The 65,077-nt window shown below is 34.8% G+C and overlaps 1 protein-coding gene across 1 annotated transcript; it reads left to right on the top strand.

Moving 5' to 3' along the window:
- The first annotated feature begins 29,271 nt into the window (after nucleotides 1–29,271).
- Nucleotides 29,272–54,834, top strand: LOC132565513 (calcitonin gene-related peptide type 1 receptor-like). The gene is made up of 11 exons (XM_060230164.1): nucleotides 29,272–29,713; nucleotides 30,135–30,226; nucleotides 36,363–36,454; nucleotides 37,334–37,487; nucleotides 42,995–43,145; nucleotides 47,592–47,652; nucleotides 49,464–49,530; nucleotides 52,081–52,163; nucleotides 52,847–52,982; nucleotides 53,258–53,344; nucleotides 54,538–54,834. Exons 1-11 carry the CDS (start codon nucleotides 29,272–29,274, stop codon nucleotides 54,832–54,834), a joined length of 1,662 nt encoding a protein of 553 aa, XP_060086147.1.
- Nucleotides 54,835–65,077: the final 10,243 nt, after the last annotated feature.

Below are 65,077 nucleotides of genomic sequence, written 5' to 3' on the forward strand. Positions count from 1 at the left end.
AGTCACCATTCGAGTCTTAATATCAATTTCTAGTGGATAACGACCAAGTTCCCCATATATCATATAATTCGGTGTATTACTTCTCAGTTTAAGAATTCTTTTACAAAATTGTAGATGTATTTTTTCAACGCTAGTTTCATTATCGAATCCCCATATTTCACATGCATATAATAGAATAGGTGACACAAGTGAATCAAATAGTTTAAGTTGGATATCAACAGGTAATGGAATATTTCTTATTTTCTTATATAGACCATATAATGCCTTTCTAGCCTGTTCTATCAATTGGGTCCTAGCCTTTACAAACGTACCATTATAGTTAAACAGTACACCAAGATATGAATAAGAGTTTACAACCATTAGGGACTCATCATTATAAGTTAATGAATAAGTACCTCTACTTTTTCTTTTCTCAAATATGACGACTTTAGTCTTTTGAGTATTGACAGTCAGTTTCCATGTTTCACAGTATTTTTGAAAGCAATTTAAAGCATTTTGAAGACTAGTTTTTTGTCTCAGCCATCATCACAGTGTCATCAGCATACAATATAACGAACAATTTCAGATACAAACCAATATGTCTGAGGCATGTTGTTTCTATTTCTTGTAGAGGATTCCGGGACTTTTCCGGTATTTAGTATTACGTTAAACAATTTCACATATACAGGTAAAATAATATGGCTAGTATTTTTAATATACTCATTCAAAATACCGTCAATACCACTCAATTTATTATTTTTTTAAATTTTGAATAGACTTCTGAACTTCTTCCCCTGAGATAGGCTCATTAAAACTTAATAAAGATTGATCGTCTTGTAAAATACTAAAATCAAAATCGTCATCTTGATTTGGAGTTGTGCTAAGATGTTTGAAATATTCATATAGCTCATTAATTGAAATATTTGCCTTTTGCGAATTTTTGGACCCATTGAGTTTACTAAGGGCATCCCATAATTTTTTAGGATTGTCTCTAAAAGCTTCTCTTAATTCATTTTCACCACGAAATTGATAAGCTTTATAGCATTTATTCGGTTTGTTTATACCTTTTACTACATCGTTTTATACCAGAACTAGTAGTCGCAAAATCGAACTAGATGTTTTGGAAACAGAAAACATAATTACATCAGACTGGTGATCTTGTGTAATAAGCTCGGACAATGGATGGTTAGTGGTTAAGGAAATGAGATTAATAAGAAAAAATACGAACTGATGGAACCACTTGTTGCTGTTTAGGTATGTATTATTTGATTTATGATAACGTAGAACGATTAAGTACAGATTGTTTGAAATTGACGTTTCCTTAAACGTTCATGGGATCTTTCCGTAGCAATACACACTGCAATAATTTTGGCTAAGCCATCAAGAATTTGTAGATTTTATCTTGAAAGTGGTAATATGATTCGACATTACATTACTGTCAATCATGATACTCAAAATAGCTGTTTCATGTTGCCAATGTCATAACCAGATGATTAATGTCTTTATATATTAGATAAACATCTTGGACACGTTAGTAGTCAATAACGTGGTCATGTGCAATATCTTGATATGGTATTGATATTATTCTTAAGGCGTCATCCGGTGATCCGTACATCTCATGCCAGTGTCATGGTATTGGAGTGCAGTGTCATTCTTAATAAGTCGTTGTGTGATCGATCATATCATGTCAAGGTCATGGTAATGGAATGTGATGTCATATTTTATGACGTCATTGCGTGGTCCGATTATATGATATCAGAGTCAAGGACATTTTAATGGAATGTGATGTCATTCTATGACGTCACTGTGTGGTCCGATTATATCATATCAGAGTCAAGGACATGGTAATGGAATGTGATGTAAGTTTATGACGTCCGATAATATCATATTAGTGTCAAGGTATTTAAGTTCGATGTCATGACATCATTAGATGGCTTATCATCTTTGGACAATGCAATTAAACAAAACATTTCCAGTTCAGTGTTTTAACGTCAAAACGTCTTATTCACAGTAAAGAAGTACAATTAGAAAATTCAGTGGTGTAATCATTATTGCTGGTACTGATACGAGTAGCACCTTATCCTAAACATACACAAGGCCGAGCACAATACACAAATTATCAGTAAAGCCACTTCTTTGTCGAGGAAAATACCTGATTCTTCAAACATTTCTATAGAATTAAAATCAGGAACGAATACAAATCTTCAGGTTCAGGTTATTACACTGTGGACTTGGAAATGCTAGATTTCACCTACTTTCTCATCTCCAACGTGTTGCTCTTTTCAATATTATCCCTATGAAAAAAAGGCAAACATATCTACAGTTCCCTATATAAACCGATTTAATATGATATTGCTACTATAATTAACATAACTCCGATATTTTAATTATCTGTCAAAATTTAAGCCTCAATAAATATATACATATATATAGGATTTCGTGTGGACTCTTAATTCTATCGAGAGATATAGCTCAATAAATATATGATTTCGTGTGGACTCTTAATTCTATCGATATATAAAGCTCAATATATATGTATATATGTAGGATTTCGAGTGGACTCTTAATTCTATCGATATATATAGCTCAATAAATATACATATATAGGATTTCGCGTGGACTCTTAATTCTATCGATATATATAGCTCAATAAATATATATATATAGGATTTCGCGTGGACTCCTAATTCTATGGATATATATAGCTCAATAAATGTACTCTATGGAATTTGTGGAATTAGAGTACCTTTGATTACAATGAAGATAAATTTCCTTACGAAAATTAGTGATTTCATGGTAATCATTTTGACATTATATAATTAAATAACATGTCGTAGCATTAAGATTGAAGTTCTAGATGAAGATCAAATGCTTCTTGCATCTTGAACAATGGATACACTATACGAGAAATAAAGGGGAAAATACCGGTATAGCGCAAGATTGATGAAAGAATTCCAATCATTTTCAAATCAGCGATGAGATCCTGTGGAAATCAATGACATTACCCAACTGGGATTTAAAGAAGGAACGAAAACAGATGATTAGTCTTCATCGTCGCATTAAATGTGTGATGTGAATTTGATCAAAGCCACATGACGTGTAAATATATTACACCAGTATTGTTCTTTTCTATTCTTTTAAATTCGTTACATTTACTGGTTTCACATTCAAAGAGAAGCACAGAGGAACGCTGCTAAAGACGCAAATGGTTGGAGTAAAGGCAGAATGACTACCTCTTGTAGATCAATCCCGGGCTCTGCATTGTTCTGAAATCTGAACGTTGCAGAAATAACAATAAAAGTAAAAACAAACAAAAAACAGACACATTTTACAAATTTAAATTCAACAATGTTTGGCAGAAAGATATTAAATTTTTCCTGAAGTAGCTTTGATAAGAAAATGTTTATACCTAATACATCTGAGAGTGATTAAAATACACTTTTATTTCTTTGACAAAACACATGAATCAAATAAAATGTGGAAAGTTTTCAGTACTCAGGGGTGATATGATACCGACATATCTATGGCATATATTTGTGCAATGAATAAAAGATAAGGCCGAACAAAGACGTTAATGGATGGTGGGAAATCAGTGTTATTTTAGAACAGACACTCTCATTAATGTAATTATTGTGGTATTATCTGGAATGGTGTGTGGTCAAACTCCTCCCTCTCTCGTATGTCTTTCTGTAGTGTTGCAAACTCCCCTCCTATTGAATTGAATCCTTGTCTGCCACCACCAAGGGTAGAACAGCTTTATGACTCTTTATCTTAAACATACATCGTTTTCGTTTTCGCCTGGGGTCGACTGGAGAGCGTCATGCTATCATTGAATGCTTTGAGAATGCGCATACTCCATAGAGGAAATTGTACATTACGGATAGGCTACAGACTTTAATGATTTTTGAGTTTAGATTATTTCATAGCGATAAAATCATTATACTGATATAATCCACAGCAGGGCGTCTGACGAGTCTAAAGTGTGAAACTCTTAACAAAATTGATCCCAAAGACTATAATGGTAAGGAATTTGTGTTGCTTTAAAACAATGACTATACGTTTAAAGTGATATGTCTTTATGTCATCGTTGAAAGAAGAAATATTTTCCTTTAAGATAGAGTTACTAATTTGCCGTCACTTGTTTTCAGTCGAATGTAATCAGCTGTCGTGTGACGATGACGCTGCATTTTTGCCGGTTTCCCACTATAAAATGACGCCGTTTTTTACCAGTTCAAGATTTACACTGCATGTGAACATCACAAAACTGTTTCTCTGAGCATCAAAAGTCTTGAATCAGGATTCACTCTGTTTTCCACACACGACTTGTAACAACCACGGAACATGACCGGCCGATGTCTCTGATCACCTCCGTATGCTTTCTCTTATCAGCCAATTAATTTGAATCACTGCTACTTTATCAGACCAGTTTCACACCCCTACTCCTAAAGATAACATTATTTTGCTTCACGCCTGTGATAGCTTCAGTAATGAAAGTTATTTCGTTTGACTAGGTTTTTTCCGAAACTTGAGGGAAGTTCATTTATTTAAAAAAATTGAAATGTATAAAAGTGCTTTCTTGTTTTCATGTATTGAAAGGAAAATGTCAAAATTATTGATATAACAATGAACGGCGACAAATCCACTTTATAAAATCGTGGTCTGTATTTTCCTTGTGTGGTTAATATCTTATCAAGACAAGTTATAAACTCGAATGTGACAATATGAGTAACAGTTTTTCATCGGTAAGATGACGCCTATGTGTTTAATGAAAAATATCAACTTTAGATGGAATGAAAATTCATGTAGGATGTAGTTCGATTCACATGTATTTAATTTTGCGACTAGGAGTAAGTTAATTCCACGATAGAGTGTGAACTTCTTCTATATAATGAAGACAGCATTTCACACTAGTTCGTATGTATGTAAAACAAAATCAAGTACAGTGCTAGTATTCGACCAAAGAAATGACCAAGGCACTCTATTGGAACTTACATTGGGTTCTATACAGGTTATTATTCAATTCTGTTAGTCATTTGTCTCTATATACCATGACCTTCTGGAAGATAGAGGTCATTTGACCATTTCTAGACTATGTCGATACAGTAATCGCGCACATCGTCTTCATATGTCCCTCATGGTTTTAAGAACATAAAACCCAACACGCAAGAACAACAGATGATTTATTACTGCTAATATACTCTACTGTATCCGCATTTTATGTGTATGGGTCAATCATACATGGCAGTATGGTCATCCTGTCTATATACTCTCTCTCTCTCTCTCGCTTCTCTCTCTCGCTTCTCTCTCTCCTTCTCTCTCTCCTTCTCCCCATCCCACCTCTCTGCCTCTCTCTCCCCCTCCCCCTCTCTCACTCTCTCTCTCCTTCTCCTCCCTCTCTCTCTCTCTCTCTCTCTCTCTCTCTCTCTCTCTCTCTCTCTCTCTCTCTCTCTCTCTCTCTCTCTCTCTCTCTCTCTCTCTCTCTCTCTCTCTCTCTCTCTCTCTCTCTCTCTCTCTCTCTCTCTCTCTCTCTCTCCCCTCTCTCTCTCTTTCAAGCATAGTTCATAGCAAACCAAGTAGTTAAGTCATTTGTACTTAAGATTCGGAAACGACTTAGGAAACCTAACACTGAAAAACTTGGCTGATTGCATGCTCTTTTCAAATAACATAAGGTTCGATCAGTTTGTTCAGCGACTAAATCTGAATGCGCCTCGGTCTTCCAAGTATGTCACTGTCAGTGGTTACACAAGGGCCGCTTCGCCTGTTGTTGTTACGATTTGACAGGGCGAGAAGTAATGCTGTGGTGTCCAAGTTATGGCATTACTTTAGTTCAAGTAATTGCTTTTCAAGAGCGTCCACGAGTGACCCCGTCATCCATGTACTCCATCTTTATTTGACCCAAGGCAGTAAAACAAACACCTGTCAACAGCGGATTTTGTCAGCGGAATGTTTTAGTTAACATAATTGATAGATGTCAGAGCACTGAGTAGCTAAATTAAAAATTCTTTCGTTGGGAATGCCCCGTATCATATTAAAGTGTTATCTAAGTAAAATTGATTATGTCGGTCATATGCCAATAACATTTCATTAAAATTTAGTGGACAAATTGAAAACAGTGCACGGAAGGTGACTGGTGCGGCTATCTGTCTGTTTCTTTTGAAGCAGAAAGCAAAGTAGTCACGTGTTATTCCGCGAAAATGTCACTTTAATGCCGTAGAATGATCTACTTCTGGTGGGAGGATTGTCTTTGTTGATTTGATAGGTGCCTTTTATCCATGAATTCATTTGTCCACGAACTGTTAAAAATCAAGTAAATGTTTGAGCTATATATATCAATATAAGTTTTATCGAAATATGTTATGAATCTTCTAAAATTAAACCCATCGAAAAGACAGGATTTTGCAGTATATCAATAATTGTATAGTAAGGCCATGGATTCTTTATGCTTCACAAGTCCTCGTTGCGATTTCGCAAGAACATGTTTTCGTTTGGTTTAATTCTTTAAAGCTTGAGACAAGTCTTTGAGTGCCACATAAACCGGTATACAATAATTGAGAAACACCGTCATTATTGCTTTACCATCGTCGCACGACAATCTGAAGCAGTCAATACGCGGAACTCAAAGACCTATCTCAAGCTGGCCATCGGAACTACATAGGATCTCAATAGAAGCCTTACGTGTTGACGCTGGTTTCGAGTACAGCCACGTGGCTGTCAATTCATTTCAGTGTTTCTGTGTACGACTTAGCGAACCATCGATGTAATCAGGGTACATGAACGACAGCCGAGTTTCTAACCACATATTACATAAAAATATTGTCAATTATAAACTCTGCTTCACGTTAGCATGGGGGATAAGACATTTTGATAACTAATATAAATTTATTATACCAAGACGTCAAATATTAAACAAGACAAATGACTGTCTGCAGATCTTTGTTATATGATAACTTTAACATGACCTAGCTGTCAAAGATAATAGATAAAGCAGAACATGGATATAAATAGGCAGATCGAAGTCCATTTAATAACTTTTATCTGCAAAAACAAGCCACTCATTCTCTGGACAAACATTTATCAGGAAACCTAGTCTTGAGAAACGACCAATGGATTATGTATATGATATACAGGTCTGGATCAGAGTAAAGTAGAATTTATCTTCCTTGGAAGTTTGTTCTGTTGTTTCCTTTTGGGATTGTTGAGACAATGAATACCATTACCTTTAATCCACAAGGGGTTTATAGTATTCTTTCATGTTTATGTAAGAAACAAAATCTATGAAACTGGAAAAATAAGGTAAATTAATCAACATCTTTCCAGGAAGGGCGTTATAATTATCTCCGCTGTCCGAATTCATGGTTCTTATGTGCCTACTTAATTCTGGATATACATGTTTTCTCATAAACAGCTGGTTTTCTCGTTAAGTTAGCAAGTCGTAAATCGTGCCCGCTTCTTGTCGTCATGTTCTACGTCCTTCTAAGAGAGGATGTTACGAGTTTTGTCTCCAGGTCGATACAACCAGTAAATTGAAACTCATACCGGCTTCCCCATGTTTTACACTCACGTTAAATAATTGGCAATAGGAATATTGTAGCTATCTGTCTGCAATGAAATTAAAACTGGATAACATTTTAATGTGTCCGTGCGAGATTCAGTGTAATACTGTGTGGTCACTTTCTTTAAATGGCCTTTGACGTCGCACACGAAATCAATTTTTATGAAAGTAATTGAAGTCATTAGTATCAACTTAAAAATGTATAAAGTAATACAAAACCAAAACATAAAAAAGGGAAAATCAAATATCAAACTGGAACAAACACTTCAAGGAGTCCCCGTATCAAACTGATAATATCGGTGGTATTATAGTATATATGATCAATGAACTAACATTTGCCTCCTCATCACACATAGGGGTGCTCTCTAGTCGTTGTCTGGGGATTCTGCGATTCGGATGCAAATGAAGCGGATGTTGAAGAAGTTGATTAGACAATGCCGTGTTTATTATTATTTTTTTCTATAGTTTGGTATATACATCTTCGTTAGCGATTCTTACCATATAAGTATTACTTGGTAGAACTAAATAGTAAAGCAGCCTGTTATTAATAGTGTTTTCGTGTTATCTAGCGTCACGTCAAACTATCTGACGCGTTCATCATTTGTTTAAACCGATTTATATCATGTTGAATCGGCTTTCGTTTTCATTTGTTTTCTCACTCACAAAAAAAGTGATAGTTTCCCGGTGAATGTAAAAAGATATATGTTTCACTCATATGACAGAATATATCTATATTTTTCACGAGTGCGAAGGTTTTCTGTCATGCCGAATTATACATGATATTCAAATGGAAATTTTACATCTTCTATATGCTGAGTATCACAAAATATCACAACAAAAATAAGGTCTTAATCTGATGATTTCTCAGCTACTGGTTTAGCTTCAAATCGGTTAATGTATGATTATGAGATGAAGTTTGGAAATTGTGTCGTGCAAAAGTGAATACAAATGACTGGCTTTACGCGTGATGTCCTAAGTCACTAGGAGAGCAATACATTCCTGCTGCTGTGGTTCCTTTTATCAGAATTTTGGCACTGAATTAATGTTATGAATCTTATAGTTAACAGTAATGTCATGCATTATTTGTGTGTTTCTGCGTCAACCACGAAAGATAGCACTTTCTGGAACAACATTTGATCATTGAAAACGGTGACTCAGTTGTTTGAAAGCTACTACATCTTCGAAGGTTTTTACATCGGGCAAATACATTGGCAAACGTGATAATTAGGTGTGAACCTGAACCCCGAGGGATCTAGACACAATTTCCGGTTACGATACTGCAGGCGTTGATAGTTTTCATCTAGACGGAAAACAATGATGTTTTTTCTTCACTCACTCTTTTCTTTTATCATGATCCACCTCTCGTGTCTTCATAGCACGATATTTGTGTGGTAACAATAGTAATCAATATTTTCTCCCTTTCTTCGAGAATACTGATGCTGATCGCTTTAACAACATCTTCCTTTTATTTTGTTCCTTCATACATTATATAATATAATATCTGTCGTTTCCAGAAACGACTTCTTCATACAGAATGTATATAACGACGAGCAGCACAGATGGGATAAGAAGGATCAAGAAAACCTCGAAAGAAAACTAATTAAAAATCTGAAGGCAGCGGATTCATTTTTATAGGTTGAATATCCACAAAGTTACTTCCTCAAAACATATTAGATCAAGTACACGGCAACCTCTTCTATATATGTACAACAGCCGCCTACCTCAATTTTTTCTTACAGCGTAACAAAGAAATATGGTATTTACATGTCATATTGATTCGATATTTTAAGGCTAGATGTACACAACTGACAGACAAACTTACATCATAGGTTTTCGAGAGAAGCTTTTCTCTCAGATTTCCAAGAACTTTGAAATATATTTCTGTAAAAAGCAACACATGTTTTGATAGTTTCAGTGCAAGTTCTGTACAAATACAGAACTACAAGAAATTATATAGATTGTTTTTTCTAATCAACAAGCAAGGGGGAAAGTGGTCTTCATCACGTGCTATCCGTGATGACATTAAGTAGACCGTTTATCACATGCCATCCGTGTTGACATTAAGTAGACCGTTTATCACATGTCATCGGTATTGACATTGAATTTGTTCTACCTACTAGACCGTTATCACGTGCCATCCGTGTTGACATTAAGTAGACCGTATATCACATGCTATCTGTGTTGGCATTAAGTAGACTGTTTATCACGTGCTATCCGTATTGACATTAAATAGACCGTATATCACGTGCTATATGTGTTGACATTAAGTAGACCGTATATCACATGCCATCCGTGTTGACATTAAGTAGACCATTTATCACGTGCTATCCGTATTGACATTAAGTATACCCTATATCACGTGCTATCCGTATTGACATTAAGTAGACCGTACATCACGTGCTATCTGTGTTGACATTAAATTTGTTCTACCTAGTAGACCGTATATCATGTGCCATCCGTGTTGACATTAAGTAGACCGTATATAACATACTATCTATATTAATCCAACTAGTAGACAGTATATCACGTGCTACATGTGTTGACATTAAATTTGTTCTAATTAGTAGACCATATATCACGTGCTATCCGTGTTGACATTAAGTATACCCTATATCACGTGCTATCCGTATTGACATTAAGTAGACCGTACATCACGTGCTATCTGTGTTGACATTAAATTTGTTCTACCTAGTAGACCGTATATCATGTGCCATCCGTGTTGACATTAAGTAGACCGTATATAACATACTATCTATATTAATCCAACTAGTAGACAGTATATCACATGCTATATGTGTTGACATTAAGTAGACCGTATATAACATACTATCTATGTTGACATTTAATCCCACTAATAGACGGTATTTTGACAATCCTTGCCTTGACACGTGTAAACTAATGATTATCACTGAACTTGTTGTTGAAATCTTTATATTTTCTCTACATCTTCGACCTTGTGTTGATTGTGTGCCATACCGGATAAAGATATGGTGCTGTTCCTTAGCAACAACAAACAATAAGCTTATTAGTTTATCTCTGCTTTAAATTGACTGGAGGTTAAAGTTATCGTACTCGCTGGTAGCACAACTTGACCATGTGGATATGGTATCCTTTCATGGTGTCCATTACTCGAGATTTCGTGTTGTTAACATTATAGAATGATTCATTCGCGTCTCCCCTACATTTCATTGACATCGCTCGGTTCTCTGCTTATTAAATTTGACCCATGAGAAAGGCTTTATGAGTTTTATTCATCTTAAGTAATATATAGTAAAAATTACTACGTTAAAGGTATTTCTCTATGTGTTCGAGGATAGGATGATATCGCCAAAGTTTGATAGCGTGAAAAAACAAAATTGCTATAGAAAACATGTTTGTCTTGGTATCCCATTCAGGAAAAACGATATTTATCTGATTTAAGCTCGCTTTATTGATTTGACGGTAAAAAGATAAAGAATAAAAAAACAAAAACAAAAAAGTGGACAACATCTTTTTATTCAAATTTGGAGTCAGATAAAGTAGAACGAGCCAAACAATGAATACAACAGAATCATACAGGAATTTCGTCATTGTAAGACTCGTCATTGATACCAAGTTAGGGCGTGCATTTAAAACGTAGGAGACAACCGACAAAAAAAAACCAAACAAATAAACAGCACCATGAATCAATCAACATATTCAGATGGCTGAAATGATCACTTGACCTTTGCCCTATTAAATGATGGCTGAAATGATCGCTTGACCTTTGCCCTATTAAATGATGGCTGAAATGATCGCTTGACCTTTGCCCTATTAAATGATGGCTGAAATGATCGCTTGACCTTTGCCCTATTAAACGATGACTGAAATGATCGCTTGAACTTGCCACATTAAATCAATAGTTATCTAGTGTTCGCCAACTTTCTTTCGCGTGGGATTTGCAGAATGTACATATAGGAACGAGACAACATTTGTGAAAGCGAGTATCCGCGACCTGAGACTGAATAGATAGATATACAAAAATTATAATAGTTAAATATTGTCTATTTCGTCCATTTTATCCTTGAACATGTTTTAATGCGGAAACCATATTTTGGTTAGGTCTCTTGATAGCGGATTTAGATAAATGACAGATCCACATAACTTTAACCGTTTACAACACAAAGCCACACACCCTAGGCAAGTCTGGACAGTACTACAACAGATATTGTGTGTGCAGTGATATAGGGAATGCGATGTTTGAATAGAGTTTATTAAAACTCATTTGTGGTGTGTGTTTATGATAACCGCCAGGATATGTAAACATTTGCCGGCCTTAGTGATGACTTTGTAAACATCGTGAGGAATGTTCTCTTTCAATTGCTATCAACACAGTCTATTGTTCCCTGTATACAGCACTGTGTAGATGTATTGTATAAGATACTTTGTGTAGGATGGTGTACAGTCCCGCAGGTAAACCGATACCTGCTTTGGCTGTTTCTCGATCATTAAAGAGTCTGTTTTCTGGGTTTTTTTTCTGAACATAATTTGTCTGTCTCGACACTTCTTTACTTCACTTTTTTGTATAGAGTTGATAGTCCGTCAATGTTTCTGTCCTCAAGCCGTCACATACCATAGAAGCGTAGGCCTTGTTCCTTGTTTATCGTTCCGTATTTAATGGGATGCATCATGACTTCTAATCGTTGTAATTATAATGTTTTCTGGTGGGATGTTATAATACTGTGTTTGATCATGACATTTCGGTGTGATGAATCGTTCCGTATTTAATGGGATGCATCATGACTTCTAATCGTTGTAATTATAATGTTTTCTGGTGGGATGTTATAATACTGTGTTTGATCATGACATTTCGGTGTGATGAATCGTTCCGTATTTAATGGGATGCATCATGACTTCTAATCGTTGTAATTATAATGTTATCTGGTGGCATGTTATAATACTGTGTTTGATCATGACATTTCGGTGTGATGAAGCTATAAAAGAGTCGTCAGTGGTTCAATCATCCGTGGACATTGTGTTTGTGAATAATTATCGTAATCACGGTATGTTAAATAGTTTTGTTAATACGGTACATCGTTTTCTTAAATAAGTTGACCTCCACCTAGAGTCTGACTTTTCTTTCACTTTGAATTTTTTCTTGGCCGCCTTCTAGGCTTCAAAATCTAAGCTCTTCACGTCACTGACGGGTCCTAGAAGAACAAAAAAGCTGTATGATACAGTTGATTCATTTTTTACTCTACGGTATCTAACTTTGTATGAAAAGATACTTTTCACTTATATGTATTGTGTTGTTTTTTAGTACATTTGTTTGAACTGTAGCTTTCATATAACGTTAGATAATAACATTGTTCTCTCTAAACTGAAGGTGCAATGTTATGAATATTTTGAAAACATGTTATGAAATTATCTGTCTTATTAATGTCTGAAATTTATAATTGATTAATCCAATCTATTTGTTGTTATACATATATGTACGATGGTTATCATTCCCCAGTACAAATGTTTTCTAATGGATAATTCCAACCTTACGTTGTTAGGTACATGCTATGGTATCGCTACATTTAACATGTAGATGTGGATATCAGTTAATACATCGAAAACAAATAATATAAGAAAAAGAATACACAAAAATTCCTTCGAAATGATTATATGTCAGGTTTTGGGATCATCGGCATTGTCATAGCTAGTGCAACATGAAAACTACTTGGATGAAGGGGTCGAACGTTAGACATCATTAAGCACCATTACAATGATATGTCATAAAATTAACCCAGTTGCATAAATCGACAGCGGGTCAACGACTAAATGATTGGACATTAGCCTTTCTCTCCCTGCTTTGGGAAACAAAAGCGAAACAAAATCTTCATTGTACAATGTATTCTCCGAGTGTTTGACAAGTGTATTTATGACAGGCTAAGTGAGGCCACATTGAAGGAGGTATATTATCGATATTTACTTTACAAAATTATGCTATGCGGTCCCCATCGACGTATGAATGACAAACGACACGCACTCAAAATATCAATCCAAATTTCAATCGAGCATAATCATTTACAGAGTAAGCCGAAACCCGTCCGAGTTGTCTATCTTCCTTTTAACAACGTCAATTGCACTGACAATAACAATGGCGGCTGTCAAAGGTCATACGGTACTTTCAACGAGAATACTGGTAAACAGTATACGGATAGGGGGAGCCACGTGTATTCTATATACATCAAGTAATGACCAGACTTATATTTCACATTACAACAGAATAAAGTAAGGTTAGGGTCTGGTCTGTCAAAATCGTCGATAGCTGCAAATCAAATGGGGCATGTTTGGAAGGTCTATGACATTACTTCCAGGTCATATAGAATTACTTACATCGTCTACCGGACGTTTGAGTATCAATCTCTATCTAAACCGGATATAGACAGTGTTGGTTATGTTACTGTTCTATTTCCTGTCGTCTGTGATTCCTGATAGTCTCTCCGCGGGGTAAGTCGTTAGCTGTAGCTCAGTACAAGTAAGTAGAATATCGGACTTTGCAACATAAAGTGAATATTACAGGTTAGTAGATCGAATTCTGTACAGATAGATTTATATTTCTTAGGAATCAAGACCACATACTTATACTGTCCTATACTGTCGTGATTATCATCAATGGCAAGTTACTTTACTCACAAATGCGATGTTCCTTTCGCAATTTTATCAGTAATGAAGCTATCAGCTATTACATTGGACCTACAATATGTATGTACCAAAATGATCCTTGATAATCGTGGAGTCACAAAACCAGCAAAATTAAAGATCACAATATATATCTGTTGTAATTTCTTTTATTGATTAACATATTGAGTATCAGTTTAAGGAAGACTTTGTAGGTTATAAGAATGTATTTGCTGTCAACACAGATAAGTAAATAAAGACGACCAAGTTATTCATCTCGATCGCTTGTCTTTTTCTGAAACATTGTGTGTTTTCATGTTGCTTTGGTTGAAATTAATCACTTTGGCCCTAGTTTTTGGCGTCTGTCGTACCAAGGGGGGGGGGGGGACCTAAACGGTTTTGTACTCTGACAGAAATAAACCAAATAATGTACAAATTGAGCTAGTTTCTACTGCTCTCTATTACCACATTCAAATAAATTTATAATAGTGGTTGTATCCCATCGTCAGTATTCTTTCACCACTATGGGTGTCCCTTCTATTGTTCGACAATCCATGGTTAGTCGTCTTCATATATGTTTGACCCATGTTGTAGTACAAAAGATTAATTCAGGAATTCTGAAATATATGACCCGAGATTCAGCCGACCATTGTTGAATTCATACTTAGATGTATTTATTTTGTACAACCAATGTAACAAAAGTCGTTAAAGAAAACAATATCAAACGGAGCGCTAAATAAAGCATAATTATAATTATATAGAATTAAACGTTATGTAGTGTCTTTTGATATTATGTTGAACCTAGACATCATTTATAAACAAAGTTGATGGACAACATATGCACTGACATTCGTGCTACTATGTCATATTACATCCTGTGTTTAAGACATACTGTACAAGGTTTTCTAGTTTTAGACCAGTGATCCTTCATCTGTCTCAGCAGTCAAGGATATATTCCTTTCTATTTCCGATTTTTAGTCTATCATTAATGTTTCACCGGGTTTTGCGCTGCCCAGCATTTATGAGAATTCCGGTTTCTCATTAAGCCAACAGGATGTAGAAAACAACTACTGTCGCCACACTGTCATGTAGGACAATGGTTGTCTTAATCATGCCCTGAGGAACTGACTGGACATCTACTGGCGTTTGTTATTGATCTTCATTTATCAAATTCAAGTCTGATGCAGCGACATTTTTCTAGCAAGAAGAAATGGAAATCTCAATAAAGTCTGCATGACGATAAAGTACCGTTTTGTATGTAGATTTAATTTGTTTGCATGTTTTTTGTGTCCTCGAAACATTCAAGGTCATTTGAATACGAGCGTCGAAAGGAGCCTCAAAAGGGGGATAAAAAAGGGACCGAAAAATGGCCTTAACGTGCCAATCGGTGCAATTAAGAGCATCAGATCAATGCTGTCCATTTGCCTAGAAATCCGGATGCGCCACATTGGCGGATGTATAGTAGCAAGAGCCTGCTTGGTCTTTTTCGAGAATATGGACAGAGGAAATCAGAAAAAAATTACAACCGATCTTGCTCTCAGATTAGGATACTACATATCAGTCACGTCTGAATTTAATAGGTAGTTCAATTTAGGAACCAAATCCGTGTGATGGCTTTATAAAAATAAACAGTTTCGATGTATTTTGTAAAATAATTCATTTTCCATTCTAATATGTCAGTATTATAGAAAAGTTGGTCGTGTTTGATGCTCGTTAGTTTTGAAATGTGAACTTCTTTACTTGACTTTACATGGCAGGTGTCTTCTGTGAAACAGAAGACTTTTAATCGTCTAGAACATCTAATCTTATTCAACCCGTACTTCTTCATTAGTCTCCGTGTTACTCTTTTGTGTGTCAAATTTTGCCCTAGTTTCATCAAATTCGAGTTTGAATTAATATTAAATTAGCATGCCAACACATTTTTTGTTGTTTTTGGGGCTGCGAAAAAAAAGGATCAGGTAGAACTGAATGTCTTATGTTTTTCAATGTGTGTTTGTTCGAGTCGGTAAAGGAGTGTAGAAAGGATTTTGTCATCAACATAACCATTAGTAGCATCTCTGTCAATCCCTCTTATCTCAAGAGTAATGAAATCAGAAAGCTATAACGATCTGTTACACTAGGTCCCGAGTTGACGAACAAACCTAAATTTCTTTACCTTATCTAAAATTGAAAAAATGAAAGTGGATAAATTCTTCCACACGAATTGATAACGTTTCATTGAAATGATTTCACTGTTGAGAGTGCTAGGACTTAAAGTCATTAGCTCAAATGCGAGTTCCCTAGTACATAACACGTAAATGGTATTTTTAACTGTGTCCATGTAATACATTGTAATACAAGATCTTAAATAAGCATCACTTCATGTGAGATTAAGAAATGAATTTTTGAAATTTTTTGTGCTTTAGCAAGCAAAATTAAAACTTGGACACAAGTATCATATAAACAGAAAATACATTTAAGATAAAAAGTGGAGAACAAAGCCAAATAGAGGCAGTCATTTTGTTTTTATAACGTAATGTAGCTGTCGGATTAATACATCACGTTCGATGAAAAACAGTATACTTACATTATTGACGTATACAAAAGTAGAGCATGGGAGATTTCACCGACTGACGAATTGTTTATATATGGCCCAATATTCAACTATTGAATTCAATAAATTTATGTAACATAAGCTTTTGGACAAGTGTCATACCAAATTATTTGATCTCTTTGATTTTTTAATATGAATGTGATATTCTATTAAGAAATCTTGCTATATATTCAATAACATGGCAGAAAAAAAAACTTTTTCTTGTTTAAACCTGAAAAAATTGTTCCAATCATTGAACTTTAAGCTTTCAAAATAAAACAAACTTAACTTTAAATCATTACCTAGCATCTCGTCTGACAAGAAAATGTGTAATCGATTTTTACTGCTAATATAATGCCTTGTGTGAAAATTGCATTAATTGTGAACAAATGCAACGAATCTAAACAACATCGTGAAATTGCTAGTTCTATTATCTATTGTTTTACAGTTTATTTACTGTAACAAATCTAATCATATGGTGTCGGAGAGGAAAAGCCCAGTCGAGAGTATGGCGATATAATGTGTGTAGTTCGATCACAAACTTTCGCAGTTTGTGTGTCTTACCAACATGTGCTGTCGTTGTAGTTTTTTGTGGATATTTTGCCATAGCTGTTTTAGACAGCATCTTACTGTCTATGATATGTTCAGTGTAGAAGCCATCATCTACTACAATGGAACATCGCTTCAATTAGATCTTGACTTTTGAAGGCCACGAAAGATCTGGCAAATAAAGAAAGGTGGATAAGAATGATAACAAAGAGTGCAACAAACGGTGGATTCACTCTGTGGTCATCTTATGACAGTTATTATACATAAATATAACCTTAGAACAGTGATAGGCTCTCGGCTGTGTACTGACACTGGCGGAATCTCGTTAAACCTGATTTACCAAAGGTTGTCTTGAATGCATCAAGATGCATTGTCAAGCGCCTATTAGAAACGCTGTCAGCCGACTGAAGAGAACAAGGTCGATTGCAAACGGCGGAAAGAAATAAAAAGAACCAACATATTTTTAGAGTATGTTAATTAACTAATTCACATAATTACAAGAAGATTTTTATAATTGGATCACTGGTTACCGTTATTATCTTATTATATTCATGCCAGACCATAGAATATAATTTCTGTAGAAATTGCCATCATCGACCGGTAACATTCTGACTCGATCTACAATATCACACATATTACTGCCTATGACAGAACACCACATCTGTATGAAAAGATCACACCGACGACAAATTTCGAAGAAGCATTGACAAAAAATATCGAACAAACGTAAATACCAAATATAAAAAGCATAAACAACAAATATTGAAAAATAAACCCAACTAAAAAATTAAAATAACGAATGAATATAATCAAAAGTAACGTTTTTGACTTTCTGCAAGTATTATATTATGGATGATTAGTTTAATGCTAAGGTAACATTTTGTTTAAAAAGACAATGATATATTATAGTAAAATTGCATCTTACGGCTGTCTTGTCCTTTTAGTGCTCTTCACTGATGCTAAAAGCTGAAATTTGTTATACCAAGGGGGCAAATGAGGAACATCCAAACTGGTTTAAATCAATGATGGCAAAAACCAGGAACGGTTTATGTATATGTGTTGTTTGTGAGCTGGGCGGGGTTGGTTAGAGGTTTCTCTGAACCTACAAGTTAAAAAAAAGATTATTATCAAAATTAATTGATTTTTAATTAACCAACATTGCATGTGCAGTTTCTTAACCATGCCAAATGCATGTTGTGGACAGAATTCACAACAGTATACTGCATTATCGTATATAACACTAGACGCCATACTAAATTCCTATTTGTTCACGGAATCAGAACCTTAACTTTACAACATTGTTTATTGCGTATTTGCTGAGAACGGAAGTACAAACTGGTCGCAATACTTGAAGTACTGACGTCATTAATACGGTGTTTCAAAGGGAGCTACCCTTTGGTAAAGGCATAATAAAATTAGCTGAAGTGCTGAATGATTCCACTTAATTTGTAACGGTAAGAGTATCTGCCTGCATGATTATTGAGTTTGACAACAGTTGCCCGAATACAGCACAGATCAATTTAGTACGATATCATGAAAAGCACAGAATGATGTCTAAACACGAATTAATATTAACGGTATAGACGACAAATGTTACAAAATTTATCCATTTATGCCGGAATTATACAACAAAACCAGCACAAGTCTTCGTACAGTATAGAAGGCTGACTCGATGCTGATGCAGCATGGTACAAGGCTTGTCAATCAAAGCATTTCTATACTTACTGTAAAAGCAATGCCATATATCAACATAAAAATCTTCTCAATAGATTTTAGATCGAATTAGTTTGTCGACATCACAAAATCAGAGGGAAAACACCTGTCTTGCCCAGCGTTGAAGTAATTAGGCAAAGTCAATGTAAAAGCCATTCACGGTTCAATATCTGGGTAAATAACTAGAGTTGTTTGGGGTTGTTACTTTGAGAACGAAGAATTATCAAATGATCATATAAAAAGACCATAAGAGGGAAACGTGCCGGTCATGTTCGAAATAAGCACACAGTCTGATTAACATGGTATATGTAATTCTCTTGTTATAGGAGGGGTAGATATAAGCACACAGTCTGATTAACATGGTATATGTAATTCTCTTGTTATAGGAGGGGTAGATATAAGCACACAGTCTGATTAACATGGTATATGTAGTTCTCTTGTTATAGGAGGGGTAGATATAAGCACACTGATTAACATGGTATATGTAGTTCTCTTGTTATAGGAGGGGTAGATATAAGCACACTGATTAACATGGTATATGTAATTCTCTTGTTATAGGAGGGGTAGATATAAGCACACAGTCTGATTAACATGGTATATGTAGTTCTCTTGTTATAGGAGGGGTAGATATAAGCACACAGTCTGATTAACATGGTATATGTAATTCTCTTGTTATAGGAGGGGTAGATATAAGCACACAGTCTGATTAACATGGTATATGTAGTTCTCTTGTTATAGGAAGGGTAGATATAAGCACACAGTCTGATTAACATGGTATATGTAATTCTCTTGTTATATGAGGGGTAGATATAAGCACACAGTCTGATTAACATGGTATATGTAGTTCTCTTGTTATAGGAGGGTTAGATAACATATGATACTACGGTTGCTATGAGGATTTTAGTTTGTATACACACATTGCTGTCGTTGATTTATTTGAGGATACTCTGTGTAATTTCTTATAATTTTCTCGTGAAAAAAGTGATTACTTCTCTATGAAATCAATGGGATAGTTCAAATTTGAATCTGAAATTGACATTTGTGTTCGTCAGATCCTTACTATATATATATATCACTTTTGTTAGTTTTTTTCCATCCATTTAGAAGTTATGACTGTTTTCTTTTGTCGTTTAATTTTTCATTTACTTTATTTCTTTATGAAGTTCGGTTCGTGGACACCTGAACACTTTTTCCGTGTTTATTCGGTTTTATATAAAAAGAAGCATATGTGCATATGTATATCATTTTCAGTACGGATCTAGATCTTTGATGTAAAAGTTGCCTATACATTTACAAAAATGTTTCTTTCTTTCGTTCATAGGGGTTTAACACCCTGGCACCGTTAAAATATATGAGCATTATCATGAAATTAATATAAAAACAATCTATGTATTTTCGTTACATAATAACTCCAACTCTAGTAACATATTTTGTCCGTGCAGTAGACGTATTCGAGTTAAGCTGTGGTCATAAAAGGTTTTGCGACGCCATACAATAAGTATAGCAAGATCATGAATCTTGAATTAATCTCAAGGTCTTGTTAAAATTGCCTCTTTCAGACGATTGTAATCTTCAAGGCTACGTCGAAAGACAAGCATGGTCGTTATCTTGATATACCGTTGACATGAAATCTACGAACTGACAAAGTACAGCATGTCTGAGAGGTTTCGAAGCTTTACCAAATATCAACTTGGTCCTGAAGCGCTCGAAAACAAAGAAATCATTGTCTCGTAATGACAGGTTGTTGAGTATCCAACACCACACTTTCTTGTATTCCTATCTACATCCCACATTTTAAGGGTTGCTTTCTCCAATTGCGATATTTGAATCCATAATTGGATTACGGAGATTGCTTGGTTTCACAATGGTCCATCACTTTTAATTTGCAAATATATTTTAGTTACTTATGGAGATGTGACAGTAGATATATTCAGTCTTAATTGAATATGTTTGATAGCAGGAACACAATACATACGGATCTGTAACAAAATCCAATACTTTGTGCTTACTCGTAAGGTTATACAGTATGTCCTAAATCACCTACAGATCCTAATTCACTTCAATGCCTAGTGAGGTGCGAACAGGTTGGACCATCAATAATCCCAGTGTAAGGATGAAAATACGTCTTTGATATTTGACAGCCGACTTTCTACTGTCGTCAACTCGCCGAATAGTGATATGTTATCAAGACGCAATCACTCGCTTTCTTTGCTTGATATATGAAGCTTGCAAGCGCAGTTTTCAATCCTTGTTTGTGTTAAAATAAACCTCTTTTCAAATGACAGCAAAGCAAAAACAAAGTAAATACCAACATGTCAACAGAAGCATATTTCAAACACAAACTTAAACTTAATATATATATGGCAAATTATTGAAAAGTAAATGTGTACACAGAGACAAAGTGAAAAGTACAAGGAGAAAGACTAGGGTTTCCGGAATAATTAGCGTCATGTTTATGTTGGTCAATCCAAGTAAGTATTGTCTCATCCCTAACAGATCCTGTTAATATTTCAGATAGTTCACAGTTGCTTGAAAAAACAAAATATTTACAATCAGAATATATCATGTACGATGCATAACGTTTTCTGATTGATATAGCCGGCGTAAATTTTGTGCGAAACCGGAAATAGTTCGACAGTGGGCGACCAGATCATTCAAATTTCAGAACGTCCTACTTGTAAATGTTCAAGGTTGTAGTGTCGGTCTGTAACGTCTTTATTTCACCCAGGACACATGTAAATAGCATATTCGACTTTGAATATATAGCAACAGAAATCAGAAAACACCGTACAAAGATTTAAGCTGTATTATGGAAGGCACCAAACCCTTATTGCCCTAAACGGCATAAAATGGGCATATATTGACACTGTTTGTTGCAGTGTTGATAAACCCAGCAAAAAACAAACCTTCAATATCGGGGCTTCCTTGATTTCCGTATGTTGAAATGCCTCCGGTTTTTCGCTTTTTATTCCATATCATGAAACCAAGAAAGTGATACAAAACACGACCTTATATGGAATCTGTGTAGAAAGGACGCGTACAGAATCACAATAAGTAGTCAGTTAAATAATAGCTGTAAAATATTTAACTGTCGTAGCTTGTGAATCATTGCATTGTATCTAATCTCTTACAATATGCTGCAAACACTACTGAACACTAACAGATCATTCTTCGTAATACACATTTGATGAGAGGATTAGCACTATTCCATAACCACATCGAAACACTCTACCATTCACCACTGACGATATATTTCATGGAATGGACATGATTCAATTATATTTTTTAAATGAACTTTCACACTTCTCCTTGTCAGATTTTCTACATCACAGCAATTGTGTTGACGTAATTAAAACAAGACGAAATAAAAACAACACCTTTTTAGCGGACCTAAAAGGCACTTTGTCAGAACAGTGACTGGATATTCGGATACATATCTTACGAATGTATAATATGTTTAATGTTGTAATTTGTCCAATTAAACGCGTAACCATTTTATTGATTAACGTCATTAAGCTACACAATTTGTTCATTTATTTTATTATAAACAGACTTAAACAAAAAAGGGACAAAACAAGAAGAAAAAGCACCATCTGTCTTCGTCGTATCTTTTACTTCGATAACAACAATTTCGAAGCAATAAAAGAGACCACAAAGGTAACCTCCCGCCAACCAACGATGCTGTATTTGGTTGTTTTGTTATTAATCACGAAATGTATCTAACTATGGGGCTGCTGCACCTCCCTGTCTTAATTTTGGCTTTTCTATTGATCACTTTGGATTTTCCTTAGTCGCCTCCTAGGCTTCCAAAGTTTGGCATCACTGACGAGTCCTAAAAAGGACAAACCATCCTTATGGAAACACGTCTTCATTAAAACAAACCACAAAGGTAATATAGATGTCAATGGAAACTCCAGTTTGATGAAGCAACGATGACCAAAAGAAAGCTTTACATGGAGACTCCTAAAAAGTATAAAGAGAATAAGATCAGGTGTTCGGAAGCTGTCTTCTGCTTCACTGACACACGTTGTCAGTAGTCATCCTAAATATCTTATTAACACTACAGGGAACTTTTCCTATATATTGTTCCACACGGATAACATACATTTAGTTAATAAGAGAAAATATTACTCTATTTCTAATATCGGTTCTGACATCACAGACATTGAGAATATCCTGTATTGTGCTATTGGCCTTGTAAGTGATATATTACGCCTGTGATCCATTGTGCGTTGGTAATATCTTTATATAAACTGTTTGATACATATAAATTTCCCTGGTTTTGTCACAACCTGTAATGACAGGATATTGTCCATATTGATTTTCTGTAATAAGATTGAAATTTCAGCAAACAACCCGTGTTTTATGATTTAATTCTAACCTGAGGTCTGATCAAATTTCAATAATTTTCGTATCCAACGCACAGATAGTGAAATTATGCCTATGGCAGCTCTACAACGCCGTCTGCAAAGTGATTGTTTATGTCTTTTTGAGGATAAATTTCGTATTTTTATGGCGTGTAAAAAATCAGTAAAGCATGTTTTCTTATTAATGTATATGTTAAACCGTTTAACGTAGTCATCAGACCGAGGGCATTGAATTATCAGGATTATTACAGTAGGACGTCCTTGATACGTCATTTGTTAAAGCGAATGCTGTCCTTGATAAACCCGTGAAGATTTATACTTAAGACAAGAATAAAACAAAACACAAACAAAAAAATAACATTATGTCAACATGATTATAATAAAAACAGAAAATTAAATAACACTATAAGCAAAGTTATGAAGAAATGAAAGATCTCTACAGAGCTACTTGCCGTAGAGACAGGATGACTTTAAAAAAAACGCAAATCGGTATCGAATTGATCGCTTTATATTAAATGATTGTTTTGGGATATCACGAAATAAATTACATTGCGAAATCGGGAACGGTTTTCCAAGATTCTCTTTTTTTTTTTGGGGGGGGGGGGGGGGGGGGGGGGGGGGGGGGGATTTGGACGACAACAAAAAGAAAAGATGTTGCTTACCAAGTCCCATTCAGATATGTAAGTCTTCCTGTCGTTTTTCATGACATATGCGATGACGTTGAACACAGAGGACTCGGACACTTTAATAAACATGGAGTCAAAGCTTTTAGCCTTAATTTCCGGCATCTTAAAATATGTAACGCTGCTCGTCTTGAATGCCAATGCCATTTGCTTGGCATTGCGTGTATGTATTTTGCAGTTTTTGTAGTTTGCTGGTTCTTGTGTTATGTTACGAATCCATTACTGTAGATGTAGATTTACATACAGAATTACATACTGATTCATGGATCATTGTTTATGTGTTCAATCAATTTAGTAGCCATCAAACTTGTTCGGAAATTATTAATGACGTTGATATACATGTGTTCTAAATTATTTAATACCTTCGAAAATTGCTTTGCCTTTTCGGTGTATTTGTAACCGTTTGTTCTAAACGACAAATTTGTAAAAAAAAAAAATCTGTAAGTATTGAAACATTTTTTGGAACATATTTTTAATTAAAGCTTTATTTTATTCAACTGGTGGGTGAGATCAAGGACATTTATAACGAATGACATTTAAATTTCACAGCTTTACAATGATACATGGAACAAAACAGTGTTTAATTCACGCCAGAATCAAAATCCTCACAGATGTGTCTGTGATTCAGGCAGCTTATATCATCATTTTACCATCGATCTAAACTCATATACTTCAGATTCTGTTAAATCAAACAGGTCATAAAGTACAATAAAATATCTACTCGGATTTATCTTGAATTCCTATCCCCTGGCCTGTAGATCACATGTACATACCCAGGGTTTTCGGCTTTGGTGCCAAGACCCATAGGTATTGATCATAGATGTAGTACATTTGATATACTGAGTGTTTTATCGGATTAGGACAATGGTCTGTTCAGACATACTTGGAGTGGAGACACACTCGATACCGTCCAGCTGTATGACAGTTTCAATAGAATCTATAAGAAATAACGGGTCAACTTGTTCTTCCCGCCGCCGAGCGACCGTTTTCGCTGTGACCTAATTTGATTATGAAATCTAGTAGGGACTGATACACAACCTACATTTGTATCACTGTTTTTTTTTCTCACAGACTGTACGCCTCTTTGTGACTATGAGACATCTGATTCAATTTCAATATGTTTTTGATAAAAAAAAAATATACATCATACATAAGTTGATGTTTATTGAGCTCTGAATTTGAAATAATCCTAAACTCAAGAGATAGAGTTTGTACCATGACAAAGGAAAACGTGACACACCTGACTTTTTATTAAATGAAGCAAACATTAAACGATTCCGCCGAAAGGAACAACGGATACAATATATATGACTTACCAACGACAAGGGGAGGGTATTCGAAGGCGCCAAGATACAATTAATGGCGTTTAGCCGAAAGTGGAAAGAAACAGGGAATTGCTAGCATTTATATAGAATTTTTCTATTCAATTTTAGTTTCGTAAATATACCCATGAGTGTGTAGGCGATCCATCACCATTGAATCGCGTTTCTAACAAAAAATTGTCATGGCCACTTCACAAATATTCTGTGGAAACTGATGGGTCGTTTACACAGTCACTCCGTGTTTATCGAGATGTGACGTTAGTCAATGACCAGGATACAAAGATAGTCAACTGTGGTTTGATAAGCGGATGCAGGCCATTAGTGATCCAAGGTCAAATTCCACGTTCGTTGTGCAGACAACTTGTTAATCGATATATCGCAACTGCCGTATGCCATATGGGGTGAGCTATTTTACAATAGTATTCTGTGCATTTGTTAATATTAGCGGGGATTTCATTTTGTTATATTCACGGTCACGCGGAACTACCCAGCAAAGATTTGACATAAATAAAAAAAAACGTAACGCAATCTATGGTATACACCTGTGGACAAGGATGCCGATATAACTATAGACATGCGCGAAATTTGATAACCATAAATAGACCGAACTGGGACGAGCGCGAAATATTAGTCCCGCAAAATAGAAAAACAATACAGAATTTAGGGAGGAACAAAGATTGGTTATCTTGAAGTAGCTTTAATGTTTACACGTACGATCGGAATAAACAGCCAAGACAGTAATATTCTTTTTTATTTTTTATTCTATCAGGTGTTTCTTCTCAATAAAAGTGATCAATTTTGGCTTTGACGATACTTTTGTTTTTGGTTTTACTTTTGTTAAAGCAGTCTTGTACCTTGTGTCTTGCAGCACGTGGTAGAGCGTCACTTAACGACAACTCTTCAACATGTCATTATCGTTGACATGATGTTTTATTCTCTGACTTCAATTCTCATTAGAGCGTTGATAAGATAGAAAGATATGACCTCTAATGTAAATGTATAGTCAACTGATGAAAATGGGTCAAGTTTTTTACTGCGATAGAGGTCATACACACTTTCTATTGTGTTTCGTTTCCAATTCTTGTGTATAAAATTTCGTGCTTGAATAATGCATGCCCGTAATGACCGGAAAGTGACACGTGTGAGGATTGGAGAACGTAAATATATTGATGTTCATTAGTTTGCCTGCTGTTTCCGTTGTTGTATATCAAGTTCTCGTTTGAGAACGTGACATTACTTTCTTGGATTGACTAAGATGTACATGGTGGATGTCGTCAATAAAGCAGCAAACGCTTACTCTTTCAGAACACCTGGTCTTATACTCCTAGAACTTTTTTTCTTGGGTCGACGTGTAAATCTCTCTTTTGTTTTTCTTTTGATCTCGTTTTATTTAATTTTAGTTTGGATTGTGTTGACATGCTTATATGTTTTTTGTTTTGTTTTCCATTTAGAAATACACAACAGTTTTCCGAAGATAATAACAATAGGTCTGCCTGGTTCTGTCGATATGTGTTTCAATGTTAACCAGAGCAAAAACATTAGGAATATGAACGACAGTTGATAGAAACACTGAATAACATGCAATTGACTTGTTTAACCACGAATTTGTTTTATCAAACATATAACATTTATGTGATATAATGTCAAAAGAAATAATAAAAAAAAACTCGTTTAGCCTTCAAAGATATAGCTGTCACTTTAAACAATATCCAAAATTGAAAACCTTATACCATTTTATCGTCAAAAACATAACATTCGCATGATACAATGTCCATAACTGACGAACGATCCACCGTTATAAGCATCCGTTTGTCAGTCTGATGGTGGTATGAAGGTTAGGGGTGTTTAATGTCTGACACTTTTGGTCTAACCATTCCTGAAATGTTAATATTGGTCAGAATATATACATGTTATTAATCAGTAGCCGACTAAACGAAAGGCATTCTCCAATATCAATGACAAAAGCCATCTATTAGTCCGCCATTACCGTTTCAACTTTCGCTCCTAAGAGATAAAATGGTATAATTCTACGTCTCTGGTATTTTCGGGATGAGCTATATATAGCACCATCCACCTCATAATTATCACCTATGTGTTATTTCATTTAATTGATTCAATACATCGACGCCTTGTCCGCGATTTTCCATTCATCTATTCAAAAATGTTCGAACCTTCGCAACTCATCAGTGCTAAATCTTTTTTCTGTAGGTGATGACTAATTCCAATTCTATTTAGAGAAGAAAACTTTATCTAGAATACAAAACTGATTCCCCTTGCCCCTCCTTACTATTCTCGGGAGAGCGAGAGGCACCATTGTTAATCGGTGCTTTGGGCAACATCATCAGCAAAGCACAATGCATAAATAAAACAATGGTGCCTTTTTGTTACGTCAGCAATTTGAATTCTTCAAACAAAGACTGTAAGCAGGGGATGGTTAAGGCATGGTGTTGTTTTCATTGTCACTTTAAAGGAAAGGGTAATTTCCACCCTTTCCGAAAAATAAAAACACTAATGATACATTCCCAACGCATAGATTATAGGTTAACACAAGGTGTGTGATTGCCTTTTGTATTATATTCTTAATTGTTGCAAGAAAAGAAAACCTCTTCAAATCGTAAAGATACATCCTTACACGCGATCACTTCAATAAGAATTACATCAATTTGTGTGCAAAGATGAATCCCGCGATTGTCCTTATATCATTAGAATCACTGATGAGTCTTAGAAGGACGAAACAGATGTATGGTGTAGCATCACTGATGAGTCTTAGAAGGTCGAATCAGATGTATGATGTAGCATCAGTGATGAGTCTTAGAAGGACGAAACATATGTATGATGTAGCATCAGTGATGCGTCTTAGAAGGGCGAAATAGCTGTATGATGTAGCATCACTGATAAGTCTTAGAAGGACGAAACAGATATATGATGTAGCATCAGTGATGAGTCTTAGAAGGACGAAACATATGTATGATGTAGCATCATTGATGAGTCTTAGAAGGACGAAACATATGTATGATGTAGCATCAGTGATGAGTCTTAGAAGGACGAAACAGATGTATGGTGTAGCTTCAGTGATGAGTCTTAGAAGGACGAAACAGATGTATGATGTAGCATCAGTGATGAGTCTTAGAAGAACGAAACAGATGTATGATGTAGCATCAGTGATGCGTCTTAGAAGGGCGAAATAGCTGTATGATGTAGCATCACTGATAAGTCTTAGAAGGACGAAACAGATATATGATGTAGCATCAGTGATGAGTCTTAGAAGGACGAAACATATGTATGATGTAGCAGCAGTGATGAGTCTTAGAAGGACGAAACAGATGTATGATGTAGCATCAGTGATGAGTCTTAGAAGGACGAAACAGATATAGATGTAGCATCAGTGATGAGTCTTAGAAGGACGAAACATATGTATGATGTAGCATCAGTGATGAGTCTTAGAAGGACGAAACAGATGTATGATGTAGCATCAGTGATGAGTCTTAGAAGGACGAAACATATGTATGATGTAGCATCAGTGATGAGTCTTAGAAGGGCGAAATAGCTGTATGATGTAGCATCACTGATAAGTCTTAGAAGGACGAAACAGATGTATGATGTAGCATCAGTGATGAGTCTTAGAAGGACGAAACAGATGTATGATGTATTTTACAGCATTGTTTGACTCTGCTGAATCTGACAAAATTTATACTTAAGGTGTTATTTACTGGAAGTGAAAGCTGGAGAACTCGGGTTGAACTAGTGCATTTGGTCGATCAGGTGACTCGATTCAAAAAAGGATTCATGACCGGAACACGAAGGTGTTTCGTGCTGGTGGTGCGCCACTCCAACACCCTTTTTTAATAATCAAATTGTAATGGTTACAGGTTCTCGTGTAAAATATCTTCCTTTATAATTACAGTTGATGCTGATCACTGTGAAAGGGGAGGAGCGCACTTGTCACTACAAGTTCGGAGCATACCACCCACAGATATACGACATGTTTACCTGCGCTTGGTGTTACACCTTCTTGTTTCCAAAACGAGGCTTGACAGCACATCCAGGCCATCCTTTCCTGTTCCTGACATCAGAGACAGGAAGAATTCAAGCTCGATTTAATCCTGACGCTAAGAATGATACAGCTAGGACTGAAATTTGCCGAACGTTGACTGATGAACAGTGTCAGAGATGGCAATCATGCTGCTTTGCTGCGCATGACTGTTGTGAGGAACAACTCTCACTTCCGCCACCAGATAATTCTACCTGTCAAGCCACGTGGGACGGATATGGTTGCTGGGGTAAAAAAGCGCCTTCTACAGTCAACTATATGAATTGTCCACTCTACATGTCTTATTCTATTCCTACGCGTAAGTCTGTGATAAATATCTATGACAAAAACCTAACTAGCAAATCTACCAATCCTATACTCTCATAACCATACACTATATTTTTAACTTCTGTGTTTTATTTATATGAAAAGCAGCATAAGCAGTTCCTTGATAGCATTGAAAATTATTAAATCTATTGATATTTTACAATATTTACTGAATTAATGTCCATTATTGCTGCAAATCTTAAAAAGTAGAAATTTTCCTCCTCAAATATTGACTTTTTTTCGGTGGTATTACCAATAGCTTTAAGAAATAATGTTGTATTTTCCTTAGAATTTCTGAAATCAACTATAGTGTTCCTGTCTTTAATGTTTCCATTTTTAGCGATTATATTCCATTCTCGAAATAAAGAATACTTTAAATATGGCAACTTTACAGCATTTTCTTATTTTTTCAGGGCAAGCGGAAAAGATATGTCTGCCAAACGCCACGTGGCTGATGAAAACAGGAATGTATTGGACAGATTATACATCGTGTTCAAATTATAAGGTAGTATTATTTTCTCTTCAAACATATCGTATTGTCATAATCACCAGCAACAGGATTTGGCACAAGTTACTACAACATTATTTAAGTCCTGTAACAATACAAATTATATTTACAGCATTTGGCAAACAGAGAAGTCATGAATTTTTAATTATAAACATACAAGCAAGTTATATTGATATCCAAAGTAAGAAAACAATTAATTTGACTTATCTTAATTAAAAATATTTTGCTAAATTTCATGAAATTGTGCATATTTCCTAATATCATTAAAACATTCAAGAGTAAGGAAAAGAAATCGTGTGTGCTGTTAATAATTAGGACAATCAGAGAAAAAAGGTTTCCGCATGAACATTCGGCTTCATCAGCCACATCTAAACAAAATCATATTTCAAAGAACTACAACGATGATGACGAAATTATAAGTGAGAATTCTATTTGCCTTCCTGTCACCGTAGTAAGAACATGGCGACAATTCCAAATAATACAATTCTATCATGATTTTTTTTCTATTTTGTTCACCAAAAATTATTGAAAACAGTGGTATTTGACGACAGACTAAAGCCTGTAAAATCACTCTTCCTAAAAACAATGGAAATGTTCCAGGAAATGTCAAAGCATATGGCTTGAAGCTGAATAGTTTATTGAGGGTTAACAAAAATAAAAAGTAGATGAAAATTTTAAAAAAAATGTATTAATAAATGCATATTTATATCATTGTTATATTTTAATGCTCCACGTCCGTCTATTTGTCCTTCTGCCCGACCTTTCATGTCCTGAGCATAACTTTGTTTGAATTTCCATTAGGATTACGTAACCTGGTGTATACATTAGTCATACTAGGAGAATGTGTAGTATACCAATTTGAGATGCCACTACCACTTAAGTACAGAGTTATTGCCCCTTTTAATGTGTCCGGATCATAACATCACTAACAGTTAAGTAAGGGTTATTAAAAATTGTGTATACAGTAATGATAATAAATCTATGTACAGTGTACCAAATTTAGAGCCTGCGACCCCGCAATTGCACAGTTATTGCACTTTATCAAAACTTGGTGTCCGGAACATGATATTTTGCTCGCATTTAAACTAGGATGATGGAATAGGGTGTATACATTGGTCAGACTAAATCTATATAAAGTGTACCAAAGGATATTAAAACTTGGTGTGTAAATTTGTTATACTGAAAGGACATACAGAGTACAAAAACAGTGTCTGAAACTTCTTAATTACAGAGTTATTGCCCCTTGTTAATACATTTTGTGTTCAATAAAATTGTTCTCTGGAAGCATTCGTCATATCCACCGATATTCTTGTCATGTTATGTTAACCAAAGCGATTGTAACCACATGGGTTTGGCGACGAATTTGGTTTTTGTCAAATTCTGCTAGATCATAATCCAAATAGCACTACCAACGATATCGCTCCGCTCAAGTATGTCCCGACACCTATTTTTAGGCAGCCGAAAGGACTTGCTACACATGAATGAGAAATTTAATGTGATAACCGGTCACGTGGTATATGTGACGTCAAAGTGCTACTTCGGCTGACTTTGTAAGCAGAAGGCAGACACTTCTCATATGATCCCGTTTACTCGCGATACCCTTGATAGACAGGGAAACCTTGTTTTCCACTTAACTCTACTATCATTCTATACATAGTTGAGCAAATTAAAGAAATTTGAAGAAAACGAAATTAGCAGGAAAACACATGCAGGATCGCGTGTCATCGATATTATATATGTATGTACATATTTTGTTACATGTTTATGGTCTTATGGAATGTTTCATTATTTCAATTTCGAAGGTATACGATTGTTTATTTACACATTAACTGGTGAAAAATATTAATCTTAGTGAAAATTCAGCAATAAAAACAAAATAACTAAATGACACGAAAGCTGAGTTTCCTGCACATTTTTGTATACGATTGTCTATCACGTGATCTGACTGGCGGTACGGAAATGTTTATTATCATATCATATTATCATCGTACACAAGTCCAGACTTTCATATTTGCAAGCATTGTTTAAAAAGAATTGTTAATACATAATAAATAGATATTAGTTTATCTCCGAACCAGTAGGAACTGACAGATTTATAGATTGTCATCACAACATTTGTAGTAGTTGCACTTTGTGAGTGTGCACTCGTACAGCAAACCGTTGTACGTGTCAAAACATTGGACCCCCCCTCCCCTCCCTCCCCACCACCACCACCACCACCTTCCAAGAGTTCCGTAAAAAATGCTTACAAACAATTAACACATGTAGTTAATTACACACATGAAAGCTACACACTATCATTAGCTACATAGGAAATCACCACTTTTTCCATAACTTCAGTTATGATAAAATTTCAGTTTGATTTGGCCTTGAAATGTATTATTTTAATCGCTACTGGAAAAAACTGTTGAAACTATTTTCCTGGATTTTTTTATTACGAGTTGTTGTTGATGAGTGTTTACACTGAGCAGAATATCGCGACACAATAATCTCATTATATATCAATCAATCGTGGTAGTAATGGTATTTCCTGTCATCCGGTGTACGATTTAGTTAAACGAAAAATTAACTCAAGAAAGTAAGGAGAAAATAAATCACTTTAGCTTTACTGTCATAAATCGCTATGGGTACGTATGTAGGTTTCAATTCAATAAGATTTTAATCGTATAGGGAGTATTATTGGCATGACGTATGTAATGTCACTATCTCTGAAGTACCACTCTGACTTCATACATATGGACTGGTGCCGCACTCAAAATATGCATATTCATCAACATCGAGACGATACTATAGGGGCGGGACTAGTTTTCGCGGGCAACATACATCTCTGCATCATTTTAGACTGAAATGTGGAATTGTGAAAAATCGTGTATAAAACCCTTCAACCTCGAATCCGAGTCGTTTGCTCAAAGACCATCGCCATATTGCCGGAATCATATGCATATGCGGGTTTTATTTATTACATGTACATCGTATCTAAAAGACTCTTGAGTATAAATCCAAGGTTCACTATTTCGAACACAAGAAACTTATCGGCTACTTTTCCCTTATTTATAGGTTAATTACTTATATACTGTGGAACAAACAGTCACTAAAACAGCGTTGCCAACAGCAACTGATACCAGCAGCATTTGTGTTTGTCATTCTGTACATTTACATCTATGAAGATCCCGGCTAGGTTTTTTTTAATTTAATTAAAACGCAGATTCCATGCATAAGATTAATTGAATGCATTAGTATATGAACGCTTATTGCAGGTTTGCAATTTGAAATAATAATAGATGAAGAACGTACGCTTCATGTTATCTACAAAACACCGATCATCGTGGTTATATTTCATGGAATTTTTACGATTAAATGTGTTTTCTTGATAAAAATGCTATGTGCTGTCGGAGAAGCATTATACAGCAATCACTCGCTAGTACATTGTCATATTCGATGTCGATGTCCATTTTATCTTCAGTTACTTGGTATAAAAAAATCCAAAAATACCAAAGTATCAACATTATCATAAGCCAAACACAGTTTCCATAAAATTAAGGCAAAATATTAACAAAAGAATGATTTACACGAAGATTCATGAAATAGTACACGCAGAAATAAGATACCCCAAAATAGTTTTCGTAATGCAGTTAAATATATCAATTTTATGGTATAACATTACGTCGTTATTCCGTAGATGACGTTTTTAAAACGACAAAATTGAAAAAGAAGAAAGATCAAATGTTCGGCAGGTGTACGTCCTCACATACTCGCATTACATACACTTCAGTGTCACGAAGGTAGGGAATTCCAAACACAAATATTTGATCATTCTCTTGAGTAATTAGAGTAAAACATCTTTTTGTGGCAATGAAAATTGAAAACTTACAAAGTTTTAAGTTACCTTTAGCTTATTATTATATCGCATTTAGCTTTCTTACTCAAAAATATCCAGATGTAGATTCATTTATTTTTGTCAGACTCGAAAGTGTTTGGCTTCCAAGAGCTACGTGCTGATTGATTGGTGAAGACAGTGATTTCAGGAAAATAAGACAAACCCCAAAGATAATAATATCTACTTATGAGTAAGATGTGTATGTGATTCTAAGAAGAATATCTTTGCAATAATACTCCAGTTCTATTGTAGTCAAAATAACATTCAGAATTTTAAAATTCCACTGGTCTCAATGCGTGCACATATGACCATATTAACTGTATATGTGTTCTCCTGTCATGAATAGATATAAGTTTTCTACCCTGGCTAAAGAGCTAATAGGAAACACTACTCTGTGGACAGACATGTGGGAAACTCGAACTTCCTGATAATACAATTCAGGCCAAATTCGAACAGCAAGACAGTTATATGTGTAAGAGTTCTCCTCTCGGGAAAATAAATACACCTGAGAAATAGTTATTGTCTAACTTGACTAACGAGCTAATTGCAAATCTTAGTCTATGAACAGTCGGGAGGGGAGCTTCCTGTTAACAAGCCCTGAACAGATATCACACCAAGTTCGAACAGCAAGACAATGTCTATTCGTCATTATTCATTAGGAACTGACTCTCCTCTAACGAAGACCATTGTCAACTAAATTATGTATTCGTAAGTTTGGTCACAGCTGGTCGTTTGCAAGAAGTCAAAGTCCAGCAACATGGATAGAACAGGGATACTGCGTCATGTCGACTTATAGATTGTACAAATATAAGTGCATGTGTACTATTACAGAAAAACAACGTTCAGTGTAGACGTAGGTGGTGTCAAAACGGAAAATTCTGCAATGTCGGTCATAAACATTGTTGTCGACAAGAACGGCACTACGCCGTGTCAATAGTACATCCCAGTTTCCACTTATCCTCAGGCTTTTGTCAGGGCCATGTTATAGTCATCTGTCTATGTCGTCCAATCTAACATAACATTGACTTCAAACAATCGAAGCTGTTTCAGGCAGTTTATTTTAAATTCTAACAGGTTCATCTCCCTGCACTCTGCTAACCTCCCCACTTGCAGCCATGCTCTATTATGTTCCTCATTGTTTGACATAGGCTGTTAAAAGAAACGGCAGATGTCTGTGGCAGACCTATAGTATTTTCCACGGTCCTATGTAGATGACTTTACGGTAATATTAAACACTGCCTATTGTCTGGAAATTAATCATGCAGGTTTGCACATAAATAAATCTCATAAATCTTGCATTGCAATATTTCAAACATTTGCCTGTGTTGGAACAAATCTCAGACAGAGCAAGCTAATTTGAGACCAGGATGCCTTTTTGCGTTTTTTAGTGCAATGCACTTGATTGATACCTTACAGAACACCATGCGTATGGCCCATCGCCTGTTATCAAATGCAATTTGTGTAAATCACTGTGTTATTATGATATGCGGCCTATATTGGTATCCATTATTTGTCTAGAAATGTAAGAAAAACAACTTGTTCTTGTTGCAATTCTTCGATTTCGTTTCTTAACGTTGTCATAATGAAATCTTTAGTTGGTAACTTTTGTAAAGAATTTTTCCCCCATAAATGAAAGTGCAGCTTGATCTATTCTCTTTCTAAGATGTAGTTTTTGTTTCGCGTATGCTGTGAAATAATAAAGTTTCGTGGTTTCATATCCAGAATATATTTCAATGTGCTATGTGAATTGGATAACCCATTTAAGACAATGTCTTTCCGTGTCCATGTTTCTTCCTATTTATTATGTTTCTTACATGTTCACAAGCGGGAATGTTCCAGACTGTAAATATGGTGTCCTAACAAAACAAAAACCAAGTCAACATTATTATACAATTACTGCTAACAGGCATAGGAAACAGCTAAAACAGAAAAGCTAACAGCGATAAATGAAAATCCAGCGTTTCAAAATATTTTCATTTCATTTTTACCCTGATATAAACCTTAATGTATCCTGTTTGCTATTTATTTGACCTGTTGATCGATTACAACATAATGAATATTTCGTGTTTTGTCTTTGTTTTGATTATGCTGCTGTTGTTTCTGTATTGATTTTGTTGTTGTTGTTGTTGTTGTTGTTGTTGTTGTTGTTGTTGTTTTGTGTTTTTGTTATTTTTTGTACTTTGGTTTTTTAACTAGTATTTGTTTTATCGGCCTGTACAAATTCACTTGGAATTAATGAACTCTTTCTGCCGACAGGACCTAAAGACCTCACTCTATCTTGGTATGGGATGTAGTATATTCAGTGTCATCGTCCTGGTTCCTGCTATATATATCTTTGTCAGATACAAGTAAGGATGTACACTTCTCTTCACGTATATGTTATCGTCTATATTCTCTAATACATTTATTGTATTAAATAGCTCGACATTTTGCGACCATATATTTACCATAAATGTTAATTTTCGAATAAGTTACGGAACCGCTGATCAAATTGCTGTCCATAGTGTTGATCTAACAGCATCGACGCATCCAAACTGATATATAATTTTCTTTCAACATTGATAACTGTTATAACAATGTTGATATTAAAAGTTCACTTTTCAAATGTGATGTGCTCTCTTTGATTTCCCTGGCGACAGAAATATCAAACGGGTAGTAAAAGTAAATTTATATCGAAATATTGTCTAATTCGTATACCGGATTTAACTTTTTGTCTGATTATTGAATAGAAATGAGTGTAATTAAATGTTGAAATCGGAAAATACTAGCCAATATGAATGAATTATTTTCATGGTTTGCAAACGTCCGAAAGATGCATTCTGTAAAATAGTCATTAATACCGAATATTATACAAACAGTTTCATATACTGAATTACGTTGTTTACAAATTAATTTCTAGAATAAAAATGTCCAATGATTTTCTAATGCTTCCTCGTTTTTTTCGAGGGTGGAATGAAATCGCGAAAAGTCGACACGTTGAAAAAAAGAAATGTGAAGGAAATCATGGTCATTGTTACAAATTTCAGTGAAATATTCATCCTTACTATATCAACGTTTTTGTGAAAAATTGAACTTTTACAAAATGGCAGATGTCGACTAGAGAGATGATCCTTCCAGGATGTGTATTGGGTGAAATGAATTTTTCCCAGATACATTTCGTTTGTCGTTATTTTCTTTCTATTGCCTTTATATTACGATCATACGAGATATCATATAATTTGAAATAGGGCACTTCGGAAGCAGCACCGGATACGACTACATATCAACTTTTTCCTGGCTCTCTTGCTGAAGGAAGTGATGACCATATTATGGGATATGCTGGTGACGTATGACCGTTTATCACATGAGGATGCTTTCAATACCATACTTGTACAGAATGGGGTGAGTATTGTGTTATATAACATGTTTGTATTGTTCAAAATAATTCCTCTACCTATTGCCCATTGAACCACCGTTTTGAAGCAAGCTTACCTTGTACTTGATAGTGGTAACCTCATTCGTGAACAACATTCGAGAGGCCGACAGTAAATTATCTATATCCGCAACACCACAAGTCAGTCCGTGATCTCTCCTTCCAGAAAAAAACACAAACTGGTCTAACTATAGATCGAACCACTCACCTTGATGCTCTGCCAACAGCGCAGTCGAGGCTCTGTGTAGCATTTAAGCACTTTTAATTATTTAAAACCATTCTCGTGGAACACTGTCCGAAATGTTATCAGTTATTTCAGAATATTTTATGTCTGTTATCTAATTTTTCATTTTGCGGGATTTATCGTCCAATAAAAACTGGGTTGATTTTGATAAGGATTCCGCTGGAAGTAGCTGACGTGCCTCACTGAACAAAACGCGGATGTCCCGTCGCACGCCCTTTAGAGAAATTAGGAAAAAGCGCCTTTTCCAAAACCCACGTCAGCAAAGCTTTAGAAGACTCTTGTGTAAACTTTATTAACACGACACCACATTCTATATCTTATTTACCTTCGGTAGCATGTGATTTAAGAAAAAAGACTTTTAAAAAAAAACATAAGCATCTTCAATACTTTGTTGTTCACTTTCTTTAAGTAACATATTACGGGTTTCGGAAAAATAGAAACCGAGTTGACGTTATTGGTGATAAAATGTACAAAACTATAACGAACATGTATGCTTTAACTGAACATTCGCGAAACTTAGATAAGACACAATACCACATCATATCATAAATGTTATTATCGAATAACCAGAACACAAAATAATAGGGTATGTTTGATAAAATCACATTTATTGTTATAAATTACACGACAGGTATTCTCGGAAGTCATATTTTTTACTGCAATATATGGCCTTTAGTGTTTCTTTTATGGCAAAGCCCAAAGCCTTTATCATTTTACAGCCCGTCCTTGACCTGTGGTTCGGGCGATAGAAAACCTGCAGACAATTTTTAGTGTCTTGCTATATCGTCATCTAGATCCGACCTAGGTTATTTCAAGGAAGATGTAAACGTGTGGAGCATGCAATCATTAAGCAACCAACGAAATCATAAAAATGGTTGTCATTGTTTCTGCTGAGACATCAAATCATATTTACTATTTTAGAATATTTCACTTTGTTGCTTTTGACACACATAAAAGTTTGTCTTCAAAATGTTAAAGGTGCCATGTGTCTACAATATCTGATTCCAAGAGGATGTTTCTTTTAGGGACTGGACATCTTATTAATGCGATACCGGTTCGAGTCATTCGATTGGGTTTGACATTCAGCATTTCGCTCGCTAAGTAGGCATAAAATGTGAGCGAGACCTTTTAATTGCCTGTCTTGGGCTCCAAAACAGAATGTCCAGAATTTAACAGTCCAAACACCTACAAATGTACCTAACCTGTCTGCGTTTGAGGTATACATATCGTATATAAATGCGTTATAGGTTTCAAATCAGTCATAGTATCAGCCATGTGACTGTTCATTGGTTTTACTACATTTCTATCGACTATGATGCTGTATTATAAATAAAATCTGTACCACACAGAACTGTAACAAAATGTATTATTGAGTTTCTAGAACGACATATAGACTCGGAATATCTTTATATCTATTCTGTACTGCATCCCATTTCCATGAAACAATACAATTGTGAAATAAAATTGATAACAAACTGTCTTATCTTACACACTAAACAAAGCGCGAAAAGTTCATTGACACACTGGGAAGCGATATGAAACTATATAGATACACCACTACCTGGTACATAAATTACACTAATAACATTACGCTCGGCTAAAATCACATTGTTGATAAAAATGATTACATGCACATGAAATCAAATAACGTGTTCTTCAGTATTAACAGGGTATGAAAAACGTTGAATTTCATATAAAATACCCCCCAGTATTGAACTAAACGTTGCATACTGAAAAAAGCTATGATAACACTAATTTCAACCTAATCTTCAGCTTTAAATGAGGATGTTACTTCTGATCATCAGTCACTGATCGAGTAATAGATAGCAATGCCGTTTGTAACGCATTTCTCAGGTTTCAGAAATTCAAACTAGTAAATGTTTAACAACATGAACATGTTTGATATTAAGGAAATGTCACTTCTTTTAAAACTAGTTTTTGCGTTGTAGACATTCTTTCAAGTCTCCCCAAATAGAAAGGACACACCGAGAACACAAATATATTTTTCATGAAAAATATAAAGCTTCACATTGTCCACTTCAGCATGGCTATACCAGTTTTAGGGGGTTTGATATCTAAAGATTTAATTAAATCCTTTGTAATTGGATAGTTTAACGAAAGAAAACATCACTCAAATTGTGTATTGTTGCTCAAGAATTCAGAGCCGCCTAATACTCTCCTTTGTCAGAGAAGATGCTATAGAAGAAACCAATGGTGATTTTCGATGGCAGAACCTGCTTGTCACATAAGCGCCCAAGAATAGTTTTTTCACTTAATATTTTTCAGTCATTTTGTTATCGGTTTTATGAATGCTGCCCTGCTATGCCTGTAATATAGTACTGTCTTATTACAGCGTAATGTAAACGGGACAAGACAATTCAAGTTGTCCGTTGTACATGTTTGTGCATCAGGCATATAATTTATACTGCTACTGTTTGTTCAATGGTACGTATGCATGTAATGTCTAGCTCCACGGGCGCTCGTGGACGCATAGCTAAGCATAAAACACGCCACGTATTGAATATGTTTTATCTGTCCACCGTTCGTTCCTCTGAAGTCTCAAGGAAAATGTTTGATAGCACAATTAACCTACAAGAACAAAATATTTTATTGCCATGACTAACGGATTCTGTCAGGTTTCGTCGTAAAATACGGAAATGGCCCATTGATCATTTAAAAGCCATTTGTGTACCTATAATACCGAATCATATCTTACAATACACTGTACTTAAGCATTGAATCCCCCTGATATGGCATTTATAGTCATTATAAATGACAGGTTTGCAAGGAAACATCGTTTAAGTCATCTATGGTTATCCTGACATTTCCAAAATATCTTTTTTTTTATTTTATCGTATTCATTTCTCATTTTTCGTAAGCTATAACAAATTGCTTACCAACAAATGTACAATCCGTTGGATGGAAAGGCCATTCTGATGGTATGCCGTTTCCGTTAGCTACAGACGTAATGATGCCCACTTCAATAATGGTTTTTCTTTCATATAAATATAGAAATATCTCCATTTCATGCTTAATCGCCTGAAGTATGTGGCGAGGATCCGAGGTGCGTGGTTCGATGCTCATTACCCATGGCGTTACATTTTTCTCGGAAACCTCTGACTAGTTGTGATTTTTAGTCAGGACACTATATCCTAATTTCTTTGGATAACATGCGACGAACCTCCAATATGTTGTTCACTGAGGTAGCCACCTGGTCCTGCGAGGATATCCCGCTTCAAAATGACTCCGGTTGTTCAAGGGGACCCGGGGCGATCAAACCAGCAAACAAACGATAATAATTCGGCTCATCATTCCTATATATAGTATTTGAGGAGCTCACGTGGTGTTGTGGCATTTTTTCTTTGATATGCCCCGGATCAGATTCGTCACGTTCATCAGATCAATTACGGGATACCTCGTGCGACAGAAGATAAACAACTGCAATGTCATTTGTTATGAAGTGGCATAGTGTTAACCTAGGAAAACAGAGAACATCAATAAAGTCCCTTTTGATTGTTGCTATCTATGTATAACACATTAGACTATATCATGTGATTGTCATTTAATAGTTAGGTCAAAATGCATAATTTACAAGCTTGTTTTACGAGTTTCGTCAAATGTACTTCTCGCTAAGGCAATCAGTGTGATTTATCGTGTTGATAGTCATTTGTTGAATTTGTTATTCTGCATTTTCGAAACTCTAACTCAATCCCTTTCTCCAGTTAATCGAGTTTTAAGCATAACGGCGCTGTGTGTGAGAAATGGCATACTGTCCTTTGTAATTACAAAGACATTGTTGAAAATCCTGGTACATAAGGCAGAGAAATCTCAGGTTTTACGAAGCGCTGGAACTTTCTTCCTCATCCAATCTAGCAGTTTTGTTACCACAGCATATTACTTTAAGCCAAATAATCAAAATGTCTTCATGGAAGGAAAGCAATTCAGTCGAACAGATGAACCGTGAAATTAAGAAAAAGAAAAAGTAGTTTTTGATTCAAATTTAACACATTTATGTACATATGTATACATAAAAAGAATCTATGATTGTACATTGTTATGTTTTTAAGATCAATCACATGTTCGAGACTTTGTTACACACTGTCATCCTCGACTTCGTTATTTCGAACACAAACCCATTATTTTCATCTGTTTTAATCCATTAGTACAAAAACAAATATCCTATCAGTCCAAAACAAAGCTAAAGCAATAGCGAAAGAAATAGTCAATGATTTTGATTAACCCATACCAATCCGAAACACTTACTATGTTTTATTATTTTTCTCAAAGTTTGTCTACTTATTTTTTAGTTAACATACAATTTATATAAGATTTTTACAATTTAAAAAAAAAGTGTTCTTGTATTTTCTCAGTGTTCGAAGTCGTAACATTTTACAAGCTGTACGAAGATTTTTGTGCAGGATGTCGCAACTGACAGTCAAGCTTACAACAAAGGTTTTTGATAGATGCAGGATGATGAAAATGAGGGGAGCGGCGGGGGAGTTTGGGTTTACGATCTCATTGAGAAATATTATATTTACTTATGCGATATGACGTTGGACTTGTTCGCAGCTCGTCAGTTAACATCTTTTTTCGTTGTGTTCGCCGTATTCCAGATTGGGAACGTGTCATTTCTTTCGTATTCACATGATTGCAATTGATAGACACATCTGGTTGACGCTTAGTCCTCGAGGCTTGCTTAACCTGCTTTTTAATTCATTTGAATAGTGGCACTGATCAGAATTTACACATTTACGTGACGTTCTTCTATAATTACAATATGTAAGAAAATTACGAACTTAACTCAATTATGAGGCTAGTGTACATCCCAATCTAGATGTTTACAATTCTTTCGATCACTTTGGATTTTTCACCGTCACCGTCGAATGTTTAACAATTAGGGTCTGAGCATCACTGATGAATCCTAGAAAGACGAAACAACTTGATGATTCAGTATAATTGTTCGTTTGACTCTGCTTTATCTTATCTGAATTGGTATGAACTATTCAATTGTGAGAGTCTTTTCACAATTTTAAATTGTCCAAGATTTACATGGTTGGTGAACCAAAACCGGCTGACTCTTCCATAACACCTGGTCTTATTCTCCTGACACATTTGCATGGGTAGCCAAGTAAATATTTTTTTCTTTGCCCTAGTATTATCGATTATGATTCTGTATTGTTGATATTTACGGTGTTGTTATAGTGTACCATGATTTACTTCTGATTCTTACAGGTGGGATGTAAAGTGCTCTCCTTCTTCATGATCTACTTTAAATGCACGAGTTTTACATGGATGTTTTGTGAAGGGTTCTATCTTCATCGTTTAATGAGTGACGCGTTTTCCCCTCCACGGTCCTTAATCACGCTTTATGTGACTGGTTGGGGTAAGTTGACATATTTCCATATTTCCAGGTCCCTAGCATCACTAATGACCTTATGAAGTATGTAACAGCTGCATGGTGCTGTACTTGTATGGACATGAATGTGTTACTTACATATATGTAGTTTTCAAAACATTATCACTCATCCGACGACAATTGTCTTTATTGAATCCTCGATGATGGAAGGATTCAGTATTACATACCTAATCTATCAAGCTGTAATTCTCATTCTAAACTGGATACTGTTGATAAATGTGACATTACAGAATTTACAGATATTAACCAATTTATATGATTTTTAGTAAATGATCTGAGTGGAATTAGCCATTGTGAATACATAGAGGAATCCTATTTTTCCAAAGTACTGGTTAAACGCAAAGATATGTACGCTGTTCGCTTAAGTTCTCCTTGGATCAGAGTTCAATTACTTTTACTCAAACATGTCACTCTGTTCGGCTAAGAAATGAAGGAGTTGCTATTTTAAATCGATCTAGCTAGATCTATATAGAATCTCAAGAAATGGAATATCTGACGCTTGTTGATATAGTGACATTTTTTCTATAAAAACATCAATAGATCATTTTGTGATTTTTTTATATGAAAAACATCATAAGAAATCCTGACTTTGTTTGAATATTCCTTTAAGAGAATGATGACCTAAAACAAAATCTAGGTAACGTATTTGCTCTTGTCAAAACGGTTGCTCCGTTGGACATTTGTCATATACAATTATGTATGCTTGAAACAATATAGCACCACAAAATCCAACCTAAATTGCAAAAAGATAGAAATATTTATTACACTAAGTGAAGATTTGTCTGATGGTTATACGTCCGTTTGCAATATTTATGCATAAATATAACGATGTTTTCAAATTAAAGAAATGCAATTCAAGTTCATACATAGGATTACATGTATAAACATAGTAAAATACAGTTAATTTATATGTATAGATTATACAACTGACCTGACAGAGCCTGGAAGCATGCCTGCTTTCCCATAATCACAAGAAGAACACATTTTGGGATCTTTATCTTCTTTCTTCTATAATCTTATTTCCTTAATGCAAGGCTATGTATTCTGTCCCCAGACCGAGAAAAAACAATATATATATCTTGTGCTTGCCGCTCCCTGTTTGATTTTCAACACAACTAAAGTTATGACAAAGTGTGATAAGGACGTTGTCAGTTTTTGTTATCTGGGCGGGGTGTATTCCTACCGGTTCTTGCTTCAGTTTCATTCAAATAGCAAAAACAATCAGTGACCCAATTAATCAAGTGCACATTCTTGATGGGACGTTAAACTCCATTTCATTAAAAGCAAATTGATTTTGTTCTCAAGTAATCCCGTTTTTTATTCAGTGGTCATATATGATGTTTAAAGCATAAGAGAAATAGCATCACTGACAAGTTCTGAAATATTGTTCAAAAGATACACAAATGAACTACACCTTTTTGATACAACTTAAGATACAGCAGAGCCAAACTAGACTGCATCATTCAGCTGTTTCGTTCTTCACGAACTCGTCAGTGACGCTAAGACCCTTAAGAAGTACTAAACAGCTATATGATCTATAATGTTTCATTAATAGACATACAATGTGTTTAATACTTAATATGCTATACCCTTGTGTCTTTAGTCTATCATTTACGGAAGTTTATTCACATGTTGCAGCGTCTTCTAAAACGCTACATGAACTATGCTGCCATTACAATGTCTGTCAAATCAAATAAGAAGCTTACTGATCGCATACGGCGGTGGTTACGTTCAAAATTATAGGAAATTCATATTATTAGAATTCATATTTCTTGATGTGCGGCTAATGACATTATAATGGCATAATAATCAATGACATTTTTATCTTACGAGCAAACCAATGATGAGCTGGAGATATGGCATTACTACTAATGTGAAAATGAGATTTTTAAAATAGAATTTATGAGGGCTCTGGTCCATTCTTGATTACGTGTTACGTGAGGAGATTAAAGCCGATTCTGTTTATGGAGCGACTGAAGACAATTATAAAAACTCTGCATATTTAGACGTGGAGTAGCTGTTCTCAAAGCTAACGCTTATAGGCGAAACCAACCATGGAAAATTCAGTTGCGTGTTCACACATACACGATAGAGATCCGTTACACTATGAGGTAATGGGATTAATTTTCAGGAGGGACGAGACACACACATTAACGTGAACGGGAAATAAAATAATGTTTGCTTTAGTGTCCTGGTGACATTGCAAAAAATAGATTTATACATACACATAAGTTAAATTAAAATCCCAAAGATTACTTTCTCTTTAAGCAAATACATCATTGAAGAAAATGGCTTATAAGGCAAGTCATCTGCATATCTTACCAACTCGGGGGATTTGCCCGTGACAACTTCTGCTTCGGTAATATCGAACAATAGCATGTTCTAGCGTTTATTGCCTTCCAATCAATCCAGTGCACTCTTATCGGTGTTGTGTGCCGACATACCATTTACATGATATCTGAGTGGTTTAGATAGTAGTGCATTTCACACTTACATTGAGAACACAAATATTTAAAATAACCAAATAAGTCATATACCAGAACTGATGTACTATAAATGTGGAAAATAAAAATATCTATCAAAAATGTAAATGTGAAAGACAACCGTATATAAGAGTTATGAAAACCTTTGGTGTATCAAAAAGCGAATAGCTTTATGCTACTTTCTGAGACTGAGGTCATATATTTTCGTTAGAAAATGATAATTTTATCACCAATATTACATTATCGTTATACACTACACATTAAAACAAGGGCTCTTATAAAACTTCGAGCCAATGATTAAACATTATTTAAAAAAAAAAAAACTAAAATAAGTTTCTATAACAAAGAAAGTGTGCGGATATCGAATTCTGAAAGATTGGTACACATAAGCTAGGTGAACTGGTAATAAATGAAATTTTGTCAAATTGTTCAGATTAGGATGAAGTTATTGGACGCCTTTTCTGTAGACACCATCGCATACTTATATATAACGTTAACTTTGATGTAAGAAATAATTGATGAATGCAGACTTGTTTGATTACATTTGGTGCCAGAACTATTGTAAAAACAACTATTTAGTACAAGTCGCACTGTCGATTTATTTTACTTGTGAGGCCCAGAAGTCTAGACTAATTAATTGAATACACAGGTATTAAGTGTCACATTAATCCGTCACTTTCTGTCCCGAGATGTTGAAACCTCGGCATCCATCTATCGTACGATCAGATATCACGCTTAATTAAGTAATGATAAAAAAGGCGGACTGCAACGCTGTCCGATTGGATATTGTTGTTTTATGCTTTACAATGTCGACTGTGTAGTTTATCTTGCTATTTCCAGCAGCTTTAAACACTTTAATGGAAGATCAATCACACATTTTTGTTCGATTACACATCTATTAAATGTTACAACGCAACAGGGCTTGTGCAAATAATTGTTTTCGGATTTTTAAACCTTTTGAAATAAAATCAGTAGTTTGGTATACACGTTTACTAATTACATACATTACTTAGACAAACATACACCGTCTTTATGTCCGTCTTTTTTTCCTAGCCACTATTTATCTTAACTTCTATGTTCCCATAAGTTATGATATCCGTCCGTCCGTCCGTCTATCTCTCTATACTTATATATCTCTCTCTCTTTCTCATCCCCCCCTCTCTCTCTCTCTCTCTCTCTCTCTCTCTCTCTCTCTCTCTCTCTCTCTCTCTCTCTCTCTCTCTCTCTCTCTCTCTCTCTCTCTCTCTCATAACACAATATCATAATATTCATACAAGAATCAGGCTTTATTTGAAATAGGATACAGCAGATAATAGAAAATAATAACAATCTGAACATGTAAGCATTTTGATGAAAATAACTGGAATAGTATTGTATAGAAAATATTTCTGTGAATCTAATTCCAATAATTTGTTATTTCATTTAAATTTTCACCCCGGTCATGTCTGAATAAGGAACCATGATGGAGGCAAAACGGATCTACGTTGATACAAAACCTACGTCCGGACGAGTAGTTCCGATACTGAAATATACATACTTTCCTTCAGTGTGAATTGTTTCCAATAGTGTTAAATAAACTACACACTACTGATGATAATAACGATATACGACTGATCCTACTCCCTCACTCTCTAATAAATATCTGAGCGATTAGTAAACTGAGAACGTCTTCGCGAAATCATAAAGCACGTGGTTACTATTATTGTGTATATTTGGTATCAAGTTCTGTAGATTACAATACAACCACCTTATGCCTTGTTTGAAATCACTGTCTTCCTCTATTAATACCGTCTAGGGTCTTCATGTCACTCCTAGATATTCACAGGTATTAACTATACACATCACTTGACATGTGTTTTCTTTTGTAAAATAGAATTATAACATTGTATAATCAAACTTTTTGTTTTGTGTTTTATTGTTTTTTTATTAGGTATTCCTCTTCTATCGTCAACCATCTACGCTATAATCCGTGGAATATATGCCAACGAAAGGTGAGACGGTCCGTATATTTTGTTAATGCCTGCTACAAACTTTCTTTTGAAAAAAATCATAGAGAATATTGTTATGTCAATAGAATCCTAATTCAAAGTCTAATTGAATGAAAAAAGCATATATGAATGAAAGAAATAATTACACGGAAATTCTTGCACAAATAAATGAAGAAAAAAACATCTGCCGGAAGGGTAAGTATTTTCTACTACGACTCCCGTCTTGTAGATCATGTTAAATCTATATATCAAATATCATGTTCCCAAACAAGTTCAACAAAGTACTAACGAGTATCAAACATGTCATTATATCATACTCATACGGAAACCCTCCAATATATCACGCTAACTGATGTTATAGACGTTTGTATCAGTTGGGCTAAAGTCTTGTAAATTATTTCTTCTGCATCAGCCTACCATAAAACAGTTCAGTACATTTTAAAAACTAATTCGGTATGGCATATTTGATTGAACTGTATTCACGTTGACGTTCATTCCAATAAAAATGGTATGAATTACCGCGAGGACAAAAAGTACATCATATCCAATCTGTGTTGATATAACCTGCATTTGGTATAACAATAAAACTGCTAAAAATTATATCAACAAAAGACCACGATAGTAATATGTTCCTCCAGTTCCAGCAAATTACCCATTAATGTTAGTTCTTCTATACGTGCCGTTTACTGCCAATCGTTGACATAGAGATATTAGATACAACACGCTTATATTTACACTTGTTCCTTTTCCCAAACTATCGATAATAGTATAATAAGCACTGAAATTTATTTCCCCAAAAAGGGGTGTAAAAGAAAAGTCAGACCCAAGTGGATACTTTTCTGTCTTCTTCGTGGATTGTGATTTTTATTAGTCTGAAATAAATGTCCTTTAAAAAGATTAACCATGAAATGATATATGACAAGTGTAGTAAAGGAAGAATAAGTTACAAAATTTGCCATTCAGGTTACCATGCACTTGTTGAAATGTCACTAGTCAATTATAGATATAATTTAATGTCTGTGGATAGAATCAAACACGAAAAGGCACTTTGAAGACTTGACATTCCGTGATAAATCTTCTTAGGTGCTGTGTTGGATGGAGTATCCTTAACTCGTCTCAAAAATCACAAGAGATCCACAGAAGTTATACTATGTTATCAATAACACAAAGACATGGTCTTAGGCGATTTCATAGATCTTGGAGCCAACAGGCAGGTCGACTTCGTCTGCCGACCGGTCTCTGCACATTTAGCATGCAGACAAGACCAGTTACTCCTGATCGCTTTCTTGATCGGTTGCTTATTGATATTTACTCACAAAAAGAAATAGCATTTAATAAAAATAGAGTAGCCAGGTGGCACAGTTCGTACTGTACTCACCTTTCACAGGCAAATACAGAATAGAGAAACGGAAAAGAAAAATCTAAATAAAAAAGGTTAAGGATATACGTGTTTAGCAACATGATAATCACTTATTTTTTAATTATATACAGATTTACATGATACATACTCGAGTCAGCTACTTGTTTGTTTTATTTAGATAGATTGAATATTTTTTCCAGGAAACAATGTTATGTTGAAATGGCTGATCAGGTATCAGCTGCAAGCCTGTGAAGCAAGAAAAGAGAGACATGCTTTCCGATAGAATTTTTTTATACCAGTGGCCGGTTAATTGATATATTATATTGGCAAATACAGCCAGTCATACAGTAGGAAATATGCCGAAAGAAAGACATTTAGTCTTTCTAACTGAACTGCAATACAATTTGTTAAATTACATGAATGTGTACTAATCCTCACAGTCGTTTCCTTTCAGTTGCTGGTCTACTAGTTATGAGGATAAAGAGTGGATATTTTATGCCCCTAACTTAGCATGTTTAATTGTAAGTAAAGCTGGTCTTGAGGGAATGAAATAGATGAAAATTAATTGAAAAAATATCGATGGGGACTACATACGGAAAAAACACAACTTTAACTATTTGGTAATCAATGCAAACGTTATGTTGATATTTTCGTTTGTTCCATCGTCGATACTGCATGGGTTACAATCACTGTCACTCTTTGCAATCGCTTGAACGTTTCCTTGAAAGTTCAAGACACAAGCGGATTAATTTGATTGGTCTACAGCCAGTTTCAGGTGAATTTAACTGACAAAGCAAAAACTGAAACATTCCTTTGAAGAATAAAAAAAACGCTATACCCAACTTCAAAGCCGGTACAACATACCATTTTGCGACACGGAGGTTCGTTTGATGTACATCAAAGGATCAAACTAGTCTTCTTGCCTTACCCATAAAATGTCGCACTTTGAACCTTAAATTTTGCCATGAAAAGTTCCAGGGCTGCAGAGAGAAATAGCCAGTGTCGGTTTTTGTTTATCATTGGATGATGTGTTGCTGTATATTTAATAACATAAGAAGATTAATGTGGTGATGAGACTGTTATTGTGATTACAACTGGTCACGCGGTATTGTGAAGTCACAATGCGAGATTTATGAGATTTAAATAATTTGTATGATATTACAATGACATTCAGAAAACACTTTGTTGTTTCAATAACTTGTTGATAATCTTAACGTGATTTAAAAAAAAAGAATATAATAGATTGGTCAGAGTGGACAAACGTCCTGGTAAACAAGCCATGACTGGGATATTCGTTAAATGCACTAGCAAATGTTTTAGCATAGGGAACAGGCAATGAATTACATTCCCTTTTTCCTTATAACCTTATAATTAATGGGAGACTTACCATTAGGATTTTGATAATGAAAGGTTTTATCACTATTTCTACCAAAGTACTTTACGAATCATTCCCGAGCTTCATATGAAACGTTTAATTTCCGCAATATTATCATTGCAACTGATCAGAAAACTGATACGAAAAATCAAAATGACTGATTCTTAAGAAATTTCAAATGATGAAGATCAAGAACAGAGAAAAGAATAGAAAATAGGAAATAACTTTTAAAGAACAGACAACGAACAAACAACTGTAGGTGCCAAGACCCCTGTAAAATCTTTTATCTATCACATGGACTCTCGTATTATACAAGACATGAATACACAACAGGTTCATGGCTCATGTCAAGTATGATTTGAGGCGCCGAGACGTACATAAATCTTTCGATGGACTAAGGGTGCCAAGTACATTACAGAGCATACCATATAAACTATACGAATATAGCCATGTGTACAACCTCGATAACGGAAGATATTTTCTGGTCAGTGCTCCCCCAGGTAACATTAAGGACTTCCGAAACAGCAAAATACTTTAGTTAGTGTTGCCTCATTGTACCATTCAGAGCTGATTATATGATACACGCCACTGCCGTCAGCTTGATTTGCTGATGATGTATTCGGACGCTATATTTACATCGTTATTAGGATGTTTGACATGCCAACAATGCGGCTTCGCGAAGACCAATTGCTATCAGTTTCTAGAATAAGAAATGTTTCGGTAATAATATTTGTTCTTTTGCATTGTTATTGTTCACGTAAATCCTAGCTTTATTACATAAATCCATAGCAAAACAGACGTTAAATATCGGTAACTTTATCGTTTTGACCTTTTTCAATAATGCATTCCGTTGTTATGCTTCCCTCCGTTAATACCTTTATTGCCCCTCCTGATTCAAGGACCCTGAAAGGGCATAGGGCACCCACAGATTTGTATATTCCTTGAGCTTTAATTTGTTTTCAAACCAAATTGTCTCCGATTATAAGAAATAAATGCCATAGACTTAAGTTAGAAAAGATGTACTATCAATAGAGTAGTGTACTGACGAGATTAACTTATACCTCTCTTTACAATCTTGATCATTCGATGCAAAATTACTTCTAAGGAAGGTAGACATGATTCCATTAAGTATTGTGTTTATTCTCTGTCAGTCTAGAGGAGGTGTCTGACCGTGACCAATAAGATAATTATCAATACGTATCATCGGATAAAGGCGAGGCATGTGGCTCTTGTCTGTAATAACTTATATGTCTCGTCCGTTCTTATGCGATTAATCTTGAGTCTAGTGCGGGATTAGAACTCAGTTACACATAGCACAGTATCAGATGTCTACAAAGTTCCCAGTGGTCAGTATCTTATGCCCGTTCTTATACTCGTTGTATTTTTTTTATATAATCTAACCTCCTTAATCACGGTGTAGGAGTTTTGTATAAAGAAAATATCCACAGATTATATAGAAAATAGGATGCTTCCTCCTCACCTTCTGACCATTGCTAACCTTGGAAGAAGAAATTTCCCGTGGGTTAGAAAAAAGAAATAAACATTAGGATTCAATTTAAAGACCAAAGACAAAAATAAATAACATGGCAAAATTAGGCACTGCTATCTTTTATTCTACATATCCAATGTCCATTATGCTAAAAACCCAAATCTAACATATAGAATATGAATAGTTTTTTGTTATATTTCCTTGCAGGTAAATTTCATATTTTTATGTAACATCCTGAGGATCCTTCTCACACAACTGCAGTCCCATCCTAATGAACCAAGTAATTTCCGGTATGTATGTAGTTTTGTTTTTCCCTTGAATTAGTGAGTGTGTAAAAAAAATTAAGAAACCCATGCAGAGTCGAATTGATTCCAAATACCAAAAGAAATTTATTTGTCGCCATCATAAAAACTTGGGTTTCTCTTCGTTTGGCGTCCCCTTAGACTTCACGACTATGGAAAGACATTAAGCCTTAATGAAACAACCCGTTAGAGAAAAACAGAGGCGCAATTAGCGATGTTGCTAGACTTGCATAAAGGACCAGGATAATTAGCAGAGGGGGCCGAAAACTTCTGTCTGTACCAGCTTTTAATTCAACATGTTGAAAATTGCACTGTATTTTTTTTATATACGTCGACTTCGTTATGAGGTCATATTAGCTTAGGTATTTCCTCCAGACTTTTTCAATCACTTTCCTTTAATTTAAACATTGGTTATATTAGGACAACTCAAGTGGAAAATGGTTTACTCTAAAGGTTGTTTTCTTCGATGGTTCAAGTTTTGCAGTTTTATTAGAGGCTAGTAGGAGCAAAATGTAATGGATATTTTTTATCTTGAGATAAAGTTTTTGCGATTTTATTCCAATTCGGAAAAGTAGAACCCTTGAAAATTATATATATATATATATAGATGTTCTCACATTTCGATTCGACGTTTCACCTCAGGTTCTTTTAAATTCCATTTTGTTTTACAGGAAGGCCGTTAAGGCCACATTCGTGCTGATCCCGTTATTTGGAGTACAACTATTTGTTACAATCTACAGAATCCCAGTTAACAAACAAGCAGGACTTGAGTACGAGAGATTCTCTTTATTTTGTAATAATTTACAAGTAAGTTATTATAGTTTTCAATTGGCTTTATTCATTAATTTATTATTAAGACTAAAGTCAAAATATATATGTCTTTTATTTGACTTTCATATGCTATTTCACAAACATACCTAGATTATTGATTTCTACATTGACCTTCAAGTTCAGTTAGGTCATGTAAGTCAAAGAATATCACAGGTATATTTTAATGACTCTAATCAATGCCTCTTGTTTAAACACAAATGATAATTAACACATGCGAAACGATGAGGACTTTTTGTTATTTTCTTTTACAGGGGTTTTTTGTCGCTCTCATATTTTGCTTCCTGAATAGTGAGGTAAGCGACATCGTGGCGTTGCCGTGCTCATATAAACAGTCAGCCGTAAGTGTCGCTAGCTTGCTCTCAATACATATGGAAATCAGAAGAAAGAGAGGTATATTAGTATACGTTAAATAAATGTTCATAACCAGTGTTTACGTTGTGAAATATAATCAACAAAAACAATGTTGTATCGTTGCTTTAACGGTGTAATTATTTTCCGAAATGTTTGCGTCTGGGTTTTTACTTGTTAAAATACTTATTACGTTGCGCGAGTGCTCGGCACATTTATAGTTAATATTTGGTATATCTGTCTTCTGGTTTCCATTGTACATGGCATGCAGCATGCGGCATATACGTTTATGCATGTTTCATCTTGTATCATATGTTATTTGTGAACATAACCTAAGATATAAATGATAAATCGGATGTATGGTACATTGAAGATATAGAGACAAGGTGACATTTGAATCACATGTTATATACTACATTTTGATTCAAATATTGCTACAGTACATGATTATTTCGAGATGATCATAAACACGCTCTTATTGCGTCAAATAAAGCCTTAGTCAATGTGTTCCCATCCTTCTCTTTTTAACACATCCCTATCTTCTCTGTTTTCCCTTTCCTTTATCTTCTCTTCCACTCCCCCCTCTCTTCTCTCCGCTTCTTCATATCTTCTCGTCCCCCTACATCTCTTCTCCCCATCACATTTATCAAGCATTTCTTTCCTCTAGTCCTTATATAGTCTTTATCACCATTTTTGTCTGTAACCATGCCTACCCTTCGTGAGTATTTTGATTACTATATAGAACCCTCTATTTCATGCGTCCAAAACTTGCCATACGTGGTCGTCTGCACGCTTCTTATACAATTGTTACACCTTGGACTTTTAGCTATTTCGGTCTTCCTCTATTTCCATTGCGGATAATCTGCCTCCATATGTTGTTCATAGTTCCAATAAGCTTCCTTGCTTCTATAGACACATCCTGGTAGTTTTACTACGAATTCGAGGCTTCGAAGTTGAGTTGATGAATGCTATACAATGTTTACAAAACATTTTTGTGTAATAGATATTTGTTACTAATATATCACTCGACCATATCGCAGTCTACAGGAATAGGTTGAAGTTATTAAAATGTAGATTATTTATAAAATTTGAAGTACAGAAATATTCAAAACGTTTGCTTTCAACGTTAAACAAATACCAGTATCCGGATCAAATATATTGAATACGGTGATATATTTTGTAGGTGATCACTCACTTGAGAAAAACATGGAGACGTCGAATTAGAGACAGATCATTTGGAGGATCCAAGCGACTCCACACATCCCTCAACCAGACTTTATCATTCAACACAGACACTCTAGATAGAAAGTCATCTGATAAACGGAACCGGAAAGAGAATTATCAAATGGACGACAAAGTGAATGGTGATATCGTGTCAAATGAAACGAGGGGAAATGACATCAGATACAATCCAGTTCCGGTCACTGACGAACAGTATTCACTGTCTGACACTAATCACGAGAAATGTATGCTGCATTGACCAGCAATTCGAAGTTACATCAGACTGGTCAACGTAGCGGACATACTGGCATTATAACCAAAAAGGCTATTGTCTACAACCAGGCTAAATTAATTGGTTATTTCGGTGTCGTGTTTTATACAAGAGTTGCCGTTTTACAGCCCTCTGTCGTGCTTAATAACCATGCATGTCTGACAGCCCGACGTGTACTGTTATCTCTAGCACTGCTCCATTGCTTCAGCAGACCTAATGTATATACATACCTACAACAAGGCATCGAGTCAGTAAAAATAATCTGGCAATTTCTCATGGTTTTTATCTTAATGCATTTTTAACTTATGTCATTTTGATTGACGAGTAAATAGACAAAAATCATGGCGTAGTTTTCATATTTATTTTTTTTAATTTTGTGAAAAAAGAACATTCACGTTTCAGCAGCAATCAATTCACTGTTTACTCGAGTCGGTAAAATTGTTCTTATAATAATATACTTTTTTATGTATTGAAACGGTGTTGGGTTTCTATATGCGGAATACCGTGTTAATAATTCAAGATACAACAATGTTCATCATATCGACGATATAATATCTTATTGTATCAGATAACGTGTCAACAGTAAACATATCGAAACTATATCACTGCCATGAGTTAACGAAAATTAACGAGTCTGAACACACAATATCTTAAATACGAAGCACAGATTTGGATATATTATTTCCATCTTTTCTTTAGATTTAGAGCCATACTTAAGTTGTTGATGGCATACATCTTATAGCTACCGGAAACAACTTAAAATTACCCGTTGTGGCGTTTCAATAAAAGTTTCCCTCCATTTATGAGATCTAGTTATAGTGTTTCCCGTTTCTTGTTTTAAATTAGCGTTGTTATATTTCGGACAATAAAAAAACGTGTAACATATTAATGCGAGTACAATAACATAAACAGAAGTATGATACAAAAATATTGCAGAACAACAACGAAAAATACTCAGACTTTCAGGATATATGTACTGTACAATCATCAATTTTCGTGGTGGAGTAATTTTCAACGATTTCGTGTGCACCCTTGATCCACGAATTGTCCACGAAAGGTTAAATAAGTAGATGTATCAGGCTATTTCTATCCACTACACCGGTTTCCATGAGAATATATTGTTTCGCAGAATAATATTTGTATATCCTACAAATATGGAAATGTATTGTCAGTATGCTGGACAGTACACTGGACGTGTCTTTTATATGTTGAGAAAAATATGGCTGTAATACATTTTTTATTACTTTTTAGCTGCTAAAATGTGACGTGTGCTGTATATTGCTTATTAGCACCGAAAATCATACTCAATTGTTTATAAATTTATTTGTTTCGGTTTCAGTGTCATATTATATGGATATCTACGTGTATACTTATGTGGCTCACACCTGATATTGTAAACAGTCAATGAAAAGTCCTTCATACGCTGCTATACTGATATAAATGTTCTCTTGGTTATCATATGTATTTTCTTAACTAAATTCGATATTTAGTATTTTGTGCCTCATCGGTCGTCTTTTGATTTCACCTAATTTTCTGAACACATGGTACTACTCCATGGGTAACAGTAATAGGAATGTCAAGGAAGATTGAAATGTTGGTCTGTATATGATGTATTATTTTCTTTTAATTTTTAAGAATAAACATAAATGACGAAGAAGGACTACTTCAGGTCATGTCTAGGCCCCCAACTCATGACTTACAAGTACCAAATAGTTACATCATTACAAGAAATACTGGAAAATTATATATAACATAATATGTGCATCTGGATCGCAATGTGTATCTACATGTTGATGAATTGTACAAATAGCTCACATCTATCACGGTACAAGTGCAGTAGATCTTTTAAATCTGAAACCGCCAGGTCACCATTTATCACGGCATATGATGCACTGTACTTGTTAGTTGGTAATTTAACATCAGAATACAACGGATGATGTAGAAAATCTTTGTCTTCTGCTCTCTTCTGATCAAAATATTAGTTCAAACCCCAAATAGAACTAAACTTCAAGGTCTTCATCATTAACGTGTAATTGTTTATGTTTACAATATATTTAATTGCTGCCATATTTGTTGTAAACCTTCTATTCCTCGGCGGTATTTTGTTCAGATGTAACGTAGTATCTTTTGGTGAGATTTTTTCTAAATACATCTAAGCAAATGAGTTGAACATTTAATGTCATTGCGACCTAAAAAGCTGTGAAATGTGATATCATTACTTTGTGTAGGTTGTAAGCAGTGTGTAACAGATAGAATCGTGCTTTAAACGTAGCCTACCGTGTTGTTTTCATTCAAGTTTGAACTAGAATGACTTTTTTGTTTGTTTCCCTTGTGAAAACAACGTGTCAAATCTACCAGAACCTTCAGACAAGACTAGGTCATGTTTATGTGTTTACCATCTTAATAGAATAAATTCATAATCTACGTGGTATGCTTAACAAAACGAGTCAATAAAGCACAGGAACTTGACGCACGCATAGGGAAGAATGCCCTCTCTAAGAAGTTCAGTTTCAACGTAAAATAAAAAAACACAATTATCACCAGTGAAGTTTTTACAAGCATGTACATACTCATGATGCTGCCAAAATCACAATTACCTTTTGTAAGAGAGTTATTACAAATGCAATCGCAAATTTCTAATCCATGAATAAATGCAAGACATGTGCATTTGATGTTTTTTTCACGTCCACATTGTGAACATTTAATTCGTGTATCATTCGCCCCGTGAAAATTAATAGCTTTACGTATTTTATTTCAAATATGTTGTTTTATTTCACTGAAAAGAAATATTGTAACGGTGTACATCAGTAAGTATATGTTCCTTATCACATGTTATTAGAAATGTTGACATATATACCGTTGTAGTATTGTGATACTCTCAATGTACAAAACCTGTTTATGCACATACGGTATTAATGTTGTCACACGAGTTAAATTCCTGCCGAAATAAAATTAAATGAAGATACTGCATCTATGTGTTTTGTTATAAAAAATTCTGAAGAGTAAAGAATTTATTGCATACTGCTGTCGTGGGTCACGTTTGCCTTAATTTCATCCCTTGTATCTCTCCACCACAACATCGTTTCTGATTTAAATTCATCTTTTATGCTATGGAAATGTAAAAATACATATCTAGATTATCAAAGTCGTGACCGAAAAAGAACTTCGTAATTGACAACAAAATCAACAAAATTCAGAAAAGACATTAAATTTTATATCCAACATGAGGTTTATCTATCGGAATACCGAGGTCAGGGGTTATATAATTAACAATGGTTCCTGGTAAGAAAAACATGCTATTGTGTCTTGTGGGCACTTCCATGTTTTCTACATTGAGAACAAACAATATCTCATTTCATGGTTTTGCAGAAAAGTCTTATCTAGAACTTTCATATAGTTTTGTCTTTGCATCTTCTAATGTTAAAGTGATTAAAGAAACAAACTTTGGTTGCTGACCAAGAATTTTTTATATCTTTATACATTAATTTATTTTCTCTCTGGTTTTGTCCTGCTCCTTTGGCAAGTGTAAAAGTGCCAATCTGCATACACTTCCTCCTAATAATCATTAGTTCAAAGAACCTTTTCATCCAAATCCCCGTCCTCCCTCAAAGGAACCAGGCAATAGTGACAACTTGCCTTGTGTTTACATTGTGGCCTCTCGACGTTAGATGCTCAATCTTCATTGTGTAAATTCTGTTAGTTTTAATTGTGATAATTTTCACGAGTAATCCAAAAGTTTGAATAAAAAGGATCCATGTCTTTAAAGAGATTATTTACTGGACCACAGCTGTGTATTTATTCCTTTTCAGGTGAGCATTTTCTCGCAATTTTATTCTTTTTACAAGCAAAGTAAAAAAAATAGAACCTCTTGAAATGAATTATTTAGGGTATGCAAATAACAGATATACATTTGTACTTCAAAACCGTTGTCGTGAAAGTTGAAGGTAAATTCAGGAATGAAAACTTCCAACGTAGGAAATCTGTTGCGCTATACCTCCGAGCAAATGCACATTGATATATAGCCGGAAGGGGCGGGGTTTGCTAGACCATATGTGACTTCAGTATCATTTGAATAAAATTATACTGAAGGTTTTACAAATACGGAAGTTAAAATGCAAACTGGGAGAGAACCCATCTGGTAGCTTCATTTATTAACAAATAACAATACAACATGACGGATTCTGAATTCTAGAGAAGATAGCATTGCCTTTTGTCTATTCCCGATTACTTGGTCTTTTTGATATGCCGATAAACCCCAAGCAATCCACTATTCAATACTATGAGCACAAAAGAGCTTTTGGTCACGATCCAAAACCTCTCTTTGAAAGTTCCATTTTAATTACATTTTACTAAACCCCTCAAGTTATCATGATAGCTTTCAGAGAGAATGTCTTCCTTCTCTTGTTATATGGGTTTCCTTTCCAAGAGAAGTGAACGGCAGTACAATTAGTTATGAACTATACTTTAGCACATTTCGTTAAAAATACTTCCGCACAACAAAAGAGATATACCAAAAACGAAATCATTGATATAATTGAATTTCCAGCTGATTTTCGTCAAGTTTTATGACCATTTCCATCGTATATACCCAAGGAAATCAACAACTCGACAGACTCGTCTACATCAGCAGCTTATCTTGATCTTTTCCTACACTAGAACCAACATGGAAAGCTTTTCATGAAGCTACAATAAACGTCATGACTTCTATTCTATATTCTAAAGCCAAATGTCGACAACTGACAAACTCAAAGCACAGGTTTTGAAAGATGGACATTTATGAAGATTATGAGAAATTTTCGGTTGTCAAAAAGATCTCTTTGGAAAAAGTTTTATTTCTTTAGTTTGCCTTGTGGTTCAACATTGTTGTAAACCATTTTGTCGTCAAAGACTTTTGATATTTCATTCTATGGATTTTAATTTTCCTTGGTCACCTATATTTACCTAGTTCTTAGATAGGGCAACATTCACACTAATGTTTACACAGAACACTCGTCTATAAAATAACTCATATGGTACATTATATCTCTCTTTGAAAACATATATATCAGACAAGGTTATATTGCAACAGGATGCAGTTCACCAAGGAAACAAAATTGATCACAGCTCAGTCATAGCTCAAAGACAGGTCAGTAAAATGTCATTGGTTATCTTTCAGGCACGTAAAGGGCACGTTCAAAATAGACATAAGGGAATGTGTCTGTTGTATCATGACTAAACCTTTGATGTTCGAAATGCTATGTCCTCCTCAATGTGATATTCAGATCCAGGCTTAAGTACATCATCCAGGCAAGCAAATTGACCAGTCAAGTAAACACGCATTACACTATACACTTCTACAATAAACAACTGAGACAGAATATCAAAATGACAACATACTGCATCAAACATGAGATATCTAAGTGAATAGAAAATAGATGATATATCTCACGGAATCCTTTCAAGGCAGGTAATGAACCATCAAGTCAAACTATTCCATAGATAAAGGCAGCAAATGCAGCAACCATAAGCCACTCATATCCATGCTTCATCCGAAAGTTAGACTACATGAACAATACAAAGAAAAAGATTATCATCCATTGTACATAATCTGTCACTCACAATAAGCTAACAGTTTCTAAAATCCCATTGTAAAATGCAAACCTATAGTAGAATTAGATAAATACAGCTTACGAATTTTGTTATTATTATTTTCAGAACATTACATTTCTTTGAAGAAACATTAAAATGGTGTAATAGTGGAAACAAACGACGCTTACTCTGTAATCTTCTTTTGTCGGTTTTGATTTTGAATTAAGATGTTCGTGAACATGTTCTTTGTTCAATGTTTTTTTTAATCTGGACCTAAGACGGCTGCACAATGGCCTGAACGAAGATCACTTAATTGACATTCTTACAAGTTAGTATTGTGACGTACATTGGATTCCTTGATCTGGCTTTATAGCCAAATCGATTTTCCAAGTTGTAAACGTATTACGTAAACACTTTATTGAAGCACAATAAAAAATCGTATGGTCTTTCCGCACCCATACACAATTACTTTTACGGGTTTTCATTCCATTTAAGAACTTGTTTCGCCATGTTAAGGTCAATATATTTGATCTATTTATCTTTTTTAACAATTTATTTCACCCTAGTCGTTTGGAATACAAGGCGTTAGTGGCCGCAGCTTGTTTATAATATGTCAAATACTACTATATTGAGTACCGAACATCGCTGTTTCTGCTCTGACATATACGACTTCTATAATTTGATTGAACAGGATATTTTCAAATTTCACGTTTTTCTTATTTTCTCGTAACTACCCACTTAAAATGTGCTTGTCAAGACTCGTTACATCAAAAGTGAAAGAAGCCTGCGATCCTTGTTTTTATGATAAACAGACATTATCCGCAACTAAACCTAGAATGCAAATTTCCGAATTGCAACCTGAATTTTGGTTAATTATTGTTTTATTGCAAAACATGCGGATCATTAAAAATCAATTTAAGTGTTGAAAATATGATAGAAGTGTCTCATACTGATTCACTTGTCGCGTATTGTACATACCCTCTATTTAAACCTGTCAAACGTGTTTCTTGATTGTGTGTCTTTTACAATCGTTACCAGACATATATATGCTGATGCTATTAAAAGCGTGGCTATACATTCTCATTCAACATGTATATTTCCATTAAACTTGCCAATTAGTCTTGATGTCTACGTAGCACACAGAACGAAGTTCGATGAATCTGTCTCTTTCACTTCCACTTGAAGATTAATTCTGATAATGTTACTACGGCCTGACAATTTGCGAATATAATCAAGATTTATCCATGTTTTCAAAGAGACATGCTTTAATCAGTCCCGAGCACAAACATTCTGCAGGGTATACAGAAAATGCAGTGAACTTTTGTTCTGTATTTCTCGGTAGATCTGATAACGTTTTTAAAGACATCATGTGTTATAACGCGTTCATTTAGGGGTTTTGTTTGCAATGGTGTAATCCTTCTTGATAAAACCGATTATACTGCAAAGAAGTTTTTCGGCGGTTCAAATTTTCGTGGATATGTCTTTGAAAGGAGACTGTAGTTGGATGATGTAACAAATAATTCTGTTTTCAATGTACATAATATGTGTATGTTATCACGAGATATTATTTCTTCCACGAAAAAAGGCTTATCATAGCAGTAACAAGGCATGTAATAACAATATAACACATTGATAAGAATACAATATATCAGTTTTCTAAAAAAGACATTCGACTTCAGCAAATATTTCCTAATATTTGCAGCTGTTCACTGGGAAAGGAAAATGAGAATCGATCATTTTAAACAAAACAATAAAATATGAAGTTTTCTGTTTGGAAAGTTCAGCGCAAGAAAACCAGAGAAGTGTTCATAAAGTTATAGCCTGGCGAAGGAAATGCCATAAAGACGACAGAATCAAAGACATTCTAGTGCTTTTCCTCGTTTCGAGATAAATTATGAATGGCCGATAACCCGAACGTAACTTCAATGAGAAATGTTTCCTTGTGCGATATAAACCTCGACGTATTTGATAATTTGATCGTTGGTTCTGTTGTTGTATGCATTGTTCCCATTGGAGAATGTTACATTGCTTACTTGGATTTGCCATGCTTTACATGTGTCGTCGACGAAGCAGAAAAAACTTTGTCTTTCGGAACACTTGATTTACTGTTTCATTTTTTCATTTGTTCCGTTTAAAACTTTCTTTTGTTTATATTTTGGAATTATGATTATGGTCACATGTCGTTATTTTCTTGTTCATTTCGGTTAAGTGGCAGTGTATTAGTTAAAATATATCCATATATTTACAGATTACATTTTGCAAATAATGCAGAATAGTAAAAGTCGTTTCAGGCTATGAAATTTCGAGCCAGATTTAGAATTAATATGAAATTGACATGAATGTATATAATCAATACGTAAGTCAGTTTGAATCTCGTTTGTACAATACATGTAACTTATCAAGACAAGATAAATACATACATTAAGAAATGACGTAATTTTACGGTGTGGCGCTTTAGATGAAATTGAAATTGAAGAAACTATTAATAAAATAAGATTTTGCCGTCAAGACAGATAAAATCTTTTCGGACACTTACTGGCCATCAATGGAATGTCCACCGAAACACGTAAATAGTCTGAAATACCGCTTTAAAAATAAATAATTTCGTCCTGTTGTTTATAATGTACTTTTGGGTTCTTCATGAACACAAAGTTTAACATTCAGCCGTATGTTTCATCAAATAACTACCTTGTGACGTTTTCCATGGAGACCAATTTATCTAATTTCAAATTTTGCTAATAATACCAGTAAGGAATATTGTTAATACACTGTTAATAGATATATATGATTCGCCCTTACAGATCCGTGGTGCATTTTCCGACGTCATCTATTTAGGAAAACAGTAGGTACTAAGACTATTGAACGTTGTATTACACTAGTTGATCATAGAAGGCAATTAGATTCATAATTGAGATTTTTCCATGTCTTTTTTGTACTTGTTTTATTTCAAAAGAATTTCACATATCGTACTTACACATTACAGATGACACATGTAAATTTCCATTAATCATCAGCAGTAGTAGCAGCAGCATCCCTAAACCGTTTTATCACTATCAAAATCAGAATGTCATCACTATTTATGACATGAACACATCATTACATCATTTTGTCATCAATATGTCATCATACATATCATCATCAATATGACATTATAGCATCTTCACGACATATGTCATTGCAATAAACTATTACAAATGTCTCCCAAGTTGACATTGACGATATCAGATCATCTGTCGCCATTACAATACGTGGGATCTTCAGCTTCCTGTATCTTTGATAGCCTGCTTCTTATCTTCATATACAGTACTAAATTTTCCAGACGCGTTTCCCTTCTCGACACCATTCCCCATATGACTATAGCTAGGCCATTAAAGGCCATAAAATAGTATTACACAAATGGTTATGATTTGCACATTACATAATGTGAACTGTTTTTAAAATATATAGCAAGGTGTCGCTTTATTTCCTTATTTGGAATTCAAAGTTTTCTTTTTATTAAAATCGAAATCATTATCTTTTCTTCTGTCTTTTGTAGCTGTTCTAGTTGTTTTGATCTATTTTTCACTCTAGGTTTCCTCCTTCACACCAGTCCTCATGTTGGTGAAGACGTCGACGTCGTAGAGTTAAACAACATAAACGTTTATCACTTGATTGTCACAAAATATAAAATGTTCGAAAAGTGTGTGTCAAGGTTTTACTTAATTTCAAATTACGCATTCAGAAGCTTTCTAATACTAAAACCCAAAACCGTTAACTCATTACTCGAATAAAAATCAATAAAATGAGAGTGTTAAAGTGCTACTTCTTCGAGCAATTAAAGGACTTAAACACAATAAAATTCTTAATTTCGTACATTGATAGAGACAAGCTTTCAAACTGTCGCGTCTTTTGACTGCAGAAAGGAATGTTTATTTTCAAGAGAAGCTATTATATTACATTATGATAATATCTATTATGATGCCGGATTGCATGAAAATGTATTACCTCGACGTTGAACAGATTTGTCAGCGAATGAAGTGATCTATGTAGATCACACAGAATATATACAAATGTTTATGTAAACTGAAATATGAATTTAAACGTCCTTTATAGACGTATAGCACAACTATTATCAAAATAATGACGATTTGATTTCCAGAATAGGAATCGTCCATGGTAGATGTCGCCAGATTGCTGTTGTTTTAAACTAAAGACACGTTTTATGTGTCCCATGCCTGTAATTGCTGTAGATTGCTGGCTCCACCGTGCAGCGGAACCCATCACACACAGACCATTGACGGTTTTGTCTATTTCATTGAAAACAGTGGTAACACTGCAACAATATCGAGTTCCTTGAAGCAATAACCATAAGTATGTATATTTGTAAGTGTTATCAAATGGACGTAATTAGTTTTTTCCCGTTTTATGACAAGAACGAAATAAAAACTGCGTTATATATACTATAATATATTAGCTCATTGAGAACACATAGATTCGTTATTGACTGTTTGGATGGATTCTATCTCAATCGGCGAGTTTCTACGGCAATTCTCTATACTAGCCTTATCGCTTTCGTTTTGTCACCATACTTCCGATAAGCACGAATAGTCTGGATTTTTTAAATGCACTCGAAGCCTACACAAAGTACATCATTTACAAACGCTTGTTTGAACTTTATCATTTT

The sequence above is a fragment of the Ylistrum balloti genome, unplaced genomic scaffold (genome assembly GCF_031769215.1).
Source record: "Ylistrum balloti isolate Yb309-2 unplaced genomic scaffold, AGI_CSIRO_Ybal_v1 Utg369724, whole genome shotgun sequence".
In the NCBI taxonomy this organism is placed as follows: Eukaryota; Metazoa; Mollusca; class Bivalvia; order Pectinida; family Pectinidae; genus Ylistrum; species Ylistrum balloti.

Coding starts and splice junctions, on each gene's coding strand:
- LOC132565513 (XM_060230164.1), top strand. CDS start 29,272: ATGCTGATCACTGTGAAAGGGGAGGAGCGCACTTGTCACTACAAGTTC. Junction 47,653..49,463: donor GGAATATATGCCAACGAAAG/GTGAGACGGTCC, acceptor GTTTCCTTTCAG/TTGCTGGTCTACTAGTTATG. Junction 52,983..53,257: donor TATTTTGTAATAATTTACAA/GTAAGTTATTAT, acceptor TTTCTTTTACAG/GGGTTTTTTGTCGCTCTCAT.